Raw genomic sequence first — 72089 nt, 5'->3', positions numbered from 1 at the left:
AAAAATCAACTCATTTGAAACGGAACCGGTTCATTTGAATCAAACCACTTTCAGGTTTCTTTTTAGAACCCATATTTCTAACTCTTCCAAAATGCCTTAACCTTGATTAATCAATCAAAAGTCTAGATTCCTCTGAAATCACTAAAAACTCCTTTTTATATTAAAATCAATATTAGAACATCATTCTTTCCTTTAGTGATTCAAACGGTAAAAATAGTTCAGTTCTAAATAAGCCGAACTCAACGCATAAAGTTCCGTAAATAAATTAAGCTTGAAAACATAAATATTCTCTTAATAAATCAAATAATACAATTTCTCAAATCCAACCCTTTTTAAATAACTTTACAAACAAGTGTAGGATTTTGTAGAAATTTCGGCAGCACCTCCCCTAAAACTTGGACTTTTGCCACCCGGTTCGGGTCCCAACTAAACCATTTCTCATTTCTTTTCAACAGCTCAAAACCAGAAATCAATTTAAAGCAAGCTAAATCCAACAGTTGCCTCAGTGGCATATCTCAAGAAAATCATTTCAAAATTAACTCAATATCAACTGTTTTAACTCATTCCCAAGGCCTTAAAGAAACAGCTCAATAATAAATCGTTTGTCCAAACCAAGTCAATTAAAGTAAACCAGGCTGAATTCAAAAGTGCATTCGACTTTTCAAATCATCAAAATAATTAACTCAAATCAAATCAATTCTCAACGAATTAAACTCAGATTCAAATCTTTAAAGAATCAACTTCAAACATTACATTTCACAAGCCGCACAACAATTCAGCCAAACCAACATCCATAATCATTCGAGTCAATCAAATAATACATAAGGCAGATACAATCACTAAATACACAATATCTCACATCAGTATCCATATGTAATAATTCCAATACATAAAACATAGTTTTTGGAAAGCGCCCCTACCTCAAAACACAATTTCCATAACCCAAACGCCTCATCAAGTCCTTTCCGCCTCAACCCAACATCAACAATCGAAATCCCGGCAACCAAAACCTCGGTTCCAAGCCACTTTCGCAACAGTCTCAACAACTCTAATCGCAACATACAACAATCGAAACTCAATCGTATAGCAATTAACGCCACAAACCTCAGCGTGAGATAATAGAATAATAACAAAAGGGCTTTCAAACCGAAACGCTTACCGAACGAAGGAGCGGCTGAACCGGAACAGTGGCGGCCTCCGAACCGGTTCGGCGGCAGCCCGGTAGCCACCTCAAGCGGCAGCGATGACCTAAACCATATGCAGTGACAATGAGGTTCCCAAAAACTCAACGGAAAGGAGAACCAACATAAAACCCTTACCGATAGCCTTTTCCGGCGATGACAAAACAGCCAGAAGCTCCGGCGGTGATTCCAGAAGTCACAGAACCACCCTTAGCGGTCAAAATCACGGAGACGTAGCTCCCTTCTCCGGCAGCGACACCGGCGGCGACCTGAACCCCTTGACAGCATCAGAACAGCCGGCGGTGACCAAGAACGCGGTGAACACTGTGACAGCCACGGTAGCAGCGGCATCGCAGCAGCAGAACCTTCTTCAAAGCGACCCAACGGTGGCGATTCTGGAGGAACGGCGACGGCAGCCCAAACCATTTTCTGACAGCGGCAACTCCGGCGAAGGCGGCGTGCAGATTGACGGCAGACCACAGTGGCTCCTCCATTCTGCGATTCTGCCTCCCTTCCTCCAAACCTCCACGAGAAGCACTAGCCCCAAACCAAGCTCGATGGTGGTAGTGGAGTGGCTGACCTCAACACTGGCGACACCAGGCAGAACAGCGACGGCGACAAGGGCACGAACGGCGACGTTGGGACGACGGCCACAGAGCCCTCGCCGTGATGGTCGTGAAACTGGTTGCGACGGTGACGTGCCACACAGCCCCTCTCCTCGGTGGTGAACCTGGCTCACGGTCGCCCTCTCTCCCTCTGCTGGCTCTCGACGGCGACGACTCCGAGGGGAAAGACGAGTAAGGACGGCGGCTCCTCATGCGACAAATCGGCGGCAGTTCCATGGTCGGCGGCGACACAGTTAGGCCGCAGCAGAAATGCACAGTGGCGGCGGCGAGTTCTTAGGCGGTGGATCGACGGTGACAAGGTTTTCCCCTGTTTTGTGTGTGTGCTTTTCATTTTGGGGGGGGGGGGGAAGAAGGGGCTTGCGGCTGCTGCTGCAGCTTCTGATGGGAAACGGGAAACGGTAATGGGTTAGGGTTTCTAGGGTTAGGATTTTATTTTCAAAAATTAGGGTTAGGGGCATTTTTGTAATTTCACTCAAAAGTAGGTATAATTTAGTAATTAGAAATAAATTCTAATCTAATAATAATAGTACATAAAAATACTATTTGCTCATCAATTTCACAAATTATTTTCAATAAAATGCCCAAATCCAAAAATTAGAAATAATATACTTAATTTCTTCATTTTTCAAAATAGCAGTAATAATATTTAAAATATTACTTATCTAATCCAAATCATATAAAATCCTTATTATTTCATAACTATCAACCTTATACTTTAAATATAGAAAATAATCCAATAATTATAAAATTGAATAATAATTATAACTCATCTCAAATCCAATAAATCAAAACTTGCCTGAATTATCTTTAATAAAATAAATCTCCAAAATTAAGGCTATAAATAACTGTAGGATTTGAGACTTAATCATAATAAGACTTTTCAAAGATTCTGGGTCTTACATTCTACCCACCTTATAAAAATTTTCGCCCTCGAAAATTGATACAAGATGAAAGAAATTCCATAACAGTTCACCCTTGAACACATTTAAGGAAGAAGCAAAAATATCTCAAAATATAATCTTACATACGATTTTCAAATACTTTGATTATCATAAGCATAAGGATGTAAAGGTAGGAGTGTGATTGCAAAGCAGACGTTACAAGGTAGGCTCAATGCAAAAGTTAACATGGGTCAATCATGTGATAGAAGGGCAAGGCATCAAAGGCTATAAAACAAGATGGAGTTAAAACGACGTGCTTAACCTCCGCACACTAATCTCATATCAACCTCATAGTTTCAACTTTCCAATTCCATCAAGCACTTTACAAACCCCAAACTCGATCCAAGCCTTACAACCGTAAACCCGTTCGCAAGGAACAAAACACCCACAACTCTTAACGTTGCACACCTACCGTTTCAACTTCCGTATATACATATCATGTTTTAAAGAACCAACGCATCGTGTCACTGCGTCTACAAGTCGCACGTGATATCAAACAATTCTCGAGTCTACTCAGAAGGATACCAGATTTAAAAAGGAGAGTCAAATGCCAAGGATAGTACTCAAAGATTTAAGGGAATGTATCCAATTCCAAATAAACAAGGACACTCAAGCAATGAAGTTTGCTAGACTCAATTCAATTGACAACTTCAAGATAACCCTTGGATCAAGGCAATTCATTAGGATCAATAGGAAGGAGAATCAGCGCATTAGTTTGAAACAATTTCAAGATGAGTCAAAGAAATAAGAGGTTATAGAAAAGAATATCTCAGACCCAAGCCAAACTCACAGAACTCAAGAGCATAATCACTATACTTTCGAATACATTGTTCTTAAAAGAATCAAAACTTATAAAAATATCACTTCGCAGTCTGAAAGAGAAGTTAAACAACAAACATCCTTCAAGAGAGTAACAAAAGCATAAACGTGGCTTTACTTCGATACGATTTCATGTTGAAGTAGATTATGTAAAGCTTTAAAAACAAAATGCACACAAGTTTGGCTAAGAGCTAAAATATTTCCTCAAATATTTTAGAAAGATAGTTAGGTGCACAACTCGACCAAAAGTAATTCATAAAACTCAAAAGAAATCAAATGCTTGTTCAAAAATTTCCAAAGCTCATATTTAAACAAGCGTGTATAACATTCATAGCAAGACTGAAAGAGGAAGTTAAACTCTTTTTAGAAAAGAAACTCCGAGACACCAGTTTGCTTACAATTTGATAAAGGAGATAAGTGGTGCGTTACAAACGAACCGGTTTTCAATAAGCAAGGAAACTTTTCAGAACTTTATTTAAAATAGCGCATGCCAACTTTAAATTAATTTCGTCAAAATTGAACAATGGTTTCAATCTTAATCAAGCAACAGAAAATAAATTCCGTTTAGAATTTACTCAAAGCGAATTCAAAACTTCCTTAAAAGTTTAAAACAAGACTCCAAAAGTGTTCTTGAAATCACCATCTCAGAAGAACATTCAAGAAGTTTAAGATGTACTAAAAAGAAGTCAAGCCATGCAAAAAAAAAAAAAGGATTTTAAACCAAGATAGCTCAAACAAGATCCACTATGCATGAGACATCAAACAAGCTTTCAACTGATCCAACGGAAAACAAAAGTCATAGAAAAAGACAACTCAATCATTAGTAATTTCTCAAAATTAAATCTTCGACTAAAAACTCTTGTAGAGATAATGAGAGAATAAACGATGCACTAATTTGAAACGAATCAAACCGACTCACATAAGGATGAAATTCACCAGAGAAGAAAAACCAAGATCAATGGTAATGTTCACAAAATGTAAGAAATTAGTTAAAAATAAAGTAAAGTATGACATTCATAGGGATGGAAGGTTTAATAGAGAATGAGTCCGTTCATAAGAAGAAAGCTATGAGTCCAACATCTTCAAAAGAACAACAAGGGCATAAATCATATAGCATGCTAAATCAAACTCAATTCAAAATAAGTTAAGTAAAGCTTATCAAATGAGACTCAACTGGGATAAAAGTGAAAAAGCTTTCCTTTCCAAAATTTTGAAAAATATCCAAATACACAATCAATTAAAGATGTCCATTGGAACTATAGTAAAATTACTAGAAAGTCAAATTTACTTTTAAAGTAAGTGCAATTGTGTAAACCAGTAAAAGTACAGGCAAGATATTAGCAAGAAATAGTTGTTAAACTGTATAAATAATTTCAAAGTCTCATATATAGAAAAGTATACATCTAATCAACAGCAATTTATAAAATCTCAAAATTGGCTGTGATCACTGTCAAGTAAGAGAAAAACTGAATCAACAATTTCTATAAGAATGGACTCGGAATTCGGACTTAAAAAGGCACAGTGCATTAAGACAAGTTCAAAGCTATATCAAAGGATACGTGAATCAAAAAGAACTCAAACAGAGAAAGATAGATACAACAAGGATCTCAAACAAGCATATGCACTTAGGATCAAACAAGAATGCATATGAATAAGGGAATAGAGTAGAAATATCAAACTACTTTTCAAAAGGAGTAGCAAACAAGAATTTCAAGTTAGGACATGAAAGAACAGGTCGACTCGAACAAAATCCAAAACACACAACTGAATAGCCTCGAGAAATAGTTTCCAACGTTCCCAAAACCCGCGATTCGCTTTGCTCAAAACTCGTATATCGCCTATGATAACCCATTAGTGCTTTCATAGACATAATTCACTAGTGTTAAGCCGGCCAAACTTAATACCAAGAATTATGCAATGCAAGACTAACGGCGTTAATCAATAGACCGTCATGTGCATAAAGCTCTAATTCTCATCATTCGACAAGACCTAATACATGACAAACGCTCAGAGCATGCAATTGAAGCATAGTCAGTCCATTTCTCAGGCTCTACAGGAAGAACTGCTCTGATACCATAATGTAACACCCTAACTACCAAAGCTCACGCTTCCGGCTGCGCCACTCTGATAGTTCGGACATTACGACGATACTTATACTATTTATATACTAAAATATGAGCCTGTTTAAAACTTTTTACCACAATATCGTTCCCAAGATACTCCATTCGATAACGTACATCCATAGATATCATACAACTTATAATAAACTCGTAAAGAGTACGTCCATGTATATACATACATACATATATATATATATAATTAATACTACAAACATTAACCAATACAATCCCTATCCCTCTTACAAAATATATCAAGATAAAGGCGAGGGTACAAAAATAATAATCTAAAGCAATACAGAGCATTTCAATAACAAATAATTAAACTCTTCATAACTTCTGCGCCCAAATCCTGAAAGGGGAAAAATGTAAGGGGTGAGAACATCATCCTCGAAAGGGTTCTCAGTAGAGGGTTTTTGGGAATTACTGTAATAGGATACATGAAGATAAACCGTACCGGTGATTATTAACCATCTTATGCCTCTTTTCAAAAACAACAGTTTACAATAAAAGTAAGGTCAGAAATCTTTTCTGAAAGAGGAACCGTTCAATTCTCAAAACATCAAAGCATTTCAAAAAGGTTTATCTATACTGAACCAAAATAACCTTTCATATCTTATTCCAAACCAGAACCACAAAACCGAAATCAACCATCGGTCCATCTCATTCAACCACGGCCCTAGGCCCAAACAATCCAACCACAACCAATCCACCACAATCCAACATAGTTCCAGAAGCAAACACAAGTAGGAAGATGCAAGCACAAACAAACAGTTATTGCAAGTAGGACAATTAGCAGTTAATCACATAGGCAAACCAAGTACAATATGCATACCCAAACAATGTCACATAGATGCATATGATGCATGCCTGTCCCTAGTGGCTGATGATATCATCTGTCGGTTATAGAGCCAACCCGACAAGTCCTGGTAGCTAACCATTGGACCGTCCCTCTGTCGCGCATCCCCAACTCGAGTTATACTCATCATAAACTTGATCATAAACATGATCCATATCCATCACCCTCACTGGTGAATATTTCGGGGGCGAGCTCATCCGGGACTTTCACAGTGCCCGGCCACACTTACGACATAGGGTCAACAGAGTATCAAGTCTCAACCTGGAGCACGTGGTGGCTAGCCACTGCTACTACCCAGGGAAACCCTCATCTCCGATAGTGGAAGTGCAAACATCACAACTTATCAATATCTCAGCATAAATGCTTTCATTCTCAATCATGGATCAACATCCATCTCAGCCATCCGGCTCACGGTTCAATCCAGAACCAGCCAATATTCATATCATACACAGTCATTCCGGCTCACGGTTCAATCCAGAACCAATCAATATGTATAAACATACACAGCCAATCCGGCTCTCAACAAAACAGCACTTCCACATTCAAAAATCATCAAATTCATGAAATCGGCATTCAAGCCATAAATCATTTTCTCAATTCATTTCACCTTGAAATCGAGTTTCGACTCTTTTTAGCCTTGGCTTTTAGAAATCTCATTTCTCAAATCATCTCAGGCTCATAAGCCAAATTTACTCAAAGTGAGTTTCCTTTTTAAAACAGAGCCACTCTCGGCATTCTCTGTCCAAACTTCCAAACCATGGCAAGTTAAGAATTTATTTCAAAGCATTCAAAATCACCCATCCAACAATGGGATTTTATAACAAAAGTTTCTCGGCAGAGTCCCAAGTCTTTAGGGAAGATCAACCTATATCAATTCCTTAAAATTTCATTGAAACTCTTAAAATCATAGATTTCTCAGTTCAAGTAAATAAAACTGAATTTACTATAAAACCGGCCATACAAAATCACAAGTTCCAACCCGGTCCAAAAATCAACTCATTTGAAACGGAACCGGTTCATTTGAATCAAACCACTTTCAGGTTTCTTTTAAGAACCCATATTTCTAACTCTTTCAAAATGCCTCAACCTTGATTAATCAATCAAAAGTCTAGATTCCTCTGAAATCACTAAAAACTCCTTTTTATATTAAAATCAATATTAGAACATCATTCTTTCCTTTAGTGATTCAAACGGTAAAAATAGTTCAGTTCTAAATAAGCCGAACTCAACGCATAAAGTTCCGTAAATAAATTAAGCTTGAAAACATAAATATTCTCTTAATAAATCAAATAATACAATTTCTCAAATCCAACCCTTTTTAAATAACTTTACAAACAAGTGTAGGATTTTGTAGAAATTTCGGCAGCACCTCCCCTAAAACTTGGACTTTTGCCACCCGGTTCGGGTCCCAACTAAACCATTTCTCATTCCTTTTCAACAGCTCAAAACCAGAAATCAATTTAAAGCAAGCTAAATCCAACAGTTGCCTCAGTGGCATATCTCAAGAAAATCATTTCAAAATCAACTCAATATCAACTGTTTTAACTCATTCCCAAGGCCTTAAAGAAACAGCTCAGTAATAAATCGTTTGTCCAAACCAAGTCAATTAAAGTAAACCAGGCTGAATTCAAAAGTGCATTCGACTTTTCAAATCATCAAAATAATTAACTCAAATCAAATCAATTCTCAACGAATTAAACTCAGATTCAAATCTTTAAAGAATCAACTTCAAACATTACATTTCACAAGCCGCACAACAATTCAGCCAAACCAACATCCATAATCATTCGAGTCAATCAAATAATACATAAGGCAGATACAATCACTAAATACACAATATCTCACATCAGTATCCATATGTAATAATTCCAATACATAAAACATAGTTTTTGGAAAGCGCCCCTACCTCAAAACACAATTTCCATAACCCAAACGCCTCATCAAGTCCTTTCCGCCTCAACCCGACATCAACAATCGAAATCCCGGCAACCAAAACCTCGGTTCCAAGCCACTTTCGCAACAGTCTCAACAACTCTAATCGCAACATACAACAACCGAAACTCAATCGTATAGCAATTAACGCCACAAACCTCAGCGTGAGATAATAGAATAATAACAAAAGGGCTTTCAAACCGAAACGCTTACCGAACGAAGGAGCGGCTGAACCGGAACAGTGGCGGCCTCCGAACCGGTTCGGCGGCAGCCCGGTAGCCACCTCAAGCGGCAGCGATGACCTAAACCATATGCAGTGACAATGAGGTTCCCAAAAACTCAACGGAAAGGAGAACCAACATAAAACCCTTACCGATAGCCTTTTCCGGCGATGACAAAACAGCCAGAAGCTCCGGCGGTGATTCCAGAAGTCACAGAACCACCCTTAGCGGTCAAAATCACGGAGACGTAGCTCCCTTCTCCGGCAGCGACACCGGCGGCGACCTGAACCCCTTGACAGCATCAGAACAGCCGGCGGTGACCAAGAACGCGGTGAACACTGCGACAGCCACGGTAGCAGCGGCATCGCAGCAGCAGAACCTTCTTCACAGCGACCTAACGGTGGCGATTCTGGAGGAACGGCGACGGCAGCCCAAACCATTTTCTGACAGCGGCAACTCCGGCGAAGGCGGCGTGCAGATTGACGGCAGACCACAGTGGCTCCTCCATTCTGCGATTCTGCCTCCCTTCCTCCAAACCTCCACGAGAAGCACTAGCCCCAAACCAAGCTCGATGGTGGTAGTGGAGTGGCTGACCTCAACACTGGCGACACCAGGCAGAACAGCGACGGCGACAAGGGCACGAACGGCGACGTTGGGACGACGGCCACAGAGCCCTCGCCGTGATGGTCGTGAAACTGGTCGCGACGGTGACGTGCCACACAGCCCCTCTCCTCGGTGGTGAACCTGGCTCACGGTCGCCCTCTCTCCCTCTGCTGGCTCTCGACGGCGACGACTCCGAGGGGAAAGACGAGTAAGGACGGCGGCTCCTCATGCGACAAATCGGCGGCAGTTCCATGGTCGGCGGCGACACAGTTAGGCCGCAGCAGAAATGCACAGTGGCAGCGGCGAGTTCTTAGGCGGTGGATCGACGGTGACAAGGTTTTCCCCTGTTTTGTGTGTGTGCTTTTCATTTTGGGGGGGGGGGGGGAAGAAGGGGCTTGCGGCTGCTGCTGCAGCTTCTGATGGGAAACGGGAAACGGTAATGGGTTAGGGTTTCTAGGGTTAGGATTTTATTTTCAAAAATTAGGGTTAGGGGCATTTTTGTAATTTCACTCAAAAGTAGGTATAATTTAGTAATTAGAAATAAATTCTAATCTAATAATAATAGTACATAAAAATACTATTTGCTCATCAATTTCACAAATTATTTTCAATAAAATGCCTAAATCCAAAAATTAGAAATAATATACTTAATTTCTTCATTTTTCAAAATAGCAGTAATAATATTTAAAATATTACTTATCTAATCCAAATCATATAAAATCCTTATTATTTCATAACTATCAACCTTATACTTTAAATATAGAAAATAATCCAATAATTATAAAATTGAATAATAATTATAACTCATCTCAAATCCAATAAATCAAAACTTGCCTGAATTATCTTTAATAAAATAAATCTCCAAAATTAAGGCTATAAATAACTGTAGGATTTGAGACTTAATCATAATAAGACTTTTCAAAGATTCTGGGTCTTACACAATCCAACAACACGGTATCAATAAAAGTATAACGTAATACCAACTATGTCCTATTGAACATATCAAACAATTCAAACTTGCTGGTCGCAACCTTCAAATTTATGACTAAAACAATCTAACAAACCGGGATATATAATTCGGAATATCAAACTATCAAAAACAAAATAACATTAATGGATCATCAACTGATAAAAAAAGATCAACAACATGCACAGTACCAATGTTCAGAAAATACAAAAACTACATCTATCTTTAACCAAAATATAAAAGTGACAAACTGTTCTGCAACATTTTCACTCCCATCCTCAGCAACCTGTTCATCATCCACCAAACTCCCATCACGAACAATCTTGCCCGGATCCATCTGAGAAAAATCTTGTCCAGGAACTAGAAACTTGGCTTGCATCACTGCTTGCTCAAAACCCTCAGCAAATGCATCCAAAATTTCAATCTATCGGTTCTTCTTAAACTCTTTCAACTTAACCGTCACCTCAATAACTTGGTTTTGTAAGTTAGAAACCTCAACTTCTTTTTTCTTTGTAATCTCTGCCTCCTTCTCATACTTATTTTGAACTAACTTCAACTCTTCCTCCTTTTCTATAAATTTCTTCTTCATTTCTGTCAGTAAACCCTCCTTCAAAGTTAAGTCCTGTTGTAAACTAGCCACCTCTTCAGTTTTGCCTAATAACTTCTTATATTTCACCTCCCTACTCCGACCAATACTAGCCAATCGGAGCCCAAGAACCTAACAAAGGGTATGCATATAATAAAAAAAGCTATATTGCAAACCATATTCTAAAGACAATAAAACTGTAGATTCAAACCTACAAGAACTGATCTACAGCGACATCGTCAACTTCTTCAATCAAAGTAACATCAGTCGATGGCTGCAATATTTCATTGGCCACAACCATATAAGGGAACTTTTTATCCTCTAGGGACGAACCTTCACCATCCTCAGAAAAATGGTACAGCTTTTGTTGACTATGCACAATTGCATTAGGCTCTTCCAACGGAATGTCCTTCTCCATCACATCATCGGACACATCAAACAACAAGCTCAAAATTTCTCTTTTTAAAGATAATCTTCATCCTCCCAGGTTTGGGTTGATTAACCTCACCTTCCCCGTCCCCTTTGATAGGGTTTGACGACGAACCTTTCTTCTTCAGATTTTTGGTTTTCAGCCGAGCTCTTAAAGTTTTCGCTGAGACCCCAGGATATTTGCCTCCTACATAAAAAACATAGTATATTCAGAATCAAGAATTACCGATAAACATAACTAACCTCTATGCCGAGCTTACCAAAATAATTCAAAATAGCAACCTTATCCTCCTCCCATGGGAACAAGTCAAATACAGACATCAAATTGTTCTGATCAATAGACTCCACCAGAAAATCAATTATGCACTAATTTCTTGGATCTATCTCTTCTGGACCCAAAATTTATTGTGGCTGACAATACCAGTACAAAGAAAACTTCTCACCCAGATTTTCATCCAAGTAAAAAGGAAAATTTTCATCAACAAATTTGACTTTTAAAAACATCTCTTTAAAATCTTTAAAAGAGGATTTATATAGTTTAAAAATTGAAAACCCAGGAGAACTGTTAAGGTTAACCCAAACTCTCCTCCAAATCCCTTGGCTTAAAATAGTGTAAAAAATAACTTCAGTGAAGGTTTTCTTTTCAAAAATTCCATTAGAATTTTAAAACACCTCAAGAATTCCCAACCATTCGGGTGCAATTGAGAAGGAGTGCAATTCAATTGTTTTAAAACTTTACATTTAAACTCAGTAAAAGGAAGTTTCACACGAAGCTCCTCCAAGACACAACTGTGCATATAGAAAAACTCAAAATCAGCCCTTCTATGAAACACACGCTCAGCCCTGATACACGGCAACAACTCTACCTGCACACTCGAACCCTCTCTTACTATCCTTTTAACATCTACCTGAACCACGTTATCCCCATCTACAAATAGAGAATCCCGTATTTTTACATCATCATCAACCAACTCATATGAACCACCATCATCCATCTTTTGTATTTTTTTCCCTTTTTCTTTTCCATTGTTTTCAGAAAATCCAAGAAAAATGAAGGTAGAAGCAAAGACAAAATTCAAAGACCAGAGTTTTTGGAGTTTTTGAAGCTAACATCTCTTACTCATTTCTTCATTAGCTTCTTTTTCTACACGTTTTCATCAAAAAAACTTAAACTTTGATTTAACTCTTAGGATTCCAAAATTAATATAAAATTCAATTAATGAAACTGGTTGAATTCCTCTATGTACTAAACTAAAACTGCTTCCCACTCTTTCAAATCAACGGCTACCAACACATTGGTAACTGCAACAGTCATTCAGCTTCCTGTTTGACAAGACTTTTACGCTTCTAGCATTTATTTCGCTCAGATTTTTTATTTACATTTGCTTTAATAAAGAATGTTGAACTGGTGGCTTTCTAGTTATAACACGTTGAATTATACCCAATCATTCAAAGCTCAACCTACTTTATTAAAACACTGATCAATCTGAGCTCGAAAACTGTGATATGGCCGTTATAAATTGGCCAAAACGACATAACTCGGCGACTGACGTTATAAGATTGATTACCAATAAACGGTCACCCAAATAAAAACATCTCCATACATCATTATTCTCCATAAAAAGAGGAATATTCAAAATACAATGATCAGATACTCCATCCTATAAAAGGGGAGGTAAGTCATTTTTATATTTAAGCACATCTAGATAATCCTTATACTAATTTGAAATAAAAACGTCTTCATACATCATTATTCTCCATAAAAAGAGGAATATTCAAAATACAATGATCAGATACTCTATCCTATAAAAGAGGAGGTAAGTCACTTTTATATTCAAGTACATCTAGATAATTCTTTTACTAACTTAAGCGTCGGAGCGTACTGAAAATCGATATATAATTCTGCAAAAAAAAAAAGCTTGGATTCGATCAGCAGAAGGCGAGATTTATCCTGCTGATTTATAGTTCGAATACACAAGAACATATATCATGTTAAAGTTTCTTCAGAAAATGCCAAATTAGTTGGATCCACCACTAATCAAACGTTAAAAAAATAAAACACAATTAAAATTAAATATTCAGCTGATAGAATTTTTGAGGAAGATAAACCAAAAGACTTATGAACATCACTTAATTAAAAAAAAGTGATGACACTGATACATCGGCCAAAATAAACTTCAAGCACAATATAGTTGACTATTAAACTTGGTATACACAGTATACATTAGTGTCTACCTGATTTATCTATGGCAGCTGCATACAAATAAATTAACATTAAGCTTTTTCAACAGAAACCGATAAAATCAAAGTCAAATTGTATGTTGTCTGTTGGATCTGACCTTATGAATCATGACGACGATTGAGTATGAAGAAGCAGTAGCAGCAGCAGTTGTTGGCATACTAATCATATCATACTACTTGTACTTCATCAAAACTGCACGTGATGACGATGCCTGCAAGCCACAACCACCACCGGAGGCGGCCGGTGGCTGGCCACTAATCGGCCACCTGAAAATCTTTAGTGGCTCCGATCAGCCACCTTATGTTACACTGGGAACCATGGCAGACAAGTACGGACCAATATTCAGAATACGAATCGGCGTGCACCCTGCCATAGTTGTGAGTTCTTCAGAGCTAGCCAAAGAGTTATTCACAACGCACGATGCCATAATTTCTTCTCGTCCAAAATATACCGCCGCAAAAATCCTAGGACAAAACTATGCCAATTTCGGTTTCTGTGCCTACGACAATTACTGGCGCGAGATGCGAAAGATAACAGCCTCGGAGTTACTCTCCACTCGCCGGTTCGAGTTGCTTCGCGATATCAGAGATTCAGAGGTGGGGTATTCAATGAAAGAGATATACAGAACGTGGTTGGAGGAAAGAGAAGGCTCTAGAGGGTTGTTATTGGAGATGAATAAGTGGCTGGGAGATATGAACCTGAACGTGATTCTGAGGATGGTTGCGGGGAAGAGGTACTCAGCGAAGGGTGGCGATGAGCGGCAGGTGAGGCGGATCAGGTTGGCGTTCAGGGAGTTCTTTCGTCTTACTGGAGTGACGGTTGTTGGGGATGCGATTCCTGCTCTTAGGTGGTTTGATTTTGGTGGTAAAATAAAGGAGATGGAGAAGGCGGCTAAGGAAATGGATGAGATAGTTAGTGAGTGGATTGAAGAACATCGAGAGAACAGAGACTCTGGAGTGGCAAAAACAGAACAGGATTTTATTGATGTGTTGCTTTCTGTCCTTGATGGGGTTGATCTTGCTGGCTTTGATGCTGACACTGTCAACAAAGCTACTTGCTTGGTACGCATTTATTAGCTAGCTCTGTTCTGTTATTTCCAATATCACCTTTGCTTGTTTGCTTCAAGGGATTGAAACTGATTCAATGACATAAAATGAAATTAACCAAGTTGATTATCCATTTACACCCACTGAAACAAGGAGCTAAAATCGAAAATGAATCCTCTTAATTTCTTTTTTAACAATTGATGGAGTAAAGTGTGATATCTCATCATTAATTTTATAAGTGGAATTAAGAAAAAATAAGAGAGACAATGCTATAAAGGATTAGAGATCACAATTTACTCTCTCAATTTTTTTTTTTTTAACTTTGAGAGGATCCATTCCCATGAAAATCATTACTCAATTACCTAATATTTGAAAATAGTTGTATGTTCCTTCAACTTTAGATTAATATTGTTTTACTGCTACGTTTTTTCACACAATAAGAATGGCTGGTAGATATAAACATGTGCTTAACGCTTTATTTTCTCATCATGCTGTGTAACTTTATTGTGAATAATTCCCTTCTACGTTTTATAAAAGCTAGCAGAGCCACACTTAGTTAAGTTGTATTAATAAGGGGCCAACCCTAGATATTAAATTAATTTATGTAGCGACAATAGTTGAATGTTCAAAAATAGTGATGTTATATTGTTATGGCTGCATTTTGCAGACGCTAATTGCAGGGGCAACGGACACAACAACAGTTACCATGACATGGACACTTTCGTTATTACTGAACAATCGCCACGTTTTGAAGAAGGTTCAAGATGAACTAGACGAGCAAGTAGGCAAGGAGAGACTAGTGAAGGAATCAGATATTAACAAACTAAAATACCTTGAAGCTGTGGTCAAAGAATCACTGCGATTGTACCCAGCTGGGCCACTATCAGGGCTTCGTATATTCACAGAGGACTGTACCTTAGGGGGTTACCATATCAAACAAGGCACACGATTGTTCTTGAATCTTTGGAAGCTTCACAGGGATCCTCGCGTATGGTTAAACCCATTGGAATTCAAGCCGGAGAGGTTCATAAGCATGCACAGGGATGTGGATGTGAAGGGTCAGCATTTCGAGCTTCTTCCGTTTGGCGGCGGAAGAAGGTCGTGTCCTGGCATAACATTTGGGCTTCAAATGACGAAGTTGGCGTTAGCTGCATTTTTGCATGCATTTGAGATCACAACTCCCTCAGATGCTTCTGTTGATATGAGTGCTACGTATGGACTCACAATCATCAAAACCACACCGCTTGAGGTTTTCGCCAAACCTCGTTTATCCCCTTCTGTTTTATCATTGAACACCCTTGCATGAATAATGAATTTGCATATTTTTTTTGTGTGGTGCCTGCTTGTACTTGACTTGACTAGTGCTACCTTTTGGACCTGGTTTGTGCTTAGAACTTCATGGTTAGTTCATGCTACCATCTTATTTAAGTACTATATCTGTGTTAACTATAAATGAAGAGATAAGAAACTCAAAAGATCTATACACCGCACACATTAAATTCCTTGTCTTATCAGTTGAAGCTAAGTTACTTGCCATGTATTCAATGCAACCAAGTATTCGTTACTTTTCAAAATTAGTTATATTAAAAAAAAAAAAGTAACAGCTATAAGTAAACAAATATATATGTAAATCCACCGCTATAAATTTTCTTTTTTTGATTATATACCATTTTCGATGACTCAATGGTGAATTTATATTGATTATAATTTGATGTCTAATTTTTTTCTAACTTTTTTTATGACAAAATTTGAATATTTAATAATTATCTATTTTTATATTTTTAAAATTAAATATTAATTTTTAACATTTTTTAATAAGTTAAACAAACACTTTTAAACATCATAGCAACCACCTTATTATTATATTATATAATAATATTAAGTAAAATTCTTAAAATTACCGATTTTTAATAAATTTAGCCAGCATAAACACTAAATTATCTTTAACAAATAAATTTTATTAATTTATGTGTGCATATTTTGATACGTAAGTGTTAACTGTGTTAACTTATGTGTATAAACTTTAGTAAATATAGAAAAAGTCTAAGAGGATAGCACTTTTATTAAAATTTGGTTAGCACTTAACCAACAAAAGAAAAATAAATAATCTCATATCATTAGATATAATCTCATACCATTAAAAATACTAATAATAGCTAATTAATAACTACAAATCACAAAATTTATTGGCTCCCTAGCACTCCTAGTAAATATATAGGATGATAGGTACAAACTATTATTAGCTAAATTTTTACCAAAAAATAATAATATTTACTAATTATATAATATTTTGATAATATTAAATTAATATTTTATTAATTATAATAAAAAATAAAAATCAATATTTTCAACTAATGTTAAGTGACTTTTTCTCTCCCTTTCTCTTTCGCTTTTATCCTTTTATTAGCTAAACAATAATTTAATTAGCACAAAAAAAAAAACCTAAATTGATTTCCTACTTAAGAGTATCTTAAAGTTAATTTGACTAATCATGAAAATTTTAAAGTACACGAATGTTACTCAATTCAATGAAAAATATTAAGAGAATATTTTTAATTAAAAAAAGTAGAACATACAAATTTAATTAATATTAATTTTTTGGTAACTGAAATAAATTAAACAAAGAAAAACAAAACAAACAAAACAAGGAATTACTTAAATAGAGGGGCAATCCCATTTAAAATTACTCTTAATCTCCTCCCAAGGTGAAAAAAGCTCTACATGCGAAAGTTGTAATTTCATCGCCATCTTTGCCATGGTATCTGCCACCGTGTTTGCATCTCTCATAATCAAACGAAACTCAACACGCCAATTCCAATGCATGATATCTCTTATTTTGAGCACCAATGGATCAATAAATCCAAAACCATCTTGAGTAACAAGATTAAATGCTTCCACACAATCCGTCTCACAAATAACATCTCGTTGACCCACATCCCAAGTTAAGAGATATCCTCTCCAAATAGCAAACAATTCTCCTTGAAGAATACTATTACTCTCAATCATTCCCAAACACCCCCTTTGCCAGCTCCCATTACAATCTCTAATAACACAAACAAAATCAACACTATCACCCGAACCAAAATAACTAGCATCATAATTAATCTTAAACGTACCAATGGATGGGGGATTCCAAAAACTATTTAGAGTAGAGGGAAGGGACATACGTTGTAATTCAAAAATATTCCTAAGCTCCTTTTCTAAAGTTAATGCCAGACAAATCTCTTTTTTCGGAGGCCAAGTTTTATGGGGATTAAATATATCATTATTTCTTACTTGCTATATCCACCAAAGTCCCGAAAAGAACTTGAACGGATGCTCTCTGCTATGATACAAGAACCAGTTCTTCAAATCCAAAGGATGACAAGAAATATCCAACCTATGACAGACAAGCTGAGCTTTTGGACAATCCCGAATACAATGTAAAACTGATTCTTGGCTAGAAAGACATCTTGGACACCTATCCGATGACGACATCCCTCTTCTAAAGCGAAAACTAGCAGTAGGAAGAGCCTCCTTAAGACACAACCAAGCCAAAAACTTATGCTTTTCCGAAACAAGCTGACGCCAAAGCCAAAGCCAATTCTCCCGCTCCTCCCAATCAAACAGCTGCTTACACAACCACAAGTAACCATTGCGTGAGTTATAGACTTTGGCAGTAGACCCACTCCAATACCAACCCACTTCCGGACCTGCTTGTTCATCTGGATTGTAAGAGAGAATATTACCTTTTAGATTTTGAGATAAAGGAGAATAAAGAGTATCTAAATGCCACATACCAACCGACCAAATATCCTGTATCCGGAGATTTGAATCAGAAATGTGAACATAATCCATCTCATTAGATAACCGTCCTTCTCTCCTCCAGCTAGAAAACCAAAAATTCTGGTTCAAATCTCCAATACACCAAGCAAACCCATCTTTCAACACTTCCCAAGCCTTGCAAAGACACCTCCAAATGGGAGAGTCCTTGTTCTTAGGATAACTAAAACAGTCATATAGAGATGATCGGTACTTGGCATCCAACAATTGGACCCATAGCTTGTTTGGCTGCTGGAAAAAAGTCCAAACTAGCTTTTCAAGAAGAGCAATATTTACACAATAAATATCTCTAATCCCTAAACCTCCATATTTTTTTGGAGTAACCAGTACCTTCCAACTAACAAGATTCAATTCTCTTCCATCAACTTGTCCTTTCCAAAGAAAATTCTTCATCATAGACTCCAATTTACTAATGATTCCTTTGGAAAAAATAGAGACCTGCATCTGGTACGTGGGAATAGCGGTGGCAACAGAATTAACCAAGCAGAGTCTACTAGCCTGATTGAGTAAACTCCCTTTCCAGCTTGCTAGCCTACTCCGAATCTTATCCAGGACACCATTAAAAGCTGAACAAGTCACCCTAGAATGGCTAAGGGTAACTCCAAGATACTTGCCCAAGTCCTGGACAAATCTGATAGAGGATACCCCAGTGAAAACCTCTTTCTTTGTTGCAGAGACATTCTTGGAGTAAAGCGCTTTAGACTTCTCCACATTAATCTTCATCCCAGATGCTTTGCAAAAAGTCTCTAAAACCAACATCACATTTTGCACTTGACTCTTTGTAGCTTTACAGAATAGAAGCAAGTCATCCGCAAACATTAAGTGGAATATTCTTGGTCCCCCTCTAGAAATAGCAACCGGCTCCCACAAGCCCAAATCAACCTGATGACTAATAAAGCATGCCAATCGCTCCATACACAACACAAAAAGATAGGGTGACATAGGGTCTCCTTGTCTAAGACCTCGGCTAGGAGTAAAGCGATTCAGACGACTCCCATTCCAAAGAATAGATAAAGAAGAAGCAGTGACACAATTCATAATCAAATTAAGTGTAGGAATAGGAAAAGCAAAGCTCTTAAGGGTATGAGCTAAAAACCTCCAGTCAACTCTATCATAAGCTTTCTCCAGATCAATCTTAAAGGCTAATGTGCCTTTCTTTGATTTAGTCTTCTTCATAAAGTGGAGGACTTCTTGAGCAATAATGATGTTGTCAGGAGTTCCTCGTCCCGGAATAAATCCTCCTTGAAGCGGGCCAACACTCCGCAAGATGAGGACGAAGCCTATTAACAAGGACCATCGTGATGATCTTGTAAATTACATTGCAGAGACTAATTAGCCTGAAATCTTTCATAGATACCGGTGATTCAACCTTTGGAATGAGAACCAGTAAAGTCTCCAACATTCTTGGATCAAGAGTAACACCGGAGAATGCCTGCTTAACCATCTTCCAAACATCAAGACCAATGATCTCCCAATATTCTTTGAAGAAGAAAGCTTGAAATCCATCAGGACCCGGAGCTTTAAAAGCGTTCATGTGAAAAACAGCTGTTCTGACTTCCTCCATAGTAACTGGTGCCGTAAGATTATTGCAAGCTTCCTCATTCAGAGAAGGAAGAGGCACATCACCAAGGCAACCCAAATCAACATCATCCAAATGACAGAATAAGCTTTTATAGAAAGACTCTACTTCTTGACTTAGAACCTCTGGTTCAGTTTCCCACACTCCATCCTTGAGGAAAAGGCCATGAATCTTATTATGCTTCCTTCGTGCAAGAGTTTGAATATGAAAGAATCTTGTATTCCTATCCCCGAACCATAGGAGCTCTTCTTGCACTAGAGTATTATTATAATCATCAAGCAACTGTTGCTCTTTCTGACGCAAATAAATACTATCCACCACTTCCAAACGCTTTTGTAAATAATTAATCTGCTGCTCTAATTCACATTTCTTAACAAAAATGTTACCAAATACCTTCGAGTTAAACTCTAGTGAATTCTTATGTACTTCCGAAAGCTTGTCATTAATCCCTCTATTACCAGACCACCATGACTGGTTCACAATATCCCTATACCCAGGATGAGTAGCCCAAGCAACAACAAATTGGAAAGGTCGATTCCCTTTAGGCTGAGGACGACCTTTACAACGCACCAGAATAGGACAATGATCAGACTGAAGCCTATTTAAAACTTCTGCATAAGCCTCTAGAAAGATAGATAACCAACTACTATTTATACAGACTCGATCAAGCTTTTTGCCACGTCAACATAATTTTTCACCCTCCTATACCAAGAAAACCGCCTTCTAATAGTCTTCAGATCAAACAAATCACTATCCCCTAATGAAGTAGCAAACATGTCTACTATTTGATGAGAAAATTGACAGCCCTTAGATTCATGAGAAAATTTGACTTCATTAAAATCACCAAGAACAATCCAAGGTCCTTGGAAAACCATGGATTGTGCAACAAGATAATCGCAAAGGAGAACCCTTTTCTTAAATTGAGGACTGCCATAAATACCACTACACCTCCAAATTAAATTATCAAAGTGAACCTCAACAGTAACACCCTGATCAAAAGCATCAATGAACTTACAACAAACACCCTTCATAGGGGATAGAAATCAAATACCTCCCTTATGCCCCTCTGCTTCTACTATACCAACACAGTGATACCCCAACCTTTCCCAAAATAATTTTAAATGCTGAAAAGGGGAGTGAGTTTCAACCACAATAAAGAAAACAAGTCTAAATTTTCTAACAAGTTCCTTACAATGCACCCGGGCTAACTTATTAGAAGCACCCCTAATATTCCAAACAATCATATTTAAACAATCCATAAATAATAGGGATAGAATAAATAAGAACATAAACTCTAAAGAGAATCATTAACCTCAATAGGTGGTTTATCCTGCGGTACTGGCACACTCGGATCCTCAATAATTGCCACCTTCGGACCCCCTGACATTGCACCTGCCATGCTTCCATCTACTAAGGTTTTCTCCGTTGTGCCACCATTTTTATCAACTGGCGAGTTCTGCAAGGAGGAAGGCCGAGGACGCTTCCGTAGAGAAATTCCATGACGTATAGGAGTTCTGCGCGATGGAGATGGCGCAATTTCATGTTTTTCTCGCTTCCCCATCCTAATGCCAATTGATTTGCCTCCATCACCATGCAAATTGGGCCTTGGAACCCTTCTCAAGCAAACTTGTGCTGCTTTCCATCTTGGTCCTTCAAACCTGATGACTGGCCCATTGTGAATTTTCTCTTACGCAACACTTGTTGCCAGCCCTCGTCATCATCCATGCATGCCTCATTAACATGACCATTAGGCACGTGAGGAGCCAATGATTCCGTAACCACATCCTTCCCTTTAACAACTTCTAATTTTTCACACAAATTACGAGGATTCTCACCCAAATCACGAGCTTCTGATTCAGCCTCTTTTTGAATCTCATGATTGTTGTGTGGCACTAGTGTCGGGGCTTCATTATTTTTTCCATCACCAAAGAAATTTTCGTTTCCTTCCAAGGACTCCTTCTCCATGCACCACGATTTATCATGCCCATACCATGCATAAGTAGCACAAATCAACTGTAAACTCTCGTACTCCACTTCATAAGTCACACCCTCCACTATAATATGTTTGATTATAGGCAACTCAAGATTAATTTGAACACAAGCTCGGGCATATTTTCCTTTTTCTGCAAGCTTAGTGGCCAAATCTACTTTCACCAGAATCCCTATTGCAGAAGCAATTCGCAGCATTGCTTGTTCCTGGTAGCACCAAATTGGAAGTCCCGGGACTCGAATCCATACCAGCGTTGATCCAAAAGATTTTTCACATGGCCTAAAATCCACATCCCATGGCTTTACTGCAACATAGTGACCGTCTATCAACCACGGGCCACCAAGAATGACTTTCTCACGATCTGCAGCAATATCAAATTTAACCAAAAAATATCCAAACCCTACATCCAACAAATCAAACCCTCCTTTGATGCGTCATACTATCCGAAGCTTATGCATGAGATCGTGTAGCCATAATGCTTATCCAGCACCTTGATCACGATGGCTTCCTTATAAGGTTCAACTAGACAGCTCTTTGCCTCCTTGGTAAAACTGACACTTGGTGGACGAGAATCACCCTGCTTACCTGTGACCGTCGCGATACCATCCTCAGATAAAGACCTTACTAATGCAAAGGCCTTAGACTTTTCTACACCAATGACTTTATCTCGAAAAGAGACCTTGGATGGCTTTTCTAACCCCTCTCGAGAAGAACCCTCCTTAACACCGGATACACACCCACTCACGCTCTCCCCCTTATCTCTTCCGATGGCATGACCATCTTTCTCACCGTGTTTCACCCTCAACTGCTCGCCCCCGCTCTCTCCTTCTCTCATTCTCCTTGAGTACGAAGTACGTACTCTTTCTCTGCTAGGGTTTTTTTTATTAATTAATATTAATTTAAATATAAGGTAAAATACACAAGAAAATATTGATAATTTATCATTTCTGAATTTTAATATATCTTTAGAAATATTTGATAATAAAAAAATATTAGTAAAAAATTACCAAAATTTATTACTTTCAATTTTATTTAATACTGTACGGTATCCTTTTAACATCAGACGAACCACGTTATACTTCGGCACGATAACCACATTTGAAAAAGAACATAATGTTATCCTAACAAACCACTCCCCGATCTTGTCCAAAAGTCAGCCACGAAGATCACAGCTCAAACCAACGACCTATTCAACACCAATCAAATCTATAAAACGAGCATAAGGTCGACTAAGGCCGGCAGATCAAAAAAAATAACCTACTGATCATGTACTCATTTTTTATAAGTGATTCTTTACTGACTTGAACTTCGGAGTCCTTTTTCTAGGTACCACGCTTGGGTCCGAGTTCACGAGAATATTCTTAGTTTAGTTCCAGCTGTCAGGATCCCCTAGATTAACAGAAGACTGACATATAGCTCGGAAAGAGTATCCTTGCCAGAACATTTGGTGCCCACCGTGGGCCCCCGCCTCGCTTTTAGTTTTTTGACCTAATGCTACTATATCCGCCTTGTACTTTCTTTTCTTTTCAGAAGCTGAAGAATGACGGACCATTCAGTGACCCCCAGGCCAATCAGACCAATGCTGAACTCTTGGCTGCTAATGCTGCTCTACAAGCAGAAAACCAACGAATGGCTAAATTGTTGGCAATAATGCAGAACAATGGCGAAAAAAAGAACGACGATAAGAAGGCGAACACCGATCAACAAGAGAAACGTCAATCAGAATCAAATGCGAAGACAGAAGAAATACCTCCCAAGATAGGAAGACGACGAACTAACCCTTTCTTAGAAGAAATAATGAGTTTTAAAATACCTAAAAAATTTACACTTCCCATGACTTTAACCCCGTACAAGAGGATCAGAGATCCTAAAGTCCATGTCACAAAATTCGAATCTATGATGTTTCTTAATAGCGACTCTGATCTCATCTTGTGCCGATCTTTTCCAATCTTTTTGGATGGAGCTGCTTTATTATGGTTTTCTAACTTACCTGCAGGTTCAATATCAAGCTTTGAAGAATTCACCAAATTATTCATAAACCACTTCGCAACATCCAAAATCTATGTGCGAGATTCAGATTATCTCAGTACAATCAAGCAAGGACAGCATGAGAGTTTGAAGGACTACATGACGCAGTTCACAACGGCAACCATGGAAATCCCAGACCTCAACCCGAAAGTACAATTGCACACAATAAAAAATGGCCTTCGACTTTGGAAATTCTAGGAAGCAATAGTCGTCGCAAAGCCGAAGACATTGGAGGAGTTCAGAGAAAAAGCAACTGGGCAAATTGAAATCGAAGAATTACATGAAGCTCGGAGAAACAAAAGACCATTGCCTCGGAAGGAGGAGGAAAAACCTACCAAATCTCAAAACAAAGATCTCAAAAAGCCTTTCAAATTAACACCGAAGTTCTACTCATATACCAAGTTCAACACCAAAAGAGAGGACATCATCAAAGAAATACTACACAATAAACTAATCAAACCACCAAGCAAAGCAGGGACATATCAGGATCAAAAGTATGTAGATAGGAGCAAGCATTGCACATTTCACCAGAAATACGGTCATACCACTGACGAATACGTAGTAGCCAAAGACTTATTAGAGAGGCTAACACGACAAGGCCTATTGGATAAATACGTAACTTCCAGAAACCAGAAAGAAGCAACGGACACTAACAAGCCGAGCTATAGCTCCGACCACAAAGAAAAAGGAGCCTGGTATGGACCAGTTGAAACTCCTGCATCTAACGGAGTAATAAACTACATCTTAGGCAGTTTTGTAGGAGGAGGAGCAACTAGCATGGCGAGAAAAGGAATTATAGAACCATGATGGCAATGGATGGGTCTCAATAATGGACTCAAACCTCGACAACAGCTGCCCAAATCACTTTCGGCGCATCCGACCTAAAGTCGCAATGCCCAAATCTGGAAGACCTAGTAGTAATCTCAATACAAATGGGAGAATTAACAGTAAAAAAGGTTCTGCTCGATCCAAGGAGTAGTGCCGATGTTTTATTCTATTCCACCTTCAAGAAAATGCAACTCAACGACAAAGCACTACAACCATGACCCGGAGAATTGGTAGGGTTCTCTGGGGAAAAGGTCCCTGTATCAGGTTATGTATGGTTGAGAACAACGTTGGGCGAGTCTCCGAACTCAGAAACCCTCGATATTCAATTCTTAGTAGTAGATTGTGCAAGCCCTTATAATGTCATTTTGGGACGTCCGTCCCTTAATTCTTTCGGAGTTATTATCTCTACTATTCACGTTTGTGTTAAGTTTCCTGTGCAGGATAACGTAATAACAACAATCCATGCAGACCTCAAGGAAGCTAGGCAATGTTATAATGCGGGTTTAAAAGTCACCGCAAGCGAGACTATTACAAGGATCCATTCCATTTACAACTCGGAAAGCATTCCAACTTTGACTGAGCTAGATCCGAGAGAAAGCAATAACTGCCCAGTCCCAACGGATGACTTAGAAAAGGTACAACTTGGGAATCCATACCAAATTACTAACATCGGCTCCATCTTCTCTGCAGGTACAAAACAAAATCTGATTGAGACATTAAAGTGCAACATCAACTTGTTTGCATGGACGCCAGCCGACATGCCAGAGATTGATCCAAACTTCATATGCCACAAGCTAGTAGTCAATCTTAACGCCCGACCTATAAGGCAAAAGAAACAAAATTTATGTGCAGAAAGAAAAAGCGCAGCAATAGCAGAAACACAGAAATTACTTGATGCAGGTTTTATCCGAAAACTTTATTTCTCATTGTGGCTAGCAAATGTTGTAATGGTTAAGAAAAGCTCGGAAAAGTGGCGTATGCGCGTGGACTTCACTAACATAAACAAGGTATGTCCAAAGGATTCCTACCCACTACTGAATATTAACAGACTAGTAGACGACATCTCAGGATATATCAAGTGCTTAGTTTCATGGATGCCTATTCTGGTTATAATAAGACACAAATGCACCTTAATGATGAAGAAAAAAACAGCATTTGTAACGGACCAAGGTAAAAATACAGGAGCAACCTATCAGAGACTAATGGACAAGGTCTTAAAAGATCAAATCGGCCGGAACATTGGAATATACGTTGACGACATGGTGGTCAAATCAAGCTCGAAACAACAACATGAGGCTGATCTCAATGAAGTATTTCAGCAACTCCGAAAGTACAATATGAGGCTAAACCCAAAAAAATGTGTATTTGGAGTACATGGAGGCAAATTCCTTGGGTTCTTACTGACAAACAGGGAAATAGAAGCCAACCCCGACAAATGTCATGCCTTGATAAGCATGCAATCACCTCAGTTAATCAAAGAAGTGCAGCAACTTATAGGATGCCTAGCAGCTTTGTCCCGATTCTTACCTGCAACAGCGGCCAAGTCATATCACTTCTTCAACACCTTGAGAAAGGCTAAAAAGTTTCTCTGGACAGACGTATGTGAAAAAGCCTTCATCGAATTAAAAAATCTGCTCGGTTCACCCCCTATTCTCAAGAAGCCACAACAAGGTAAACCACTTTTTTGTATTTCTTTCAATTTCAACTAACACAGTCAGCTCCGTGCTTGTAACAGAAACAGGGAAAGAACAACACGTATACTTTGTGAGTAAAGTATTACAAAATGCCAAAATAAGGTACCCGACCATTGAAAAATTAGCATTTGGTCTGGTCATCATAGCTCGGCGTCTATGACACTATTTTCAAACACATCGGATAATAGTTCGGACGGGACAACCCCTGCGTCAAATATTATCCAAACCAGACCTAGCATGGTGACTTACAAAATGGGCAATAGAGCTCTCGTAATTTGACTTCTCTTATGAATCATGAGGATCTCCCAAAATACAAGAACTTGCCAACTTTGTATCAGAATTCACCGACCTTGAAGAACCAATCAAAACATGGGAGTTGTATGTAGATGGTGCATCAAATGAAAGTGGATGTGGAGCTTGGATCCTGCTAAAGGACAATGCTGGAGTCCAAGCCGAACAGTCAATCAAATTCCTATTTAAAGCAACCAATAATCAAGCCGAATATGAAGCACTCTTAGCAGATCTCTGGTTGGCAAAAGAAATAAAAATAAAAAATCTAAAGGTATACTGTGACTCCCTCCTCGTAGTACAATAAGTAACCGGTCAATTTCAGGTACGAGATCAACTCATAGAAAATTATCTAACTTTGGAAAAAAGATATGATACAACATTTTCAAAATTTTGAAATATCACATGTACCTAGAGAACAAAACTGTAGGGCTGATATTTTATCTAAATTAGCTACATACAGGGTAATTGATGCACATGATAAATTATATCACCTGACACTAATAGAACCAAGTTCAGAAATCAAATCTGTTTTAAGTATATTATAGGAAGAAGACTGGCGAAGCCCATTCATTCGCTATTTAAAAATTGGGGCAATACCAGAGGAAGAAAATCCGAGGTCATTCAGACATAAAGTAAGCCATTACACCATGATGGGAACTGACCTATACAAATGGGGCATCACTAGGCCATTACTAAAATATCTTGGCCAAGAAGATGCAGCGAATGCCATTGCCAAAGTCCATGATGGTATCTGTGGACACCACACCAGAGGTAGAAGCTTGGCCATAACAATCCTACGAGCAGGATACTACTGGCCGAAGCTAAGAGAAGACTGCAGAAATAAGGTACAAAAGTGTGATGCATGTCAAAAGTGCGCACCGCTCATTCGCAACCCGGTCGAATTGCTACACAACTCAGATGTCAGCTGGCCATTTCACAAATGGGGCATGGATATACTCGGACTGTTACTAGTCTAACCAGGACAGGTAAAGTTTCTTTTGGTAGCCATTGATTACTCCACAAAATGGATAGAGGCGAAACCACTTGTGAAAATAACGTCGAAAAAGGTACAAAATTTTATTTAGAAATCAATTATATGTAGATTTAGTTTACCTAGAGAAATCGTCTTCGATAACGGTAGGTAATTCACAGATAAAAAAATTGAGTCATACTTAACTGATCTGCATATCAAACATCATTGTCGAGCACCCACAAAGTAATGGGCTCCCGGAGGCGGCTAACAAAGTTATTTTGTAGGCATTAAAAAAAACTAACAGATGCTAAAGGACGTTGGGCAGAACTCATACCAGAAGTACTGTGGAGCTATAACACAACACCACAGTCCACGATAAACGAAAACCCATTCCGACTATTTTACGAAACAGACTGCATGATTCCCATGGAAATTAGACAAGGATCTACTCGGACTGAGCACTTTGACAAACAGGCCAACACGAAAGCCAGATCAGCCGAGCTAGATCTAATAGGAGAGGAGCGATGCTTAACAGAACTCAGACAAAGAGCCATGCAGGCAGCTATGCAAAAGCAATATAACAAAAAAGTACGACTGAGAACTCTAAGAGAAGGAGACTTAGTGCTAAGGCAAATCGAAGAAGTTCGAAAACCACCAGGACATGGAAAATTAGCTGCTAACTGGGAAGGTCCTTTTCGAGTTTCCAAAGTCATCGGAAAAGGAGCATATTCCCTCGAAACGTTGGAAGGAACGGCTCTCCCTAACACTTGGAAGATTTCATCTCTAAAGATCTATCATAGTTAACATCTTATTGTAAAAAGTGTAGTGGGAAGGTACTCTTTTTCCTGGTCACATGGTTTTTCCTTGAGGAGGGTTTTACTCTGACAGGTTTTAACGAGGTCGACCATCCCACGCCTCTCAACAACCGAGAGGTCTTTTTCACATTCAAAAATCTAATCATCTTTTTCTTCCTGATTATTATACTGAATTTATCCTTTGACAACATCAAACCAACAAAACATAAGTTGGAATATCGCATTCATAGATATGCAGCAACTATTCAGAACATTTATAAAGTCAAAACCGACACAACACGTCGGCAAAAATAGTTTCAAAAAACAATCATCTTAATCATCAGCTGCCAAACAACAGTACCAAACAAACACAATACTAAATTTCAAAATTACAAAATATTAACAAAATTCTTCAGGAGGGCAGAGGAATATTGTCAGCATGACCTTCGCCCGACTCATCTTCCACAAGCTGACCACCAATCACAATCATCATCTCATCAAGCTTTCCAACGTCAAATTCGGGAGAAAACAGAGCAACTTGGCTAACAGCACAAACAAATCCCGCAGCAAACATCTCAAGACCCTTATCCTCCAGCTCATGAATCCGAGATGTCATTCACCTTTTGTCTTGTCATTCTCCTTAATCTCGGCCTGGAGAAGATGGATCTGATCCTGAAGCTTAACAATTTCCTCTTCCTCACTTTTTATCTTTGCAGTTACGTCAACAATGACATCGTCCCTCTCCTTTAAGGTCTTCTCCAAGCTAACCACCTTGTTCGTAGCAATCTACTGCTCCGCTCCTAGCAACTCGGTCGCACGACCAATGCATAATAGACGCGAAGCCACAATCTACATAACAACTAATCAATGACAAGTCCAAATATAAAACAAATAACAAAAATCAAAATTAGCTAACCTAGATAAATTTCCCAATTCCTTCTACGCTAGTTCATCGAGTCAGCTGCATGTCTCTAGGATAATGGGAAATTCGGTCGGCCAGCTCATCAATAGGAAACTGGTCACTCCAGAGAGATTGAGGGTTCACCCCGTCAATAAACCTGTGCAGCTTCTTCTGTCTCTCAAAAACTGACCTCTCACCAACAACAGCTTCCATACCTTTCTCAGATATAACTTTCAAAGACTTGTCCGACTCATCCCTCCTCCTTTTTAAAGAAACAGAATACTAAACAGCAAAATGAGAAGCGTCCCTATCGGCTTCTTTAACCAACCTGGAACCACTACCAACCTTTTCCGACTCAAATCGAACTGGAGCCGAGAAGTGTTAAGATGAGGAACTCGGCCGCCTACAAGAAACAACAACAAAACATCAGCAATTAGAAATCATCGAAACCAAAAACACATGACTATGATTGCCTATATATGTTTTCAAACCCTCTTTATCATTTTCCTTCTCAAAATGTAGCATATCCTGAATGGATAAGCATTCGCCAGTAGCAAAATTTTCTATGAGAAAGTGTAGAAAAGGGTCTTCCTCCTCACTCCTCTCATCAGCCTAAAAAATCTGCATTCTCTCTGAACACCAATATAGAGGATACTTCTCTATTAGTTCATCGTCTAAATAAAAAGGATATTTGATTTCCAAAGATCGAACCTTTACAAACAAAGACTTGAAGTTCTTAAATGAAGACTTGTACAAAAGAAAAACAGAACATCTGGAGAAACTACTAAGAAAAATCCAAAGGCCTTTCCGCACCCCCCTTTGATTGAAATAAAGAAAAGAAAACATTAAGAGAATAGGAAAACTCAAGAAATTCCATCAAGCACTTATACGCATGCAGAAACACCCAGGAATTACGGTGCAATTGCGAGGGAGCGCAGTTTAACTGCGTCACGACTTTGCACTCAAAGTTAGAAAAGGTGAATTTTACATGCAACTCAGTAAAACAAGGAGTATACATATAGAAATACTCCCAATCACCTCTCCTTTCGCAGACCCTTGCCTCACTAGTATAAGGGAGAAGCTCAATGCAAACCCCCGACTCCTCCCTAGCAAGCTTTAGAGCTTTTAGCTCACAAAGTGACTTCGCATCACAATACAACGGCGCATGAGTTTTCACATCAACGTGAACCAAATAATAGGGATTCTGCTTATTCACTTCAACTACTTTAACCTTGTCTTTTTCCTTTTTCCTAACCATCTTTTCGAAAGAGATCGAGACAAAGAAAGGGACAGGAAGAAGGAGAGACAAACCTTTCGAAGACATGTCCTTTTTCAATTAAGCAAAAATAGCTCCAAGTCGTGCATTGTGTTTCTTCCCAATGAGAAAACGGAAAAAATATTTAATTACAATCCACTAATTTAGTGGGAAGTTAACAATTAAAACTGTTCAAATGCCCAAAGCAAACGGTCTGTATCCCAATAGGCAAAGCAAAATATTTCAGCTCAATTAACAAGGTAAACACTCAAAACCTATCTTATTTTTTTTAAACCTGTTACACATCTAAGTAAAAATCATAAAATCCAAACTTGAAGTAGTAACAACGTGCGTTGAGTTTGGGGCTACACACTTGCCATTAAACACCGGGGTATAACTATACAGGATAAGCTCAACTTGCTAAAACTGCGTTTTCCAAGTCAAAGTTTGGGGATGTGTATGGTATCCCTTTAACATTGGACGAACCGCGTTATACCTCGACATGATAACCTACATTTGAAAAATAACATAACGTTATCTTAATAAATCACTCCCACGATCTCACCCAAAAGTCGGTCACGAAGATCACGGCTCAAACCAACGACCTATTCAACACCAATCAATTTTATAAAACGAGCATAAGGTCGACTAGGGCCAGCAAATAAAAAAAAACAACCCACTGATCATATACTCATTTTTTATAAGTGATTCTTTATTGACTTGAGTGTCGTAATCCTTTTTACAGGTACCACGCTTGGGTCCGAGTTTACGAGGATATTCTCAGTTTAGTTCGAACCGTCAGATCCCCCAAATTAACACAAAACCGACGTATAACTCGAAAAGAGTATTCTTGCGAGAACAAATACATTCTACAATAAATAAATATTCAATAAAATAAATTTATATTTTTTTTCTTCTTAACACTAACCACTTTATGATGGGATGAAAAGAAAGTAAAAATGGCTTATCCAAAACCAAAACATAGTAAGTCAATGCACATGCTCTTTAGTGTTTTCATTTTGCACGTTACTTAAGATTTTCTTTTTTCTTTTTCGTCAAATAGACAAATGAGGAAAAAGATCTAATAAGGGCATAAGGTTAAGGGGTAGTTGTGGTAGGTTGCAGAGCAATGGCTTCTGTGGCCCCTTCAGTTCTGAGTTGCTTAAGCATTACCAATAATCTAGTAATGATTGCTCTCGTTTTTCTAATCTTAGTTGTTCCGCTATTCTTTCTTTTGCGAAGCTCCAAAGTCGGCCGCCGCCGAGGAGGCAAAGAGCCACCGCTGGCGGCGGGAGCATGGCCCATAATAGGCCATCTCTGGCTCTTCACCCGTTCCCAGCCACCACAGATAACTCTAGGCGCCATGGCCGACAAATACGGAGCCATATTCAGGATCAAGATCGGATCACAACGTGCTGTGGTCATTAACAACTGGAAAACCGCTAAGGAATGCTTCACCACCAACGACATCGCCCTGTCATCGCGGCCAAGGGTCGTCGCCGTCGAACACCTTACCTATAACCAAGCCATAGTGTCGTTCGCCCCTTATGGTCATTATTGGCGCGAGATGCGAAGGATTGCCAACCAGGAATTGCTCTCCACTCGCCGAATCGAGTTATCACGCCACCTTCGTGTCTCCGAGTTAGAAGCCAGCATCAAAGCGCTCTACAAACTCTGGGCTGAGAAACACAACAACAACAACAACGACAACGACGCCTCCTCCTCGGGCTATGTTGCGGTGGAGATGAAGAAGTGGTTTGGAGAGTTGATGCTCAGTATGGTTCTTAGAGTGGTTGCGGGAAAACGATTCTGATGAGGAGGAAGCACAGCGGTTCTTGAAAACCATGAGAGAATTCATGCGGCAGTTGGGGTTGGTTGTGGTGGGTGACGCTGTTCCCTGGCTTCGGTGGCTGGATTTGGGTGGGCACGAGAAAGCCATGAAAAAGACCGCTAAGGAGATGGACGCCATTATGGTGGAGTGGTTAGAGGAGCATCGCCGGAAAAGAGCCAATTCTGATCAGGATGGTGGCGATCAAGACTTCATGGACGTCATGCTCTCAATTCTTGATGGTACTCAACTTGCTGGATTTGATTCCGATACTGTCATCAAAGCCACCACTTGGGTATGTATATATATAGTATATGGTGGACTTAAGTGTTTTTCAAGTAATGTAGTTATAGTCAATTGTACCTAAATTGATCAACAATATAATATGTTATATTATATTAGTTAATTAATTTGGTTAGTCTTTTATTATGATCCCTAATCGAACTGACAAATACTATGTGTGAATTACAACTTCTAATTATTACTTGAAAAAATATTACTGTTTTGTTAATCAAAGAACACGTTTTCCTCTGAAAATTATTGTGCGTTGCAGATTCTGACGGGAGGATCGATTGACACCACTTCAGGAACTCTTATATGGATATTATCTTGTATGTTGAACAATACAGGCACAATAGAACAAGCACAAAAGGAGTTGAACATCTATGTTGGTAAAGACAGACTTGTAAACGAAACAGACATAAGTAAGTTGGTGTACATTCAAGCCATCGTTAAAGAGACATTAAGGCTATACCCTACAGCAATTTTCTCAGGACCTCGTGAGTTTGCGGATGACTGCTATGTTAATGGCTACTACATTTCAAAAGGAACGCAACTAATCACAAATTTATGGAAGATTCACACGGATCCTAGCATTTGGTCTGACCCATTGGAATTTAAGCCAGAGAGGTTCCTTACCACTCACAAAGATGTTGATGTTAGAGGTAACCACTTTGAGTTGATCCCATTTGGAAGTGGGAGAAGAATGTGTCCCGGAGTATCATTTGCCCTTCCCATGATTCATCTAACTTTGGCTACTTTCTTGCAATCCTTTGAAATTTTAAAGCCATCTGATGAACCCATTGATATGACTGAAATCTTTGGCCTCGCAACTATGAAAGCTACTCCCCTTGATGTTCTCATCAAGCCACGTCTTTCTTCTAGGCTCTACGGTTTATCTTGATATATTTTATTTTATTCAAAAATATTATTTGTACAGAAATTAAATTAATCATTAAAATTAATTATTATATATTTATGTATAAATATATTTTATATTTTAATATATATTTTATATTAATAATAAATTTTAATAGTTGATTTTAATCATTTTGTATTAATAATAAATTTTAATATACATTTTTGATATATTTTATTAGGTAAATTTTAATATGATTATGTTTATGGTGATTATTTTTTTTTATGATCGAAAAAGCTTAACATAAGAAAAATCAGAGAATCCAAGCACAAAGAACCAAGAAGCTAGTTAACTAAATGATATTTTATGGTAACTATGTTTATGGTAATAATGGTGATTATGCAAGTGTTTTAAAAATTAAAATTATATATATTTTTTATTTTGGTAACATTTTTTTTAGCAACACTTTTTAAAAAATATTGATTAGGGACTATAATAAAAGATTAACCAAATTTTAAAAAATATTGATTAGGGATCATTCTTTGATGCATTAGCATCTAAAGAATCATTATCAGAACTTTTGATATTAAAAAAATTATTATAAAGTATAGTCATCTAATGTGGTATAAGAATTAAAACTTAAATTTTTTAGAATCAGAAGTAACAAGTAGTTATACAATATAAAAGAGACTAACTATGATTGACGAGCCGTCAGCAGCCACGCGTTCGTCTCAGAAAACTCTACAAAATTCACTGAATAATTTGGTAAGAAAATTGAGATTTTGTGCCCAGTTCTTACCTTTTCAGTTTCCTAATTTGGGTATTATATGTTGAGAGAATTTGTGTTTTTGGTGATATATACTAGGTGTGAATTAACTTTGAAAAATCATTGGGTCGGTTTTGTCCCAATTGTTCATAGGTAATGTGAGAAGCCTCTAACTCTTGTGAAACTATTGAATTAATAAGTTTTGGCATTGATTATAATGATATAATATGGAAATAGATTGAATTATATTGATTTGAAGTCCAAATTGGTGGTTGAGTTATTGATTTGAACCTTGGAGGTTGGAACCCGATTTTGGTGTGGTCTTGGTGAAGTGAAAGCTTGAGGAACGGTGGAATTGGAGGTGTTCTATACTTAGGGAAGAATCGACCAAGATATGGTTTTGGTTTATCGTAGATAATATATAATGTAACATGAAAACTTAGGTTAGATGACCGTAGAATAGGTTGAACTATGTGAACTTGTTGAGGTTTAGTGATTTAGTGGATATGTTGAGTTTAATTATGTAAATGTGTGATAATTGATGATTGTAGTGATTGATGAGGAATGATGAATGTTTATGAAATGTGCTCTGAGGCATTGATGAATTGTGTTGTTGGTGACTATTGACGATTGGGTGTAAATTGATAAAAGTGAGTATTGAAATGTTGTGGAAGGGATAAAATAGTTATGGAATTGCTTTGAGTATATTTGATGTTATTTGAGGGGTAAAACTTTGGTTGAAATTGAGAATTTGGAAAAAAAAAAAGAAGTTTTGAACTCTTTTACTAAACATAAATTTTTAATAAATTTCGGCTGACCATACCTTGAGATTTGGATTTTGGATTTGAAAAAAAATTGTTTCAAATTAAAGATAATTTCAAGAGATTTAAAATGGTATAAATTTTGTGAAAATCAGAATTTTGTAGAAGAAGTTATGGGCGTCGAAAGTTAAGTGCCGAAAATTGAATTTTTTCCTAAGTTGCAGAAAACTAGGATTTCTGGTGTGCGTGCGTACGCACACATGTGTATGCACGCACAAGTCAGGGAGTGCATTTACGCATGAGGGGGTGTGTGTATGTACACCCTGAGGATTTGCAAGTTGTGCGTACGCACACTATGATGCATACGCACAAGCTGGGAAGTTCTTTTGGTGCGTATGTACGCACAACAATGATGCGCATGCTAAGCCCTGTTTTTCACACAAAATTCTGTTTTTCTTATTTGATCTTCTCAACAAGCTTGTAAACCTTCACAACTACTGTTTTCATAAAAATTCACCATTTTGAAACTATCAACCATTCCTCTAATTTTTTAAATCTCTGAAAACTCTGTTTAAGGTTCGATAGCTAGGTTTTATGCTACGAAATAGGAGTAAGGGTGTTGATGGGGTTGGTTTTGGTATCAAAAGAGATTTGATAAGTAAATGATTAATTCGATGAGATGATGATGAATAAGTTTGATTGAAATGATAATAACATATTATGATTGAAATATATGTGACCGGGTAAGATGCAGTGGCATTGTCCACTTGCTCCGGATAAAAGATGAGGAAGTTGAATGACTGATAAGTGTGACGGGTACTATATTCCAAGAGTGTGTTAAGCGCTATATCCCTGATAGATGGTGACTGGTGCACGGAATTGTGATCATCAACAATGGCACCAATAAACTTGGTAGCGCTCTCAAACGTGAATCACACTTTGTCACAACTGCGCACAAATAACCACGAAGTGCACTGGGTCGTCCAAGTAATACCTTACGTGAGTAAGGGTCGATACCACGGAGATTGTTGGTATGAAGCAAGCTATGGTCATCTTATAAATCTCAGTTAGGCAGATAATAAATGTTATGGAGTTTTCGAATAATAAATAAAGCAAAAAATAAAGATGGAGTTACTCATGTAATTCAATGGTGGGAATTTTAGATAAGTGCATGGAGATGCTGTGTCCTTTCTGAATCTCTGCTTTCCTACTGCTTTTATCCAATCCTTCTTACTCCTTTCCATGGCAAGCTGTATGTAGGGCATCACCGTTGTCAATGGCTACATCCCATCCTCTCAGTGAAAAAGGTCCAAATGCTCTGTCACAGCACGGCTAATCATATGTCGGTTCTCGATCATGTTGGAATAGAATCCCTTGATTCTTTTGCATTTATCATCACGCCCAACAATCGCGAGTTTGAAGCTCGTCACAGTCATTCAATCCCTGAATCCTACTCGGAATACCACAGACAAGGTTTAGACTTTTCGGATTCTCATGAATGCCGCCATCAATCTAGCTTATACCACGAAGATTCTGATTAAGAAATCCAAGAGATATGCGCCCGGTCTAAGGTAGAACGGAAGTGGTTGTCAGTCACGTGTTCATAGGTGAGAATGATGATGAGTGTCACGGATAATCACATTCATCATGTTGAAGTGCAACGAATATCTTAGAATAAGAACAAGCGGAATTGAATAGAAAATAGTAGTAATTGCATTGAAACTTGAGGTACAGCAGAGCTCCGCACCCTTAATCTATGGTGTGTAGAAACTCCACCGTTGAAAATACATAAGTGATGAAGGTTCAGGCATGGCCGAATGGCCAGCCCCCCTCCCCCCCCCCCAAAACGTGATCACAGGATAAAAAATACAATCCAGGATCCAGATGTCAAATACAATAGTAAAATGTCCTATTTATACTAGACTAACTACTAGAGTTTACATAAGTAAGTAATTGATGCAGAAATCCACTTCCAGGGCCCACTTGGTGTGTGCTTGGGCTGAGCTTTGAGCTTTACATGTGCAGAGGCTTCTTTTGGAGTTGAACTCCAAGTTGTAACGTATTTTTGGCGTTCAACTCTGGTTCGTGACGTGTTTCTGGCGTTTGACTCCAGAATGCAGCATGGAACTGGCGTTGAGCGCCAGTTTACGTCATCTAATCACGAATAAAGTATGGACTATTATATATTTCTGGAAAGCTCTGAATGTCTACTTTCCAACGCTGTTGAGAGCGCACCATTTGGAGTTCTGTAGCTCCCGAAAATTTATTTCAAATGCTGGGAGGTCAGAATCCAATAGCATTAGCAGTCCTTTGTCAGCCTTTTATCAGAGTTTTGCTCAGGTCCCTCAATTTCAGCTAGAAATTACCTGAAATCACAGAAAAACACAAAAACTCATAGTAAAGCCCAGAAATGTGAATTTAGCATAAAAACTAATAAAAACATCCCTAAAAGTAGGTAGATTATACTAAAAACTATCTAAAAACAATACCAAAAAGCGTATAAATTATCCGCTCATCACAACACTAAACTTAAATTGTTGCTTGTCCCCAAGCAACTAAAAATTAATTAGGATAAAAAGAAGAGAATATAATATAAATTCCATAATATCAATGAATATTAATTCTAATTAGATGAGTGGGACTTGTAGCTTTTTGCTTCTGAATAGTTTTGGCATCTCACTTTCTCCTTTGAAGTTTAGAATGATTGGCATCTATAGGAAATTAGAATTTCAGATAGTGTTATTGATTCTCCTAGTTAAGTTTGTTGATTCTTGAACACAGCTACTTTTATGAGTCTTGGCCGTGGCCCTAAGCACTTTGTTTTCCAATATTACCACCAGATACATAAATGCCACAGACACATAGCTGGGTGAACCTTTTCAGATTGTGACTCAGCTTTGCTAAAGTCCCCAGTTAGAGGTGTCTAGAGTTCTTAAGCACACTCTTTTTGCTTTGGATCACGACTTTAACCACTCAGTCTCAAGCTTTTCACTTGGACCTGCATGCCACAAGCACATGGTTAGGGACAGCTTGATTTAGCCGCTTAGGCCTGGATTTTATTTCCTTGGGCCCTCCTATCCATTGATGCTCAAAGCCTTGGATCCTTTTTACCCTTGCCTTTTGGTTTTAAGGGCTATTGGCTTTTTCTTTTTCTTTTTAATTTTTTTCGCCTCTTTTTTTTCGCAAGCTTTTGCTATTCATTGCTTTTTCTTGCTTCAAGAATCAATTTCATGATTTTTCAGATTATCAATAGCATTTTTCTTTGTTCATCATTCTTTCAAGAGCCAACAATTTTAACATTCATAAACAACAAGATCAAAAATATGAACTGTTCAAGCATTTATTCAGAAAATAAAAAGTACTGTCACCACATCAATATAATTAAACTAAATTCAAGGATAATTTCGAAATTCATGTACTTCTTGTTCTTTTGTATTAAAACATGTTTCATTTAAGAAAGGTGAAGGATTCATGGAATTATTCATAGCTTTAAGACATAGTTACTCAATACTAATGATCATGAGGTAGAGACACAAAACATAAACACACATGAAGCATAAAAATCAAAAAACAGAAAAATAAGAGCAAGGAGATTAAGGAATGAGTCCACCTTAGTGAGGGTGGCGTCCTCCTTTTGAAGAACCAATGGTGCTATTTGAGCTTCTCTATGTCTCTTTCTTGCTTCTGTTGCATGATCCCTAGTGATTTTGGTGCTCCTATCCTTAGTTGCTCCCAATAGTTATGTGGAGGAACATGTATCCCCTGAGGTATCTCAGGGATCTCTTGATTTGCAGTCAAATGCTCTACTATTGAACTATGGATTCATGAGATGAATCTCTCCATCTCTTATGACTCAAAGGTGGAAGCAATTGTCTTCCCTTTTTCTTCTTTTTTTTTTTTTTTGAGGTTTCTTTGGCCTTAGGTGCCATCAATGGTTATGGAAAAGCAAAAAGCTATGCTTTTACCACACCAAACTTAGAATGTTGCTCGCCCTCGAGCAAAAGAAAAAAGAATAGAAGAAGAAGAAGATATGGAGGAGAGGGAGAGAGGTGTGTATTCGGCTATGTAGGGTGGGTTTGGGTGGGAAAGAGATGATGGATGTGAGTGGTGAAGAGGTAATGGGGAAGAGTGTTTATGGGGAAGAGAGGATAAATATGAAGAAGAGGAGAGAGGGTGAGTTGAGGTAGGTGGGGATCCTGTGGAATCCACAGATCCTGAGATGATCCTGTGGGGTCCACAGATCCTGAGGTGTCAAGGATTTACATTCCTGCGCCAATTGGGCATGTAAAATGCCTTTGCATGCAATTCTGGCGTTTAAACGCCGAAGTGATGCATGTTCTGGGCGTTCAACGCCCATGTGCAGCATGTTTCTGGTGTTGAACGCCAGTTCCATGCTTGTTTCTGGCGTTCAATGCCAGATCCATGCTCTGTTCTGGCGTTGAACGCCAGCCAGATGTTCCTTAATGGCGTTTAAACGCCAGTAAGTCCTTCCTCCAGGGTGTGATTTTTCTTCAGCTATTTTTGATTCTATTTTTAATTTTAATATTTTTTTCGTGACTCCACATGATCATGAACCTAATAAAACATAAAAGAACAATGAAAATAAAATAAAATTAGATAAATAAAAATTGGGTTGCCTCCCAAGAAGTGCTTCTTTAATGTCAATAGTTTGACAGTGGGCTCTCATGAGCCTCACAGGTGATCAGGTCAATGTTGTAGACTCCCAACACCAAACTTAGAATTTGGATGTGGCCTCTCAACACCAAACTTAGAGTTTGATTGTGGGGGCTTTGTTTGACTTTGTACTGAGAGAAGCTTTTCATGCTTCATCTCCATTGTTAAAGAAGAAGATCCTTGAGCCTTAAACACAAGGTAGTCCCCATTCAATTGAAGGACTAATTCTCCTCTGTTAACATCTATCACAGCTCCTGCTGTGGCTAGGAAAGGTCTTCCAAGGATGATGCATTCATCCTCCTCCTTCCTAGTATCTAAGATTATAAAATCAGCAGGGATGTAAAGGCCTCCAACCTTTACCAACACGTCCTCTACCAATCCATAAGCTTGTCTTACTCACTTGTCTACTATTTGTAATGAGAATAAGGCAGGCTGCACCTCAATGATCCCCAACTTCTCCATTACAGAGAGTGGCATAAGATTTATGCCTGACCCTAGGTCACATTTCTCAAAGGTCATGGTGCCTATGGTACAGGGTATTACGAATTTGCCAGGGTCTTGTCTCTTTTGTGATAAAGTTTGCTGAACTCAGGTATCTAGTTCACAAATGAGCAAGGGAGGTTCACCTTCCCAAGTCTCATTACCAAATAACTTGGCATTTAGTTTCATGATAGCTCCTAGATATTGAGCAACTTGCTCTCCAGTTACATCTTCATCATCTTCAGAGGAAGAATAGTCTTCAGAGCTCATGAATGGCAGAAGGAGGTTTAATGGAATCTCTATGGTCTCTATATGGGCCTCAGATTCCCGTGGGTCCTCAATAGGGAACTCCTTCTTGCTTGAGAGATGTCCCATAAGGTATTCCTCATTGGGATTCATGTCCTCTCCTTCCTCTCTAGGTTCGGCCATGTTGATTATATCAATGGTCTTGCACTCTCTTTTTGGATTCTCTTCAGTATTGCTTGGGAGAGTACTAGGAGGGGTTTCAATAACTTTCTTACTCAGCTGGCCCACTTGTGCCTCCAAATTTCTAATGGAGGATCTTATTTCACTCATGAAACTTAAAGTGGCCTTAGACAGATCAGATACTAGATTAGCTAAATTAGAAGTGCTTTGCTCAGAATTCTATGTCTGTTGCTGAGAAGATGATGGAAAAGGCTTGCTATTGCTGAGCCTAGTTCATCCACCATTATTAAAGCCTTGTTGAGGCTTTTGTTGATCCTTCCATGAGAAATTTGGATGATTTCTCCATGATGAATTGTAGGTGTTTCCATAAGGTTCACCTAAGTAATTTACCTCTGCTATTGCAGGGTTATCAGGATCATAAGCTTCTTCTTCAGAAGATGCCTCTTTAGTACTGTTGGATGCATTTTGCCATCCATTCAGACTTTGGGAAATCATGTTGACTTGCTGAGTCAACATTTTGTTCTGAGCCAATATGGCATTCAGAGCATTAATCTCAAGAATTTCCTTCCTCTGAGGCGTCCCATTATTCACGGAATTCCTCTCAGAAGTGTACATGAACTGGTTATTTGCAACCATGTCAATAAGTTCTTGAGCTTCTGCAGGCGTTTTCTTTAGGTGAATGGATCCACCTGCAGAATGGTTCAGTGACATCTTAGAGAACTCAGACAGACCATAATAGAATATATCCAGAATGGTTCATTCTGAAAGCATGTCAGAAGGACATCTTTTGGTCATCTGCTTGTATCTTTTCCAAGCTTCATAGAGGGATTCACCATCTTTTTGTTTGAATGTCTGAACATCCAATCTAAGCTTGATCAACTTTTGAGGAGGAAGGAATTTAGCCAAGAAGGCCACGACCAGCTTATCACATGAGTCCAGGCTATCCTTAGGTTGTGAATTCAACCATGTTCTAGCTTTGTCTCTTACAGCAAAAGGAAAAAGCATGAGCTTGTAGACTTCAGGATCTACTCCATTCGTCTTTATAGTCTCACAAATCTACAAGAACTCAGTTAAAAACTGATAGGGATCTTCCGATGGAAGTCCATGAAATTTGTAATTTTGTTGCATTAGAGCAACTAGTTGAGGTTTCAGCTCAAAATTGTTTGCCCCAATGGAAGGGATTGAGATGCTTTTTCCATCAAACTTGGAAGTAGGTGTAGTATAATCACCAATCATCCTCCTTGCATTATTGTTGTTAGGTTCGACTGCCATCTCCTTCTCTTGTTCGAAAATTTCAGTAAGGTTGTCTCTGGATTGTTGTAATTTGGCTTCTCTTAGTTTTCTCTTCAGAGTCCTTTCAGGTTCAGGGTCAACTTCAACAAGAATGCCTTTTTCCTTGTTCCTGCTCATATGAAAGAGAAGAGAACAAGAAAAGAAGAGAAGAGGAATCCTCTATGTCACAGTAAAGAGGTTCCTTATTGTTAGTAGAAGAAGAAAGGGAATAAAGAAAGGAGAATCCAAACAGAAGGGTGAGGATAGGGGTAGTGATTTGAGATGAAGAGATGTGAAGAGAAGTGTTAGTAAATAAATAAATAAATAAATAGAAGAAGAGGAGAGGGAAAGAATTTCGAAAATAATTTTTGAAAAGGAGTTAATAATTTTCAAGAATTAAGATAAGAAATAAAATTAAAATTAAAAATTGAAACAATTAATTAATTTAAGAATAATTTTGAAAAAGGGGGAGATATTTTCAAAAATTAGAGAGGGAGAAGTAGATAAGTTATTTTGAAAAAGATAAGAAACAAACAAAATGTTAGTTAGTTAATTGAAAAAAAAGATTTGAAAATCAATTTTGAAAAGATAAAAAGATAAGAAGATAGAAAAGATAATTTGAAATCAAATTTTTGAAAAAAATAAAATTTTGAAAAATATATGATATAAAAGATATGATTAAAAAGATTTAATTTTTAAAATTAAAAATGATTACTTGACTAACAAGAAACTACAAGATATGATTCTAGAATTCAAAGATTGAACCTTTCTTAACAAGAAAGTAACAAACTTCAAATTTTTGAATCAATCACATTAATTGTTAGTAAATTTTCGAAAATTTTGAAATAAAATTAAGAAAAAGATTTTTGAAAAATTAAAATAAAAAATTCGAAAATAAATAAAAAAATGAAAAAGAATTAATTTTTGAAAAAGATTTTGAAAAGATAAGATTTTTAATTTTGAAATTTTGACTTGACTAACAAGAAATAACTAATTTTAAAAATTTTTTTGACTAAGTCAACCCAAAATTTTGAAATTTATGAGAAAATCAAGGAAAATATATTTTTTTATTTTTGAATTTTTAATGATGAAAGAGAAAAACATAATTATGACCCAAAACATGAAAATTTTGGATCAAAACCAATGATGCATGCAAGAACACTATGAATGTCAAGATGAACACCAAGAACACTTTGAAGATCATGATGAACATCAAGAACATATTTTTGAAAAAAATTTGATGCAAAGAAAACATGCAAGACACCAAACTTAGAAATCTTTAATGCTTAGAAAATATGAATGCAAAGATGCACATGAAAAACAACAAAAGACACAAAACAAGAAAACATCAAGATCAAACAAGAAGACTTACCAAGAACAACTTGAAGATCATGAAGAACACCATGAATGCATGAATTTTTCGAAAAAATGCAAGAACAATATGATTATGCAATTGCCACCAAACTTATTAATTGACTCAAGACTAAAACAAGAAACACAATATATTTTTGGATTTTATGATTTTATTAATTTTTTTTATTTTATTTTATTTTTCAAAAAAAACATATAGGAAAAGAAATTAAGAGAGTCAAAATTTTTAATAAGAATTCCAGGAATCTTTCAATGTTAGTCTAAAGCTCCAATCCAAGGGTTGGGCATGGCTTAATAGCCAGCCAGCTTTAGAAGATATGAATCAGGCATGCAACAGCTGATATTTTATCCAACTCCATATACATACCCCTTATATTGACAAGTGGAAGCCTCAATCCAAAAGGATTTGGATATGGCTTTACAACCAGTCAGGCTTCAACATGTTACTATGAAACTCTAGAATTCATTCTTAAAAATTTTGGAATAATTATTGAAAACAAAGGGAAAAATTTTGAAAAAATAATTTTGAAAACTTTTTGAAAAGAAAATAAAAAGAAAATTACCTAATCTGAGCGACAAGATGAACCGTCAGTTGTCCAAACTCGAACAATCCCCGGCAACGGTGCCAAAAACTTGGTGCACGGAATTATGATCATCAACAATGGCGCCAAAAACTTGGTGCACGGAATTGTGATCATCAACAATGACGCCAATAAACTTGGTAGCGCTCTCAAACGTGAATCACACTTTGTCACAACTGCGCACAAATAACCAGCAAGTGCACTGGGTCGTCCAAGTAATACCTTACGTGAGTAAGGGTCGATCCCACGGAGATTGTTGGTATGAAGCAAGCTATGGTCATCTTATAAATCTCAGTTAGGCGGATAATAAATGTTATGGAGTTTTTGAATAATAAATAAAGCAGAAAATAAAGATAGAGTTACTCATGTAATTCAATGGTGGGAATTTCAGATAAGTGCATGGAGATGCTGTGTCCTTTCTGAATCTCTGCTTTCCTACTGCTTTTATCCAATCCTTCTTACTCCTTTCCATGGCAAGCTGTATGTAGGGCATCACCGTTGTCAATGGCTACATCCCATCCTCTCAGTGAAAAAGGTCCAAATGCTCTGTATAGCATGGCTAATCATCTGTCGGTTCTCGATCATGTTGGAATAGAATCCCTTGTTTCTTTTGCGTTTGTCATCACGCCCAACAATCGCGAGTTTGAAGCTCGTCACAGTCATTCAATCCCTGAATCCTACTCGGAATACCATAGACAAGGTTTAGAATTTCCGGATTCTCATGAATGCCGCCATCAATCTAGCTTATATCACGAAGATTCTGATTAAGGAATCCAAGAGATATGCGCCCGGTCTAAGGTAGAACGGAAGTGGTTGTCAGTCACGCGTTCATAGGTGAGAATGATGATGAGTGTCACGGATAATCACATTCATCATGTTGAAGTGCAACGAATATCTTAGAATAAGAACAAGCGGAATTGAATAAAAAATAGTAGTAATTGCATTGAAACTTGAGGTACAGCAGAGCTCCGCACCCTTAATCTATGGTGTGTAGAAACTCCATCGTTGAAAATACATAAGTGATGAAAGTTCAGGCATGGCCGAATGGCCAGCACCCCCCCCCCCAAAACGTGATCACAGGATAAAAAATACAATCCAGGATCCAGATGTCAAATACAATAGTAAAATGTCCTATTTATACTAGACTAACTACTAGAGCTTACAGAAGTAAGTAATTGATGCAGAAATCCACTTCCAGGGCCCACTTGGTGTGTGCTTGGGCTGAGTTTTGAGCTTTACACATGCAGAGACTTCTTTGGAGTTGAACGCAAGTTGTAACGTATTTTTGGCGTTCAACTCTAGTTCGTGACGTGTTTCTGGCGTTTGACTTCAGAATGCAGCATGGAACTGGCGTTGAGCGCCAGTTTACGTCATCTAATCACGAATAAAGTATGAACTATTATATATTTCTGGAAAGCTCTGGATGTCTACTTTCCAACACCATTGAGAGCGCGCCATTTGGAGTTCTGTAGCTCCAGAAAATCCATTTCGAGTGCAGGGAGGTCAGAATCCAACAGCATCAGCAGTCCTTTGTCAGCCTTTTATCAGAGTTTTGCTCAGGTTCCTCAATTTCAGCCAGAAATTACCTGAAATCACAAAAAAACACACAAACTCATAGTAAAGTCCAGAAATGTGAATTTAGCATAAAAACTAATGAAAACATCCCTAAAAGTAGGTAGATTATACTAAAAACTATCTAAAAATAATGCCAAAAAGTGTATAAATTATCCGCTCATCAGTGACTGTGACTATGATGAGGTAGATTGAGGAATGATTATGTTAAGTTGCGATTCTACTTGTGAGTTTGGTTGTTTATATTTTGTTCCACTTTTGTTGCATTATATTCTCTCTATTTGTAAAGTGTGTCAGACACTATAGCTCAAGAGTGTGGCAGGCACTATATCCCAAGAGTGTGGGAGCACTATATCCCATGAGTGTGGCGGGCACTATATCCCAAGAGTGTGGTGGGAACTATATCCCAAGAGTACATGTGACAGGCACTATATCCCAAGAGTGTGACGGGCACTATATCCCAAGAGTGTGGATGCATGTCAGAGAGACGATATCCGGGATAGCTACCGAGTGTGTCGGGTTCTGAAAAAGTAACTGACCCGTGAGCTTATGGCCAGTAAGACAGGCATGCATTATGTGCATTTGTATGATTTGTTTAAGTGTGAATTATTTTGGTTTGCCTAATTGCTTATCTGTGATTAACTACTATCTAAGCTGTTTGCTGTAACTACTACCTATACTTGTCATTTCTTTGTCTATTTTGTATGTGTTTACAACTGAGAGATCTCTCATGCTGGCACAGGTGACGCTGAGGGTTGTTTCACCTGGTACTTCGGAGGTTAGGAGAGGAAACTAGAATTGAATAAGTAGATTAGAATTAGCATCCTTGGATAGATTACTGAGAACTTATGGTTTAGTATAATCTTTAAGTTTAATTTTTGAGTGCCGGAGGACTAGGAATCCTCTGGTTTTTTCGGGACCTTATATATTACCTTTGTGGGGGCACCTTTACCAAGCTGAGAACCTCCGGTTCTCATTCCATACGTATGTGTTATTTTTCAGATGCAGGACGTGACGCGCCTCGTTGAGCGTGCTGGATTTGCTTTCTTGGAAGCAAAGACTTATGATTTGGGATTTTTATATTATGTACTTAGTTATATATGTACTTTCTCTGACTTTGTATAAAAACATGTTTTGTCCCTCTTAGAGGTTGACAATGGAGAATTAGGATTTGTATTTGTCTTTTGGTTCACTGTTGGGTTGTATATGTATATATTCTAGCCGACATTTGCTTCGCAGGTCGAGTCTAGATCTTAATTATATAACTATCTTTTGGAACTCTACTTATATATATCTACCTCTTGGTTTCCTGTATAAGATTTCTATCTTTCCATTTCTCATGAGCGTTGTATCCTCGGTTTTATTTTAATTGTATCCCTTTTTTTCAAGGCTCCTAGCTATATTTTCCTTGCTATATATATATATATATATATGTATTTTATTTTTAGAGGTCGTAGCGCCTCACCACCTTTGATTTACATCATACGCATAAAGCTTTGTGTGGTAGGGTGTTACATTATGGTATCAGAATAATTCGTTCCTGTAGAGCTTAAGGGACGTACTGACTATGCTTTTGGTATACTCTGTGTTATGTGTATATTCTATTTCGGAGAGTGCTTCCATTGAAAGACAATTCGAGAGTGCACGGAGGGCATTGCCCCCTTGCTTACTTCCACCTAAGGTTTTTTATTTTGATTGAAATTTCTCCTGCCTCCTCTGCCTCTCGGATATCCTCTAGCTCGACCACGGTAATAAGGGTGCTGATTTCGAGGAGGTCCTCAATATCCCCATTGTGGGTTGCGTCGATACAGATGATCCTTTTTCTGAAACTCCTATCAGTTTCGAATCCACTGGACACCTATGGCCTGAGATTGGCCTAAAGGTGCAGCAGTACTTTGTTAAGGGGTCTTAAAACTCTGACCCTCAAAATGCCAAATTGGTTGCCTCTAGAGTATTTGCTCTTCTCTATGAACCAATTCTTTTTTCATTCTCTCCTTCTCAAAGATTGCTGCTGCTTCGACATCAAAAATAACATTGCACCGTGGACACAAAGATACGTCCCGATCTTTAATCTTTTGTTGAACCAAAAAATCCAACAAACCATCCCCTGCCCTAGGATACACATATCTCACTTGTGACTCAAAATCATCCAGAGTCACATCAAAGTCATATGACATGCCAACTATATTTACTCCTAAGCATGGCTCTACAAAGCTGGCATCAACATTGAAGGGATCAACATCAACCTTCATCTCTTTCTTGCCATCATCGAATTTCAACCATCCTTCCGTTATTGCTTCCTAAATTAAGTCTCTGAAACGAACACAATAGTTAGTCGAATGGCTTGTTGCTTGGTGAAACTTGCAATAAGGTTTCCGTTTTAAATCTTTCACCGAAAGTACAGTTCTACTCTCAGGCAAAATTAATTGTTTATCTTTAAGCAACACATTAAAAATTTAATCAGATTTTGAGATATCAAAACTATATTTCTTTCCAATTTTTAGGTTTGAATCATTCGACTTTTCATTATTAGGATGCTTCTTGAGTAAAGAACAAACATAAGGAGGGCCTTTCTTAAGTTCAGCCAAATCGACTTCTGTTTCGAAATCGAATTTCTCCTCCGAGGACTGCATAGTCACATAAGCAACTTTCTCTTTCCGAGTAAAAGGTTTACTCTTTGATCTTTGCTCACTCCTATACTTTTCTTTTTCCTTTTTCATGAGTTCGGTCTAACGAACCTTCTCAGCCAAATGGGCTAAATCAGGGATATGCACATTGAACAACTTTCTACACATATAAAACCCTAGTCCTAGAGTTGCTATTTTCACTATCTCACTTTCGGGTAACGACAAACCTCTTAAGGCATCTATGTACCACTCATACCCAACCTTGATTGGATTGTAAGTAGCATTTATAAGGTGTCATTTGCCCTCAACGCTCTTGAAATGAGACATGAAGTTTGCAGTCATGTGTCTAATACAATTAGCATAGAATGCCCTTGGAGGTTGCCAACCATTATCATCGGCCCTAAGTGCAGCCTTGATTGCCTGTGATCTATCAGAAATAATCAACAGACCTTCCTGTGGGGTGACATGTCGTCTCAGATTAGTCAAGAAGAAAGACCATGACTCCGTACTCTCAAACTCCACAATTGAAAAATTAATAGGAAGGATATTGTTGTTGCCATCTTGTGCCACTGCAATAAGCAACACACACCGTATCTGCCATATAAATGTGTGTAATCGACAGAAACAAACGGCTTGCAATGCTTAAAAGCCTCAACATAGGATGGGAATGCCCAAAATACTTTGTTGAATATGCTATAGTTGCGGACCATAAGGTTCCCATCATAGTAAGATAAGGCCTTAAGCTCACATATTATTTTGGGACAATAACTCTGCAGTACCTATAGTAGCTTCCATACCTTGTTGTATGATACCTCCTAGTCCTCGTATATCTACGCAATTGCCTTTTGCTTCGCCATCTAGACCTTTCTGTAAGAGGGTTTAAAGTGATGGCTTTGTCGAATTATATCTTGCAGGACAGGGATGCTGATGAATGGGTTGGACTGTATCAACGGCAGGATGATGATACGTGAGCATCTTTCCTAGCTTTTCCTAGTGAATTTGCATTCAAATTTGTTAAGTTTAATCAAGATTTAAATATTTTTGAGCCACTATAAATGCTACTTTGAGTTGTTTGCAATTCAGTTTATTTCAGCTAGCATTCGGATGGATTTGACAGGGTTTATGTAGAAGAAAAGGATGAAAGTGGATGATGCTGTCAACCCTGACCTCCTTGCACTCCAACAGGCATAGCTTGTGCTACAAAGGTCTAATTGATGTTGTTTCAGTGGTATTGAAAAGCTAACTTCTAGAGCTTTCCAATGATATATAATAATAACACTTTTTCTCCAAACCATACGGCCTTGGTGGCACCTAACTTGGGATTCTCCAAGTTAAGCGTCAGATGAAGAAAAGCTCCCAAATCTATACGGCCTTGGTAGTGCCTAACTTGGGATTCTCCAAGTAAGGCGCCAGATGAAGCACAAGCACACCAAACCATATAGCCATAGTAGAGCCAAGTTAGGGACCAACCTTCAGGAATACAATGGTCCCCACGTCTTCAAGGAGTATTCGACGATTTTATTTTTGTTTTGATGAAAACCTTTTATTTTATTTTACAATAGGAAAAGATATTATTTAGTTTTAAAAAATATATTTTACATTAATTAGGATTAGATATAAAAGGGAAAAGATTTAGCCCTTCGGGCAGACTTCTTTTTTACGCACCGCATTCTACAGTTTATAGTTTTTCTGAATCCTAGTTTTCTCTTTGAGTCATGAGCAACTAAACTTCCACTGTTAAGGTTAGGAGCTCTGTTTATTCTATAGATTAATACTATTATTCTTTTATTTTAATTAATGTATTTATTTCAATTTCAAGAATTTATTTTCATTCTTCATCTTAAGATTTGGGGTAGATCGGAAGAATAACACTTATTCTATTTAAGTTCTTGTAAACCTTGAAAAAGTAATTTACTTGAACAACAGCTTGAAAATAATTACTCTTAAATCACTAGTTATCTAGACTTAACGGTATACGTGACATATAATCCTCTTATATTTGGATAGTTAGGGATTTTGCGGTACATAAACTAGAACTAGACTTAAACCTCTAATTGAAATTAAGTGACCAAGGAATTGGCGATTGACTAGGTTAGAGTAGACTAAATTACTAAGGAATTAGGGTTTAGTCATTTACAGTTTGCCATGAATTGAATCTTGCATGATTAAAATAGTTAGTAAGAACAGTTAATCCGAAAGATAAAACAACTCCGAAACCTTAACTGTTTTTTTCATATATTTTTCACAACCCGTTTACTGCCTTCTTTGACTCTCTGAATTACTATTTTATGCATTTGAAACCTCAAACACCATTCTCTGCTTGTCTGACTAAGAAATCACTCAATCACTCTTGAAAACAATTTCTCTTAAATCACTAATTATCTTGACTTAACGGGATACGTGATATATAATCCTCTTATATTTGGATAGTTAGGGTTTTTGCGGTACATAAACTAGAATTGGACTTAAACCTCTAATTGAAATTAAGTGACCAAGGAATTGGCGGTTAATTAGGTTAGAGGAGACTAAATTACTAAGGAATTAGGGTTTAGTCATTTACAGTTTGCCATGAATTGAATATTGCATGATTAAAATAGTTGGTAAGAAAAGTTAGTTCGGAAGATAAACAACTCTAAAACCTTAACTGTTTTCTCATATATTTTTTACAACCCGTTTACTGCCTTCTTTAACTCTCTGAACTACTATTTTATGCAATTGAAACCTCAAACACCATTCTCTGCTTTCTTGACTAAGAAATCACTCAATCATTATTGCTTAATCCATCAATTCTCGTGGGATCGATCATCACTCACTTGAGGTATTACTAGGTACGACCTGGTGCACTTTCCAGTTAGTTTGTGGACATTCTAATTTCGCACCAGATGACCTTGCAGATGAGACTACTGTCCAACAGTCAAAGGTCTTTGGACATGGTAGGTGCTAGACACGTATGCACTCCACCAACCCTCCACACCTCCCTAACAAAATCAAACATTCATGGTTGGAAACTACACTAGATATAGCAATCATAAATGAGTAAATACGCCACAATTAAATTTGAGCTCACAAGTATCCAAGGTTTTGTCAGAGGGCTACATGGAGACTCTAAGAACATCCAGTTGCAGCTTGGCAGCATTGCACGTGGTACTTAATCGGTCTGATTCGACCACTTGGTACTCAACATTTCTGTGAATGCTGTAGTTCTTCACACCCTGCATTACTACATCTCTGTATTTGAATTTATGGCCGATCTAAAACTCTACCCAACCGTCTAGGTTGTAATCCTCTTCTTCGATGTTGAAAAATGGAGATTTCTCATGCATGGCATCCAAATCCAATGTATGATAGTGACTTAATACATTTGATAGAACCGGAATCCGGTGGGGGGAGGCAAAACATAGCGCACCGTTGTCTCGGCTGGCGTCTTCGGTACAAACTCCTCCTCATCATCATCTTTAAAAGAATCACTATCGTTGCTATCTGCAATGCATTCTTCGTCGGAATCTTCATCACCCACGTCCATGTCTTCCACTGGACTGTCAACATGAATCGGTAGTGGTGCGAGAGGTGGGTCATCCTGCATAAAGGTCGAGTGGACAGAACCACCGCCACTAACATCACCAACCTCGGCGGAAAGCTCCATTACTTGTTCCGCCATGATTCTCCCATGGATCTCAAACATGAGTCGCACATGCTCATTACCCTAGAGCCGAAACAGACGAAACCGAAAAATTCTTACCCAACGGTGCTAGCAACCTGTACCGCACCCTTCCGAGATCTTTTCTCCTAAATCACCAAGGTTGCTCAATATCAGATTCTTCAACTCAGATAACGAACTTACGAGCCGAGTGCGCAACAGTAACAGATTCTCACACTCAAATATCACCCCATTGTTACTGTTTTTCATACGACAATTTGGATACACGTAGACAACCATATATCCACTACTACTGGACATTTTTGCCTATTTTTTGAAAGAAAAACGGAAAAGAAGATATGAAATATATGTGGAAAATGCCAAGGGTTGCACATCCTTTTATAGTTGTTGAAAATTTGTCTTAATGTATCTCGTTTATACTGTAAACAAAATATACACATGTCACACACTATTTTATCTCGTTTACAATGTAAATTAAACGAGATAAGTAATCTTACGCAATTTCATAATAATTTTTAAAATTATTTATTTCGGTAAATAATATTTATTTAATTTATTTAAATAAAAAATCCCATTTTAGTGTGTATGACATAAATTGGTTAAAGAAAATAAATTCTTTTATTTGAGTACACTCGTTAAAAAATATCTGAGTGCAGGTTCTCGAACAATCTACCAATAATAGTGTCATACTCTCTAGCTAGTCTCTTCCACTTCATAACTGAAAGAGCGAAGCGACCCAAGGATCATAATTAGAAGTTATAATTATGAGTTTTTGCTTGAGCGCTACTTATTATCAAGTAATTGGACTCGTTTCTCTAATCTTACTTCCTTTCCTCTTTCTTTTTAGGAGGTCAAAACTTAGCGGAGGTAGAAGAGAGCCACCCTTAGCGGCGGGTGCATGGCCCATAATAGGTCATCTCCCTCTCTTCGCAGCTTCAAGGCCACCTCACAAAACTCTAGGCGCCATGGCAGACAAATACGGAAGCCTTTTCACCATCAAGATCGGGTCCCAACGTGCTGTGGTCATCAACAACTGGAAAACCGCTAAAGAATGCTTCACCACCAACGACGTAACCTTATCATCACGACCTAGTAACCTCATCGCTGTCGAACGCTTGGCATACAAAGGAGCCATGTTTCCCTTCGCACCTAATCACCTATACTGGCGCGAGATGCGAAGGATTGCGAACCAAGAATTGCTCTCCAACAAGCGAGTGGAGCTCTTAGGCCCCGTTCGTGTCTCGGAAGTAGAAAGCAGTATCAAAGCGCTTTTCAAAAAGTGGGAGGATGAGAAGAACGAGTCGGGGTATGTGGCGGTGGAGATGAAGAGGTGGTTTGGGGAGTTGATCATCAATACGATTCTCAGAGTCTTTTCGGGGAAGCGATACTTGGGCGGAGACAGCGGCAGTTCTGAGGAAGGACGGCGGTGTTTAAAAGCGTTGAGGGAATTTGTGCAGCAACTGGGGATGATATTAGTGGGTGATGCGGTGCCTTGGCTTCGGTGGGTGGACTTGGGTGGGCACGAGAAAGCCATGAAAGAAACCGCTAAGGAATTGGACGCCATATGTGGGAAGTGGTTAGAAGAGCATCGAATGAAAAGGGTTTTAGAAGAGGATGGGAGGAGTCAAGATTTCATTGACGTGATGCTTTCTGTTCTTGATGGTACTGATGAGCTTGCAGGATATGATGTCGATACCATCATCAAAGCTACAGTGCTGGTATGGATATTTATGCAGTTTTGATTCTAATAACTCATCGTCTTTATCTTTATTTACAGTAAATCCCACTTATCCACTTTAATCTTTGGACACATTATTATGATCAATCATTTCATTAGTGCATTATAATACATTTAAAAAAAAAGGCGCCCACTTAAATGAAGTCATTAAAAATGACTTTCCCTGAAGTCCTTCTTATGATTGAAACAAGTGTCCTACGTGATTTGCTTTTTAATTTGGTCTGATTTTATTAAATTGTATTGAACCAAACCACTGTATAATTCAAATTTAAAAATACTAAGAAAAAGTATAAGGAACCAAAAGCTTATCAACCAAAAACTAAACAAAACTACATTAATTTATATTAATAATTAATTAATTTTAATTTTTTTAAATTCAAAATTTAAAAAATTTTAAATTGATTAAGTAAACTTAATTAAAACCTATAAAAATCTTCCTCTTTTTTCTCACATTAACCTATCCACTTTCAACAATCACAAATTTGAAAAATATATAAAAGAACATCCATTTAATATGAAAAAGAAACATTCTGATACGTAGAAGAAACATCCATATATATTAACTCGTAGAAATTTTGAATTCATCCAAAGGTATTTGGCTGGGTTTTGGCTGATATGCTTTTGGTTCCGTAGCTTTACTCAAATACTAATATATCTTTTGGTTAATATTTTTATTAATAAATTTACTTAATTTTTTTCTCCTTCAATAATAAAAATAAAAAACTAAAAAGTAAGTATATCTAAATATAAATAAATTATAATAAAATAAATCATAGCTTTTGTGTATACATTATGTAATTATTTGTATAATGTACCTTTTATTTTATAATAATAATGTTTAAAAAACAAAAAAAAATTAGTTAAAATAGCTGAAATTTATTTTATTTAATATTTATTAATTATTATTACAATTAATAATAAATACTAAATTTGGTAAAGTTAAAATTTTTAATTAAAATCTTTTTTGGTAAAATTATAAAATTAAATTTGTAATGATTTGTTGAGTATTTATTAAAATAAAAATTTAAAATTTTTATTAAATTCACTTAAATTTAGAGTATGATTTAATTTGAAAATTTTGTTTATACATATAAATAAATGATAATTAGTGATATGGTCATATAAAAATTTGAACATAATTTAATTTGAAGTTCATAATAATGACAACAAAAAAAAAATGTTAATTAGTTTTTAATATCAAATTTAGAGTATGATTTGATGTAGTCATATGAAGTTCTCTTTTGCACTTCTAATTAAATGTGAATTAGTGATTTCAATCAAAATTAAAGCATTACTATATATGAAATTCACTCTTACACTAACAATTAATATTAATTAAAAGTTGAGATTTAATATAGAATATAATTTAATGTCAAGTTCACGGTTAAATCTCTAATTAAGTGTAAATTAGTTATCTAGAATAAATTTAGAGCACCATTTTATATAAATTAATGATTAAGATAAAATTTAAAAAATAATTTTGATATGAAATATATCACTTCATGTATGATTATTTGTAAACCTAAAACTAAAAGTTAAATTTGCTTTTGAGATGACATTTAGAATATTTAATTGTTGTCATAAATTGGTTTATTATTAATAAAAGTAATTAAAAATAATTTTAATTATTGTTATAAACCGGTTTATTTTTATATCGGTTTAACTAGATTCATTTAACACATTGAACCAAAATAGAAAAATTACACTACACCAACTTTAATTTCTTGTCCATCATAAGTGACACATGTCCATAAAATTTTCAATCCCAAAATAATATCCAATGGTGCAGCTTTGAGATTCAGCGGAAGTCATTTTTGATGACTTCATTGGAGTGGCCCCCTTTAAAAAATGTTGGATGAATAGGTGTAGGAAAATGTAAGGCAATATTTGTAGCGTAAAACACAAGAAAATTGATTAGCATTAGTTTAAATATAAGACAAAAAAAATGGGTGGCTAATAATTCGATATCGATGTCTTCGTCTAAAGATATTACGGTGAATAGTTGGGTGGTTTAAAAGATTTGATATATTATCTTTATAGGTATTTTCATGAAAATAATCAATATGAATTACTTATAATGTTTTTATCTTAAATGTATCGATAATTAAATTTTAATTAGGTAATATATTAAGTTAAGAATAAATATTTAAATTAGATTTTAAAAAATTTTAAATTTGACACTTTAGTATTCAAATTTTTTTATTATTCTAGAGATAATACACTCTTTTTTCAGTAGTCACTAACGTAGAACATTAATTGGTCACGTGTATGCTAGCTGGACATATTAATTATTAAAATAAAGTATAAAACAATCCTCGAAAAATTGAAAAAAATTTCAAAATAATTTTTGAAAAATTTTAAAAAATCCAAAATAATCTATTAGAATATTTTTAATCTTTTTCAAAAACCGTCTTGTAATAGTTTTATTAAATGGTACTTGTTTATAACCTGGGCCAAAAAACATAGCTAGACCTAAAATGAATAGAAGCTCACTCAAGAGATCCAACTACTACATCTACTCGACCTCATAGAGGTTGGGCGTGACAATAGTAGTTCAGTTCTACTTATGTGAATAAGTAACTAACTCTTAAGATATCTTCTACTTATCTAGAGAAGAGAGATCTCAACAACTTCCCTAAAAAAAAGAAACAGTTATCCACCACTAAAAGTTGAACTACTTTAAAAAGGTAGTTATCTACTCTACTATAAATACACTAACACTTTCAAGTATATTCAGAACCCAATTTGCTAAAAACTTGCTTTAAATCTTTGCTAACTTAAGCATCAAAATCTATTGCAGGTACCACCCTTACCTCCTCACGAGAAACTCAGATGGCGGCACCTCAACACCAATAGAAGTCAGACGCTGTCTCAAAAGGAGTCTGGATCTCACATTCAGGTTCAAAAGTAACCAGTTTCAGGTAACGATCGGAACATTGGTGCCGTTGCTGGGGACCTAGAAGTTTACACCCAATCATGGCGGACAATCAGTTCGAAGATGGTCACAAGACATCTGAGTCAGAACCAGAACCTCAAAACGACGACGAAGCTCTCATGATACCTCCACATCATGATAGAACGAGTGGTCCTAACGGGGGAGGGAACATTAGGAAATCCTCCATCGAGGAGAATCCATTCAGATATACATTCACCAGAGAGTGAAGAGCCCCCACATATAACCGAGATCATGGGACTCATACACCGGCATCATGGCTGATTAGAGTAACTTGAACAGGAGATCGACCGACAAAGAGAAGCGGAAAAAGATTTGCAAAAGGAGGTACGACAAAAAAGAAAGCTAGAAGAAAAGCTTTAAAAACTAGAGGCCGACCTTCGAAATCGGAGCAATTGTGCGGATCAGGAGGAAAGCTCTCTTTGGAGGAGAAGATTCATTCATTGAAGAGATCATGCGGGCTAGGGTTCCTAGGAACTTCAAAAGCCCCGTCATAGACCTCTATGAAAAATGATCGACCCGAGACAACACCTCAGTAATTTTAAAAGTCGAATGTATTTGGCTAACGCGTCCAATGTAACTCACTGCATAGCTTTTTTGATGACATAAACCAAAGCGGTGATGAAGTGTTTCATAGTTTACCATCTAGGTCAGTAACTTGTTTCGACAACCTTGCAAAAAAATTTCTCACCCGCTTTTTAATTCAAAAAGATAAAGTCAAACATGCTCCTAGCCTTCTAGGGAGTCAAACAAGAAGTCGGAAAAACTCTTTGAGTTTATATAGAAAGATTCAACAAAGCTTGTTTTTAGATTCAAAATTTACCCAAAGAAGCAGTAATAGTGGATTTGGTTAATGACCTCATAGAAGGGCCGTTTTCTTAATCTACAATCAAGTGGCATCCGACCGTTCTATATGAAGTACAAGAATGGGCGAAAACGTACATCAACATGGAGAAAAATTTTCGACTTAGAGAGCCAATTCCAAGGCAAAACCCTTCCTAACAAGCTCGGGATAAAGATAAGAAAGCAAAGAAAAAAGAGGAATATAGCTTAGAAAATCTGCGATGATATTATAACTACACTTCATTCTGAGTTTCTTGTGTCGATATCTGTGGGAAAATCTGCCACACTAAAAAACTTCTACCTCCTCGTCTTATTAAGCACAAGAAAGCTGGATGTTGGACGGTATATTGTAAGTATCACAAACTATATGGACATTCTATCAATGATTGCTATAATCTGAAAAATGTGATAGAGAAATTGATCAGAGAAGGTCAGTTAAAGAGGTACCTCGTCGAAAGATTAGACGATCCAGGAAAAAGGAAGAGAGGTGATGAAGACGATGGTCAATGAGATCGGCCACCACAAATCTCTGATAGGCACATACATATGATAAATGGAGGATTTGCAAGAGGGGGAATAACTAAGTCTTCTTGAAAAAGGCATCTCAAGGAATTATACCAAGTCGGTGGAGATTGCGACGTTCCAGACTTGTCCACAATTTTATTCACTAAAGAAGACGCTCAAGGAGAGACATCTAGTTATGACGATCCTGTTGTGATTACTATGATACTCTCCAACGCAAATATAACGGCCTAACTTCTAGCACGTCATGATCGTACCAAAATAAAGGCGTTACTAACCAAATTCCTTTAACTTGTCGACATTTTTTCTAGAAAGTTAAAACTTTTCCATCAAGTACAAATATATTAATAGGCACATATTCACATAATTAATAATACATAATAGTTATTCATATAGAATTCAAATATAAAACCAATCCCTCTGTAAAATAAATACAACACTTAAAACATCAAGGGCGAAGGAAAATAAACCCAGAAGTAACTAGCCAAACAAGTCTTCTATTTGTCGATAGCTTTTCAATCAGTCGTCCTGTCTGTACCTCTCAAAAGGGTTTTTAAAATTTTGGGGTGAGAACAAACCACACGTTCTCATTAGAGAATGTGAATGTTCGCAAAAATACAGAATAAAATATAAATAGTTAACTCATATTCTAAAAATATTTTTCTTTATCAAACTTTTTAAAATTTTCTTAAGTCTTAGAACAATTTTAAAACCCTTTAAATTATGCTCCTAAACAATTTTTAGCCACTCTAACTATTCCTCAAACATATAAATCAAACCTCACAAACCAACAACACAAGTAAGAAATCCAAATCAATACACAAATTGATTGCAACAGAGACAAACAACACAATCACAAGAATAAAATAAACAAACACAATCAAATGAAAATGTGCAAACAATATGATGAATGCCTTTTCTATGCAAACTATGAGCTCATGCGTCGGTTGTCTACTAGCAATCCGATGTTATCCAAGGCAAACTCCAAATATGGTTTTCAACTGAATTAGCCAGCACCGGTATCACATGGGTGGACCCATGTCAATCAGATACCAAAGCCACACAGGTTTACCCATGTCAATTAGGCTAAAATCATAATCATATAATCACTATATCATATGTGCATTCAGTGAGATACAGGCTATCAGTTAGATAGGTGTCCCCACATTAGCAATTAGTATAAAGGCCCAATCAAACAACCAATTCTCATATATAATTATCGTTTTCAATAATTTGTTTATCATTCACGGTTTTTCAATTATCTTTCTCAATCATTGTTTCTCATTCCTCTTTTTTTTTCCTTTTTGTCATACCACCGCATCACCAAATAATCAATCATACCTCTGTATCACCACATAATCATTCACACCTCTGCATGACTATATAATCATTCCCACCTCTACATCACCGTATAATTTTATACATTTTTCTGTATCACCAGAAAGATACACTTTCTGCCATTTATCAATCATAACATCAAAACGTTTAATTTATAAGTATTCAAACTCCTTTAATATTTGATCAAGATAAAATTACTATTTTATTATTTACAATCATTTCTTATCCTTCTTAAGCATTCTTTCAAGCTACTTTCAAACACCCTAACTTTAATCTTAACACTTTAAAAGAATATTCTTTTTTTTTTCAATTTTATAAACAATCAATAACCATCATCAAACAAACCTTAATATTCATTTCCAGTTATTGAATATCAAACCTACCAATTAAGCATCTAAGACACAATTTACATAATTCATTTTAATTAAATCCGTATGTTTTTATTAAATTCTTATATTTTTATAAAAATTCAGACATAACTTTCCCTAAAATGGACTTAAGCCATCCTTACGGATTTTCTCTTTTTCCATAATTCACCAGTCTTTTATCAGCAGTTATTATAATAACATATTCCCAATAATCAATTTATCATAATTTATTTTAACAACTAATACTCTACCACCAATTACTAATAAGATTTTTTGACAATTTCAAAGCAATCAGAAAATCAATAACAACCACAGCCTAAAACCAAAATCAATCTCATTAGTTAATCACGCACAACAATGAAAACAGTCACAATCATAGGTATAATTCAGACTCAATTCATCAATTATTAAAATGATAATTTTTCAACAATTAACTTATCATATTTCAATTTAACAAATAACACCAAATTAATCACGATTCACAGCAACAATTCAATTAATTCTCATCAATTAGTCATACATAATATTTATAAATTATTTACAATTACTCAATAAGAATTTTTGGGTATTTTTAAATTAAAAAATTTTAATTTTAAAACGAATTCTTTACCTCAGTTAACCAAGTTCGCATAGACTTATCGTGACAACTCCCTTTCCTTTTAATTCATGGCAGCAGTGGTAATTCCAACACAACTAGAACAATAGTGGCAACAATCGAAACAGCAGTAGTGTCAACTCCATGACAGTAATGATGGTTACAGCAGAACAGAGGATTCAAATTGAATAGTACTCAAAAACAAACACAACCCTGAAAAATTCAAAACAAGGCATATACTAAAATCAAATCAGAACAAGTGTGGTAGTGACAATAAAATGTGTAAATGGACCATAATAAAAAAAATATCAAACCAGAATTAAAGTAGCAGTATCAGACTTATCAACAGCAGCTCTAACAGTTCCTTAATAGCATCAACACTATCATGTATGATAATTCCAGTAGCAAATAGAAAGAGCAGAGCAAGGATTAAAGCTTATAGTTTCAAGAATGGAGGAATTGAAACCGAAACAACGACTCCAACGACAGCTCTATCAATGGAAATAGGGCATGACGACGATGATTTCGACCCTAATTGACGATAGCGGCGGTGGTGACAGATCAGAATGGCATGAGAACGAACCTCATCCTTCCCTTCTTTATCGCGTTTTTGCTTCTCTTTCTCTCCGGCATGCCTCTCTCTTTCATCCTACTCTCCTTTGCCCTAATTGGTGTCAATAGTGGTGAGAAAAGCTTCCGCGACAGCGATGAAGTGGGGCAGTACGCGGCGATCGTGGCTCCACTGGTGCACCTTCCTTCCCCCTCGCGTGGAGTGGCAGCAGCGACGGCTAGTGCTCTGATTGACGACAACATTGGTGGTAGCACAGGGCAACGGTGGAACCTTCTTTCTTCCCCTCGTCGATCGCATCTGCTCTCTCTCGTGCACCTCTGGTTCTTGCGACGTCCTTCTTTCTCCTTCTCTCCTCTCCATGACAGTGAAGGCGGCGACGGTGGTAGTGAGATCCATCGTCGTTGCCTCCTTCTCTTCCCATCTCCTCTCCATTTTGTTCTCCCACCTTGGTTCCTCTCTTCTCTGATTTCTTTATGCGTGTTTGTCACGCATTTTTGTGTATGAGGGAGTGGCTCAGAGTGAAACCCGTGTGTGAATATGGGAGGGATTAGTGTCGCGCGTGTGTGTGTAAGTGATTAGTGAGCAGATATACATGTTGGATAATTACGATGTGTGTAAAAATTAGGAACTTAGGGATAGAGTTAGAATAAAATATGTGCTAATAATATAGAAATTTTAAAAAATATTTGAGCCAAGATAATTATTTGATATTGAAATATAATAATACAAAATTACTTTTAAAATGCATATAATTTTATTTTTCAATATATCAATAAGTCCGGATAATTATTTGTAACTTAAGATCTAAAAAAATTAAACGAATTATCTTTTATAAAACACAATTTCAAGTTCAAAATAACAATTACTTCAAGTTTTAATTTCAATTATACTTAATATCTCATTTTAATAAAAACTACATATAAGCCCTAATTAATTCAAACTCAATTATTTATAAAATTAATTTAATTATCTTTAATAAATCAGTTTTCAAGAATAAAGACTTCAAATAAATAAATTATAACTTATAATATCAGTTACTTAAATTAAATTGCATAATTCTTCATAAATTTCAATCACTGCAAATTTCAATTTTAACTATGCAAAATATACATTTATAATAGGATTACATAAAAAAATTTATTGATTTAAAATCAACTTATCTCTTAATTAATTTAATTACTTTTAGTAAAATAATTTTCTTAGAATAAAATTCTCAATAAATTTAATAAATTGTAAATAACTCATTATTTAATTTTTCAAAAACTTGGGTTGTTACAACAAACCTCCACAGTACTTTGGTAGATCAGGGGAACTCGGTCGATATATTATTCAAATCTACTTTTGACAAGCTCGGATTAGAAAAAAAAAAGAACTAAGAGCATATCCCAACAATCTTTTGGGTTAGAAGACACACCAATCTAACCTCTCAACTTCATCTCCTTGTATACTACTTTTAGTAAGGGGTTGAAGTCCATAACTTTCATCGGCCTACAATGCATTGATAGGTCGGACAACATTGAACCGACTAGCTGTGTGTGGTCGTTTTCACTCCTCGTTTTTGCATGAAATACCCGACTTCAGAGAGAATTTCTACCATAAGAGGAGATTAGAGATTGGCATGAAAATGCTATAATGAGAGCTTGAATATACAGAGAAACATAAAAGGTAAAGAAGTTAACACTATTAAACTCGGCGGCATCCAAGCACTAGAAGAACTACGACCACTACTTGGTGGAAAAATTGAAGAGGTTCAAATCGAAGATCAGGCTGAGAAAACAACAAGAGCCAACCTTGGTGAAGAATTAAAAGAAAACCTTGTTAAGCTCTTACAATAAAACTCCGACCTCTTCTCCTGAAAAGTCTCTGATATGCCCTAGATACACCCCAACCTTATGTGTCACAAGCTCCCTATTTACCCGGTCTCACGACCTATTCAACAAAAGCGACAAAAACTCAACCCTAAAAGAAGTTGGCCTCATAAAAGAGGTACAATATCCTTTGTGGTTAGCTAATATAGTCCTGGTGAAGAAATAGAAAGGAAAATAGTGAATGTGTATCGATTATACCGTCCTTAATAAAGCTTGTCCCAAAGATCTATATCCTCTTCCCAACATTGATGCCTTAGTAACCTCAGCCTTAGGATATAAATACCTGCCATTTATGAATGCATACTTAAAATAAAATCAAATCCTGATGTATAAATTGGACTAAGAGAAGACATCTTTCATCACTCTAAAAGCTAACTATTGTTACATAATAATGCCTTTTGGATTAAAAAATGCTGGAGTCACGTATCAGTGACTAACGAACAAGGTGTTTTCATCTGACCTTGGACAATTGATGGAAGTATATATGGACGACATGCTTGTCAAGACTAAGGAAGATGTCAACCTCTTGTCTGACTTAGTCGAAATATTCAACACGATAAAGAAGTACGGGATGAGACGAAAACCCTTGATGTGTACCTTCGCAGTGAAAACTGAGAAATTCTTAGGCTTTATGCTCACCCAAAGGGTATTGAAGTCAATCCAAACAAGTGTAAAGCAATACCTGAGATGAAAAGCCCGACTTGTCTCAAGGTACTCCAATAATTAAATGGAAGGTTGGCAGCCTTATCTAAATTCTTGGCAGGATCGGCCCTAAAATCTCTACTGCTGTTCTCAATACTCAAGAAAAGATGTCAATTTGAGTGGACTCGAGAATATGAACAAGCTTTTCAAGGCTTCAAAAACTTTCAGAGTCAGCCATCAATACTGACCCGACCTGCTCTAAGGGCTTAGCTTGTGTTATACTCAGCAGTTGCAAATAGGACCATAGCCTCAGTCTTAGTCCGAGAAGCTGAGAACGGATAGCAACCAATTTATTTTGTTAGCAAGGTTCTATAGGGGATAGAACTAAACTATCAAAAATAAAAAAGTTTGCATATGCCTTTGTGTTCACTTCTAGAAGGCTCTAACCTTACTTTCAAACTTATATCATAAAACTTTGAACTAATCAACCTATAAAGCATATCCTCTAAAAGACAGACACTGTAGGTCGGATGCTATAATTATTAGACTAAAAAATTGAATTAATAACTAAAAGTAATGACCAAAAATAATAAATTTTAATGATATTTAAACATATCTCATTAGGTAATAACTATTATAGGATAGATATAATATATTAAAATTAAATTTAGTATTTAACTAAATTTAAACCAAATTATTGAGTCAACCGATTTATTTCCATGTATCCAAAATTGTTTCTAAATTGCCGGTAGACTTGATTTTTGAGCATTTCTAATAGAGTGTTTTTAGAGTATTATTTTTAATATCTTTAAGAAGTGAATTGATTTAGAATTAAAATCTATATTAGAGTTGATTGATAAAATGAAACCGATATCATATTAGAAATATAATATCACTTTTGATTATATAAAATTACGTTGATGAAATAATTAAAAATAATATAAAATTTTAATTGAATTAAGACTAAGCATAAAATAGACAAATTTCACTTTTAATTTCGAATTATTATTTATAACAAATGGTCCTACAAATATTTATATCTAAAATAAAATTAAAATTGAAATTAGTATTGAAAATGTTCTTAGATGTATTTGTCATTTTACATCAGTAAACCACCCCATTTATGTTGTTCCTAAAATGTAAAATTGTGCATTATTGTAGATCTTAACTGCAGGAGCTGTTGACACAAGCACAGTAAGCCTTACATGGATAATAACTTGTTTGCTAAATAACATTGTTACTTTGGAAGAAGCACAAAAGGAGTTGGATATCCAAGTTGGGAAAGAAAGATTCGTAAACGAATCAGACATGAGTAACTTAGTTTACATTCAAGCTATAGTTAAAGAGACATTAAGATTACACCCTCCATCAACTCTTTCTGGACTCCGTGTGTTTACAGAGGATTGCACTATTGGCGGCTACTACATTCCAAAAGGAACACCACTAATGACAAATTTGTGGAAGATTCACAGAGATCCTAGCGTTTGGTTGCACCCATTTGACTTTAAGCCGGAGAGGTTCCTTTCCGGTAACCACAAAAATGTTGATGTGAGAGGTAATCACTTTGAGCTGATCCCATTTGGAAGTGGGAGAAGAATGTGCCCCGGGATATCTTTTGCCATGCCCATGATTCATCTAACTTTGGCTACTTTCTTGCAATCCTTTGAAATTTCAAAGCCATCTCATGAACCCATTGATATGACTGAAATCTTTGGCCTAACAAGCACCAAGGCTACTCCTCTTGATGTACTCATCAAACCACGTCTTTTTTCAAAGCTTTACGAAGACTTACACTGATTTAATTTTATATATTGTTAGGTATCTTGTCCAAATAATTTATGACTATATGTTGGCCGGGTCATGCGATTGGATATCTATATGTATATGTAGACCTATCACCTATGGGGATTATATGTATTTTTGGTATAATAATACTTGAAGGAATGGACTCCATGCATGCATGAAAGATTAATGATTATATATTAGCATTTAGCAAGCTAGGAACTGTACAAACTGTTCTAAATGAACGTTAATGCATGATATATCAAAGTCCCATGTGAATTGTGAAAGCTTTGAACTTGGTTTTCAGTTTATTCACCTTGGAGATCAATTTTATATATATATATATATATATATATATATATATATATATATATACTTACAGTAACAAAATGTGAATAATAAATAATTCAGTTTATTTATTATTCCAAGATATTTTAATTATGTTAATTTTTTAAGGGGATCGATGTAGATCTATATATTCTTCATGTAAGTTAGGTATAATGTTTGCCTCTTGTGCCGGTGTTACTTATAAAAAGAAAAATTTTCAAACACACCTCACTACAACAATTTATAATTATTTCCAGCCGTTATTTCTTAGAAGAGTTTAAATAGAACTGCCGTGGTTGTTGCCCCATTTTACCCATTCCAGCCGTATAAACAAAACCGTTTGAGGTAAGAAATCAATAAAAAAATTCTCATAGTAATCTCTAAGATTTACGAGATTATCTAATTTGATTATTGATGTTCTAATTTCACTATAATAGTTTCCTAGATTTACCTATGGATACCAGAGTGATCTCTAGGATCATTTCTAGTACTGACTCATCAAGTGACAGAGTGTTGACATGGCTATCCTTTGCTACACTAGAAGTTTTCAACAACTATATGACGTAACAAGATTGCAGTTGGATCCAATTTAGTCCATCTCCTATTAAAATTTCTAATTCATCTCCAATGTTTTAGATTACGTTCCTCTTCTTCTTACTCTTCTTTTTCTTCTTTCTAATCGAAACTCTCTGATCACCTTATTACATGTGCCAAACCTCTCTCTATTTCTTCTTTTGCATTCCATGTGAAGCATTGATTCAAGTTTGTATTGTAAGATTGAAATCTCCCTCACTCAACTTTGGAGTGTTTGAACCTTGAACTGTGGACTTAACCACTGATCTTGATCGCACACTCTTTCAGCTCATCCAACAAGAACAAGGTACTTACTTCATTCATTTTTCATATTTCACCTTCAAACTTTACATATTTTCTATAAAGTTTCATTATTTCTTTTTTGTTTGTGTTGAAAGATACGACTTATTGTTGTATCTTGCAACGGTCCTTCGAAAAACCCTCATGCTTAGCAAATGTTGTGTGATAAGTTCTGGTCTGCTTGTGAACATGTGTGGGTTCTATTTCGTAGAACATTGGAATCATAGAAACATATTCATTCTTGTTCCTGCATTCCATGATCTCGATGAGCTCTCTCAAATTAATGTAGGGGAGTGAGCAAGTTGTAGTAATAAAGGAGGTTTAGGTTCCTATTATGAGTAAGTTTACATCTTGTATTTTTGTTTGATTCTACAGTAAGAGGCCTCTGTGTTGAGCTTGGTTTGGACAAAATTCTTTTTCGTACAATAAATATTCACTTAGGAGGTTGTTTGCACATTAGAATTTTAGATGGGATAAATAGGAACGAAAGCATTTGTAGGTATAAAAATCTAGTCTTTGAAATTCTATGGAATTGATAATTGCACATTGCTTTGTGTGCAGGGAAGCAACTATACAATCAATAAGCTTCAAGGATCAAAATAATTTATATTGTTAGTGTAATAAAGACTAATTTCTAGCGTGTCAAGGTCACACTAGAAGCTAAGCATTATTAACTTGCTTCTCTTAACTTTAACTATTATTTATTATATGTTTTTGAATCGTTGTTAAAATGTGATCATTTTATCCGAGTAACCCTCTTTTTTAAGGCATTTGATTTGGTAAGCAAAAATACTTATGCAGATAAAATCACAAGTAATAATAGATAAAGTAGTTATAAACAACCACACATATGTACATTTCATGATAGTTAACAGTATTTAGTCATTCAGCCTTTAGTAGCATATAGAACTCAGTTATGACACCTCTAGAAGTAGCTAGTTAATAACTATATATATATATATATATATATATATATATATATATATATATATACATATGACAGCTCAGGCTCTGACCTATTCAAGAAGTCCCTAAACTGGCACCCAGGCTATCCTAGACTTTATATACTCCCCTAATCCCTCTAGGTCACAAAAGCGAGAGATGTAACACCCTAACTTTTAGCACTTCAGGATCGTACCAAAAGTCTAGGTGTTACTTACCTCTGAACCTTTTTATTCTATACTATCTTTTTTAATATTGAGCCTTCGCGAATACGAACCGGAACTTTAATTAAGAAGACGAGAGGAGACTTTATTTTCAATCACTTAATCACAAAAGTATTTATATATTCACATAGTATTAAATACATAGACTTATTACAAATCCTACCCCTCTAAAAATGAAAACAATAAACGATGAGGGAAAAATAAATTCTTACAACTCAACCCGTGAATATAATCTTCTGTGCTCCTGTAGCTCCGCACTAAATCTTCGCACCTGTAGGTGAAAGGGGTGAAAATAAGGGGGTAAAAACTAAGGAGTTCTTAGTAGGGTCAGTGTTAGAAGTTAAGTTCGTTTCATTATGTTCTCAGTCAATAACAACAGTCAAGAAAGTATAAATCCAACTCAGCAATTACAGAACACAGAATCCAATCACAAGAACACACAATAATAGAAAACACAATCATAAACAAATATGCGCAAACAAGTATGATGCATGCCTAGTCCTATACAAGCCATGAGCTCATGTGTTGGTTTGTTGCCCGATTCTTGACACTGGTCCTGAGTTAAGTGTTTCGTATCATTGTCCCTATCTCAGCCAACGTTCCCTCCATAAGCGTTACGCATCGCCATCCTCATGGGAGAACCTTCCTTTCGATCTCGAGTGAGCGTTACGCATCGCCGTCCTGACTGAGCCGTCCATATAGTATCAAGTGAGCATTATGCATTGCCGTTCCCACTGAGCCGTCCATATAGTATCAAGTGAGCATTACACATCGCCGTCTCCACTAGACACTTAGCACTAAGGCCCAAACAGCACTCAACTCTATTTTAATCTCTCTGCTCTACTGCAGTAGAGATCCCTTTAATTAGTACCTTCTTTTCTATCTACTCTCCGGTAGCAGATGTTCATTAGATCCTTTTAATCTTTGTTCTCTGCTCTCCTGTGGTAGAGATTTTTTTTAGTTACTTTTATTCTTTTAATTCTTTTATTCTCTGTTATTTACTGAATTATATTTTGATTAAACTCAGCAAGCTTTGTCTGAGTTTGGCTTCCAGTGCCATAACCTCTATAAGCAACCTCTGTCTTACAGTTGTGACTATCTTAAGCCGATGTATGCAAACATAACCTCGGTAAGCAACCTCGGTCTTACAGGAGAGGCTCTCTCTAGCCAATATATGTATTGATAACCTCTATAAGCAACCTCTGTCTTACAGGTGTGACCATCCCCTGGAGTGGTCGATGTATCTTTGGAAAGCAAATCTCGATAGATTCACCACCATATCTCTGCTTATCTCATTTTCTTTTCATTCTTTCTTTCTTTCTTTTCTGTGCTCTGCCCTCCTTTGGCAGGAATTCTTTTAAATTCTTATAATATTTGCTCTCTGCTCTCCTATGGCAGAGGTTCTTTAATATTTTTCTTTCTTTTTCTTTTCTTTTCTTATCATTCTATAATATAATTATCTCTGCATTATTCCCTCGCCTTTCCCTAAGTGTCTTATGAAAAAGAATTATATAGTACTTTAATTAAGTTTGCGTTTTCTAAAACTTTTAAGAACACTCTGTTTGCTCTTCTTTAACTTATAATAATATTAATAATATCTTATAGAATAGAAAGGTTTAGATCTAAGTAACGCCTAGATTTTTGGTACGATCATGAGGTGCTAAAAGTTAGGGTGTTACATTATGGTATCAGAGCAGTTTGTTTCTGTTAGAGCCTTGGGAATTGACTGGCTATGATTCACTGCATACTCTAAGTGTCTATCATACAGTAAGACTTGTCCTAATGATAAAAGTTTGAGTTTTAGATGCATGACTGTCTATTAATTAATGCTGTTAGTCAACCGTTTACTACAATAAATAAGGGTTTTTGCAACGGTAAAAAACTGTTGTTGTAGATTGAAAAATCGTTCCTAAAACTTTAAGCAATGCTTTGACAACAGTTTTTGACCTGTGGTATATACAGTCGTTGTCAATACTCAAAGGCAATGGTTTTTTACCTAAGCCAACGGTAACAAAAAAATCGTTGCCAAAGGTACTGGCATAGACAACGGTTTTAAAAGAAAATGAATCAATAAGAGAAGTAGATAACTAAAGTTCTAGAACAAATAAAAGTAAGAGAAAACTAAATTAAAATACGACTGAAACTTAAATCTAAAGAGAAATTAAAAGAAGAAACCCTAAACCTAGAGAGAGGAGAGAGCCTCTCTCTCTAGAATTCTACATATAACAGCAGCCCAGAAATCGCCCCCAGCATTTTCTCGTAACTGAGGCACGTGACGCTTGTCACGCGTACACGTCATCCACGCATATGCATCACTTTCCCGCTGCACCGGTCACGCGTATGCGTTGTCCACGCGTGCGCGTCAAGGCCAGCTTCTGAAAACTTCAATTTCTTGTGTTCCTTCCATTTTTGCATGCTTCGTTTCCATCCTCTAAGCCATTCCTGCCCTAAAAAACCTGAAATCACTTAACGCACATATCTCGGCATCGATGGTAATAAAAGATGATTAAAAATTAGCAAATTTAAGGCCAAAGAAGCATGTTTTCAATCATAGCACAAAATTAGGAAGAAAACTTAAAAACATGCAATTTAGATGAATAAGTGACAAAATCCACTCAATTTAGTATAAAATAACCCATAAAATAATGGCTCATCATTGACACAAACAATCAAAAGCTACTTGAAGATCCACTTTGTAAGTAACATAATTTTTTGAGATGTTTTGTTCGCTTATCTCTTAATTTGGTTTTGTCCCTTTCTTGTTTTTTCCAAGGACGTGTTTTTCATGTAAGAGGACTATGAAGTGATTCAGCATTCTAGATTTTGTGGTTGCCTTTCAGTTTTAATACCTTGCAGAAAATAACTCTTTCACTTTTGTTGGCTTAGAATAAACATAATTAACTTTTGCTTCCTAATTTTTGGAGTGTTGGAGTAAAATTCCTCAATTGTTTTATGTAACACCCTAACTATCAAAATGTCACGCTTCTGGCTATGTGACTCTGATAGATCAGATATCACGATGACTCTTATAATATTTAATACTAAAATATAAGCCTGTTTAAACACTTAGACCGAATTTTTCGAAGACATACATTCATACTTACAATATAAGTTGCAATACTCACAGGAAATACATACATACATATATATATATATATATATATATATATATATATATATATATATACATACATATTAATTTACAAGCATCTCATATCAAAATCGTATCCCTCTTACAAAACTTGCAAAGTTAAAGGCGAGCGAAACATAAATACTAGAACAATACAGAAATATCATATAACAGAAAAGAAATAAGCTCTTTCGAACTTCGTCGTTTGTAACCTAAAAAAGAAAAGACCTGTAGGGGAGTGAGAACATCATCCTCAAAAGGGTTCTCACTATAGGGTTGCAGAATTACTATAATAGGATACACGAGATAAAATCGTTACAGTGATTAATAACCGCCTTATGCATCTTTTCAAAAGCAAAGGTTTACTATAAAAGAGGAATTGTTCATTTCTTAAAAATTCAAAAGCCTTTCAAAAGGTTTATCTATGCTGAGCCAAATTAGTCTTTCATACTTTTCCAAACCAAAAACATCAATCAGACATGGCCTTCAGCCCACCTTACGATCAACCACGGCCCTAGGCCCAAACAACCCAAACAACAACCAATCACCACAGTTCAACAGAGTCTCAGTCGCAAACACAGATAGGAAAGTTCAAGCACAGACAAACAGTTACTGCAAGTAGAACAATTAACAGTTAATCATAAGAAATCACAAAGGCAAACCAAGTGCAATATGCATACCCAAACAATGTCACATAGATGCATATGATGAATGCCTGTCCTAGTGGCTGATGAGTCACATCTGTTGGTTATAAAGCCAACCCGACAAGTCCTAGTAGCTAACCATTGGACTGTCCCTCTGTCATGCATCCCCAACTCGAGTTATTCACAATCATAATCATAATTCACATCCAACACCCTCACTGGTGTATATTCATGGGTGCGAGCTCATCCGGAACTTTCACAGTGTGCGGCCACACTTACGACATAGGGTCAGCAGAGTATCGAGCTCCACCTGGAGCACGTGGTGGCTAGCCACTGCTTTCACCCAAGGAAACTCGTATCTCAGATAGGCGAAGTGCAACAATCACAATATCAATAACTCAGCATATATGCATTTATTCTCAGCCATAAATCAACATTCATCTCAGTCATCCAGCTTAAATTCATGATTCATTGTCAGCCATCCGGCTCATACATATCCTATAATCAGCCATAATTCATTATCATATATATCCATTCCAACTCATAACATAATAGCACTTCCACCATCCAACATTATCAAACATATAATTATCATTCAAGCCATAAATCACTTTTTCTCAAATCGCTCTACTTTGAAATCGGAATCAATTCTTTCCAGCCTTAACTTTAAAAGCAACATTTCTCAAATCACTTCTAGCTTATAAGCCACCTTTCTCAAAAGAGATTTCCTCTTTCAAAACCAATCACCTTTCTGCAACATCTTTCTAGAACTTCCAAACGGTTCAACAACTAGCCAAATTAAAATCTCTTCTGAAAGATTCAAAAATCAGTCACCCTAAAATAGAATTTAG

General features: G+C 36.7%; 2 protein-coding genes, 1 non-coding gene and 2 pseudogenes across 3 annotated transcripts; 4 read left to right on the top strand and 1 right to left on the bottom strand.

Moving 5' to 3' along the window:
• Window positions 1–13457: 13457 nt before the first annotated feature.
• On the top strand, window positions 13458–15898 carry LOC130946849 (cytochrome P450 CYP82D47-like). The gene is made up of 2 exons (XM_057875723.1): window positions 13458–14584; window positions 15237–15898. The coding sequence occupies exons 1-2, from the start codon at window positions 13631–13633 to the stop codon at window positions 15873–15875; spliced, it is 1593 nt and encodes a 530-aa protein (XP_057731706.1). The 5' UTR covers window positions 13458–13630; the 3' UTR covers window positions 15876–15898.
• Window positions 15899–17224: 1326 nt separating this feature from the next.
• Window positions 17225–22795, bottom strand: LOC130945301 (uncharacterized; annotated as a pseudogene).
• An 8906-nt stretch (window positions 22796–31701) lies between these two features.
• Window positions 31702–33767, top strand: LOC130943444 (cytochrome P450 82A1-like; annotated as a pseudogene).
• A 7795-nt stretch (window positions 33768–41562) lies between these two features.
• LOC130947092 (small nucleolar RNA R71) lies at window positions 41563–41670 on the top strand. The gene has a single exon (XR_009072503.1). It is a non-coding gene; the product is annotated as a small nucleolar RNA R71 (small nucleolar RNA).
• Window positions 41671–52515: 10845 nt separating this feature from the next.
• On the top strand, window positions 52516–65310 carry LOC130944223 (cytochrome P450 82A4-like). The gene is made up of 2 exons (XM_057872436.1): window positions 52516–53596; window positions 64478–65310. The coding sequence occupies exons 1-2, from the start codon at window positions 52643–52645 to the stop codon at window positions 65111–65113; spliced, it is 1590 nt and encodes a 529-aa protein (XP_057728419.1). The 5' UTR covers window positions 52516–52642; the 3' UTR covers window positions 65114–65310.
• The last annotated feature ends 6779 nt before the right edge of the window (window positions 65311–72089 follow it).

This window comes from Arachis stenosperma, chromosome 8, assembly GCF_014773155.1.
Source record: "Arachis stenosperma cultivar V10309 chromosome 8, arast.V10309.gnm1.PFL2, whole genome shotgun sequence".
Taxonomy (NCBI): domain Eukaryota; kingdom Viridiplantae; phylum Streptophyta; class Magnoliopsida; order Fabales; family Fabaceae; genus Arachis; species Arachis stenosperma.
Note: the sequence above shows the minus strand (reverse complement) of the source record. Positions and strands in the feature narration are given on the sequence as shown.

Excerpts from the sequence above, each read along its gene's own strand:
- LOC130946849 (XM_057875723.1), top strand. The coding sequence starts at position 13,631 with ATGACGACGATTGAGTATGAAGAAGCAGTAGCAGCAGCAGTTGTTGGC. Across the intron at positions 14,585-15,236 it reads TCAACAAAGCTACTTGCTTG|ACGCTAATTGCAGGGGCAAC; the intron begins GTACGCATTTAT and ends TGCATTTTGCAG.
- LOC130944223 (XM_057872436.1), top strand. The coding sequence starts at position 52,643 with ATGAGTTTTTGCTTGAGCGCTACTTATTATCAAGTAATTGGACTCGTT. Across the intron at positions 53,597-64,477 it reads TCATCAAAGCTACAGTGCTG|ATCTTAACTGCAGGAGCTGT; the intron begins GTATGGATATTT and ends GCATTATTGTAG.